This window comes from Ursus arctos, unplaced genomic scaffold (genome assembly GCF_023065955.2).
Source record: "Ursus arctos isolate Adak ecotype North America unplaced genomic scaffold, UrsArc2.0 scaffold_18, whole genome shotgun sequence".
NCBI classification, from domain to species: domain Eukaryota; kingdom Metazoa; phylum Chordata; class Mammalia; order Carnivora; family Ursidae; genus Ursus; species Ursus arctos.
Window position 1 is genome coordinate 54,495,734 of NW_026622852.1, and position 67,850 is coordinate 54,563,583.

Genomic DNA, 67,850 nt, shown 5'->3' on the forward strand with positions numbered 1-67,850 from the left:
ACAGATGCACCTACAAATGTTTGACTGATCACCGCTCTAAGCCTTGCTGGGCACTGGGATACATGAAGCAGAAGTGCCTGCCCTCAGGGAGCAGGAAACTTCCAGTAGGGGCCTCACACCCAAGAAGCAAGTGCAGGGATAAGATGATTGCAAATGGCCATGTGCGCCACAAAGACAATGAAACCAAAGAATGAAGGGCTGGGGGACATTAGTAGACCGGGTGGCGGGCCAGGGCCTCTCTGGAATGGTGACATTTAAGCTGAGGCCTGAAGGATCATAAAGAACCCACTACAGAGGCCCGCCTGGGTGGCTCAGTGGGTTCAGTGTCTGCCTTCAGCTCAGGTCATGATCCTGGGGTCCTGGGATCGAGCCCCAGATCAGGCTCCCTGCTCAGAGGGGAGTCTGCTTCTCCCTCTGCCCCTCACCCCACTCATACTCTCTCTCTCTCAAACAAATAAATAAAATGTTTTAAAAAATAAAATCTTTTTTAAAAATTAAAAAAAGAAGAAGAAGAAGAAGAAGAAGAAGAAGAAGAAGAAGAAGAAGAAGAAGAAGAAGAAGCCGCCACTACACTAAGGACAGGGAGCAGAGCATCCCAGCAGAGGGAATAGCATGGGCAAAGGCCCTGTGTCAGGAATCAAGGAACAAACAAGTGCCCCATCAAGTCCCTCCGTCTCCCCCAGAAGACAGCTACACAGACGTCCAGAGCAGCTTCATTCCTCAGAGTCTGGGACCAGAAGCGACTGGGATGGCCAGGGAAGGGAGGGACAAATAATGAAATAAACTGAGCGATCAGAAAGGAGAGCTTGCAATGAAGTGGACGATCCTCCAAATAGCCTGCTGAGTAAGGGGAGCCAGGCCCACAGGAGCACATGCTCCCAGGCCAAACTGTCTTCGGTGATAGAGGGCAGACCAGTGGTTCTGGCTGGGGTGGGGGCATGCCTGGGAGGGGGCACCAGCGAACTTTCTAGAACGCTGGGCCTGTTCAAGATCTTGTTCAGGACACAAATGCAAGACTTCGTGAAGCTGAACAGCAAAACTAGAGCATTGGATCACATGTAAAGTGCCCCTCGAGAAAGTCCTGAAAGTAAGATAAAGTCCCGGCTGCCTTAATCGGAAAGAAAGAACCCCCACCTCATCCAAATCAGAGGCGCCCAGCAAGCTTTGTCTGAGGTCAGATCCAGGGCAGAAACCAAGAGTCCGGGGCTCCCTTCCAGCAAACACAATCCGAACCCCATCTCCCCGTCACCTAAGTGAGCAGGCGGGGGTCCGTCCTGCCCCCCCAGCCCCGCCCCTTTCCAGCTCCTCCTTTTCCCTCCTGCGGCCGCAGGCTGGGAAGGGGTCCCAGCGTGGGGATGGGGTGGACCCGGAGACTCGCCATCCGGAATGTCGAACAGGGAAGGGCCGGCTCTCCCCTGCTCCCCCCCCCCCCCCCCCCCCCCCCCCGCAGCAGCTAGGCTGAAACCCGAGCCTCCGGTTAAGCGGATTTCTCCCGGGGCAGGACCCCCTCTGGTTCTGGAATGCAGCCTGGGGTGTGGGGGCGGGGCCGGGAAGGGGTAACAAAGGGTGAAGCCGCTTTGAAATTCTGCTTCCTGCCCCCCCGCCCCGCCCCAGCCCCTGCGCTGAACAAACATGCCCTCTCCTCCCGGCCAGCGTTTGTTGGGAGTGGAGGGGGGTCGGCCCTAAGCCGCCACCGCAGCATCGGGCGCCCCCGGGGCAGTCCCAGACCCGGCTGCGGTGGCACCGGCCCATGCCCTAAGCCCCCACCCATCCTCCGGACCCTCCTGCCCCCACTGGCCACCACTCGAAGCTCCCCTTGGGCTCCCATGGGGCCAGAGCAGGAGACCCAGCGCCTCTTCCCCACCCTGATGGGGACCCTAACGTGGGGCGCGCCCGTCAGGCCCACGGGCGGAGAAGGCACCAGGGGCCTCCTGCAGTGCGTGAGGCCAGGACTGGGGTCATGGGGTGCCATGACCTGCCACCCTGTGGGGCCCGCGCCTGTTCCCTCCCCCCCTGGTCCCTCGCACTGAGGCCGGCTTGCATGGCTGCGGTGCCGGGATTCCATTCTAGAGCCCGGACAGGCTGAGACAGGGGCTGTGAACTGGCCCCTGTGTGGGTTGTGTTTCATTTCAGGAAGAACAGCCACCATCATCCAGGCCTTTCCCGAAGCTCCCAGAGAGCAGTGGGGCTGGGTCCAGGCTGGGGCCTCTGCTGCTCCATCTACCTCCCAGCAAGAAAGCCGGGGAGCTGAGCACCGTTAGTGATCTCCAGCCCCTCTCCCTCTTCAGACTTCTCCCAGAGTGAGGGGGAGGCCAGACCCCACTGGGAGAGGACAGGGGCCTTTGGGAGAAGCCAGCCACGCGGGAGGCATGAGAGTGGGGACCGATAGTACACACACAGTGACCTACACACATGACACACACAGGCACCCACGTGCACAAGCACTGGGCCCCAGGGAGCTCCCAGGTCGGTGCTGCCAACAATTGGACCCCCTGAATGTCCCTTCCTTCACTTTCCCAGGAGACATCCTGCCCCACCCACCACCGCCCTGCAGCAGTCCTAGCCTTCATGTCCCATCTTCCTGTTCCCAGTCTGTTTCTCCCCTTTCTTCCTGTCTCTCCTCCCTGCCCTCCCCTCCTCACCCTGAGAACCCACCTCCTTCCAACCCTCTCCTCAGCCTCCCACCACCCTTCCTGCCCTCCCACAGGGGAACCCCACCCTCACGCCCCCAATTCCCATCTGCACCCAGTCCTAGCACGTGACTCCCTCAAGCCCAGGAACAAGACCAGCAGATGGCTCCTGGAACTCTCCATCCATGGAGCCTCCTTCCCTTGGATGGGACCTCCGCCACAGCTGTGCACCCACTGGTCCCCAAGAGGGGACCCCTCTCTCCTTTCTCAGCTTGCACTTCCGGCCTCCCGCGGGCCCTCCTCAGCCAATAGTCCACCAGGATCGCCCGAGGGCCAGGCGCTGGTGATGGGGGCAGCAGGGTGGCCAGCCCATCGGAGGACATCCCCAACCTAGTCTCTCCATGGAAAGACAGCAGGGGAGGGGTAGGGGTGGGCTCGGAGGGCACCGTCCCTGACAGCAGGGAATGTGACAGAGGTTGAGCTGGGATGTGGTGGGGCCAAGAGGCTGAGAGGCCCCCCCAGCACACCACACCTGCCACATGTGGCCCAGCCACAGGAAATCTGTGGGTCCATCTGAGGGGTCCTCTGTGGTCTCACCCTCTCCAGGCAGCTTGGCCCACTTCACCGGGCTGAGTTGTGGTGTCCCCTCTGTGCTCCCCCAGACCCCTGTGCGGCTCCTGCCACAATACTGACCTCTTTGGGCTGTCCTGGTCTCCACGGCTCTGTCCTTGCACCAGCTGGAACTCCAGCATTCTGCTCGACAGGCACAGAGAGAGAAGCGAATGAATGGAAAGATGGATGGATAGATGGATGGATGGATGGATGGATGGATGGACGAAGAGCCCCTCCACCAACTGTTCATTACATGTTTACTTATTCTTGCAGGTCATGCCCACCCTCTGGGAGGAATTTCCTCCTCCCCAGCCTTGTGCTGGTCATTAACTCAGTGCCTGGACTTTCCAGGTTAATGAATAATTAAGCCGGACAGGGTCTGAACTCAGGCTGACCTTGAGCCTCCCCCCAGGTCTTCCCCCAGTCTGGTTATGTGACCACTTCAGAGTGGCCCTTTTCCTCTTCCCTATTGGTGTGTTCTGAATCCTGGGGAAGCACCAGGCACAGAGAAGTCCTGGCCCTAAGCGTGGAGGGCCCCACCCTGCCCACGAGCCACCCTCTACCAGGACTCCTTTTCCTCCACACTCTTTGCCAAAGCCCAGAAGAGCAGAACTGAGAACAGCCACATGGGTCTTGAGCTGGGCTTTGTCACTGATGCACTGAGTCCTCTGGGGTCCTGCTGTCCCCCACCCCCCACCACTGGGCCTCAGTTTCCCCCCCAGTCAAACAAGGAGGATGGGTTCAGCATGACTACAACTCATTCCATGATGCTGTGGACACATGTGGGTGTCATGACAGATCCAGATGAAACCTTGGAGATCACTTCATTGTGCCCAGTGATGGCCTGAAATCACACAGCAAGTTGAGACAGGACTGGGAAGAGGATACAGGTCTCTTGAGTCACAGTCCTGGCCTCCTTCCCTATTTGGCCTTGACCATTATTCTATTCTATTCATCCATTCATTCATTCACTTATTCCTTCGTTCAGCAGATATGTTGGGCAGGGCTCAGCAGGAGGGGCCAGGGTCTCACCCTCAGGGAGGCCCAACCTTGGGGACACAGCCATCCCAGGCACCAATGATGCAGAGTAATTCATGCTAAGGGGCAGGTCTGCAGAGGGGAGAAGCACCTTCCCCTAGCCGAGAGGTGAAAGGGCATGCTGGAGCCAGTGTCCCCTATGCTGAGGCCTACAGGAAAAGTAGAAGAGAAGAGGGAGGGCAGGAGCCCCTGGCAGGAGGAACAGCATGAGCAAAGACCCCACAGAGAGAGAACGGCCCCTTGGGAAAATATAAGCAGTTCAGTTTGGTTGGCTGTTGAAAGACCCGATGAGCCATAGGCAGGAGTTTGAAATTAACCCAAAGACAATGAGAAGCAAACTGGTTTGAGGCTGGGGCAGGCACGGTCAGAGGGCAATCTAGAAAGATCAAAGATCAGCTCTGCATGGAAAAGGATTTTCCTGGGGCAGAGACGTAGCCCTGGGCGACTATGGGTGTCACCCCAGGCAGGAGGTAATGGGGTCTGGAGCCATGACAGGGGCTGGGAGAGAAGGTGATGGATTCAAGAATGATTAGGAAGTAGACTCACCACACTTGCTGACTGACTGTCACTTTGGAGTAACAGAGGCCAGATTTACTATTCCATTTGAAACAACCAAAAATTTCAGAAGAAAAATACATGAAGTAGTGGCTTTTGAGAAGGAACCATCTAAAAGGATGGGAGAACAGTGCCTGTTTCCACCAGCCAGACTGGAAAACTCATAATTCACAGGGCAGGGGGTAGAGCACTCAGGAAGGTCTTGCCTCAGAGGTGGAGAATAAGACCCAGACTGAGCATTGCTAAAACCCATCTAACAAATCATAAAGCAAGACCCAAAAGGATCCATTAGTTCCCAAGTAATCTAACTGCTTCCTAGAACAAAGTTCAAGAAGATTTATAAGAATAGAAAAGATTCAAAATCAAGATGTCTGGTATCCAATAGAAAATTACCAGACATCTTCTTCGAGAAAACACCAAATGGCAAATGATGTTGGTGCTCCAGGAGGGCCTAGAGGACCCAGGTGCCCCGGAACGGGAGGCCGGTGGCTTCCCTGGAGGCTTCAGCAGTGGCATCTGGGGCCAGAATCAGAGAGGCCACAGAGCTCTCCGCGGCAGGGCTGAGGACAAGGAGTGGATCGCTGACACCAAGCTGAGCCACCTGGTCAAGATCACAAAGACCAAGTCTCTGGAGGAGATCTATCTCTTCTCCCTGCCCATCAAGGAAGGAATCTGAGACCATTGACTTTTTCCTGGGGACATCCTCTAAGGATGAGGTTTGGAAGACTGTGTTGGTGCAGAAGCAGACCCGTGCTGGCCAGCAGACTAAGTTCAAAGTAAACACATTGGTCTGGGTATTAAGTGCTTCAAGGAGGTACCCACTGCCGTCCATGGGGCCATTATCCTGGCCAAGCTTTCCACCATCCTGTGCAGCAAGAATACTGGGGGAGCAAGATCAGCAGACCCCACACTGTCCCATGCAGGGTGACCAGCCGCTGTGGCCCTGTGCTGGTGTGCCTTATCTCCAACACCAGGGGCACTGGCATTGTCTCAGCCCCTGTGCCCAAGAAGCTACTGATGACGACTGGTATTGAGGATGGCTACATCTCAGCCAGGGACTACACTGCCACCCAGGGCAATGACACCAAGGCCACTTTTGATGCCATTCCCAAGACCTATAGTTCTCTCACGCCAGTCTTTGGAAAGAGACTGTATTCACCAAGTCTCCCTATCAGGGATTCACTGAACATCTTGTAAAGATGCATGTCGAGTCTCTGTCCAGAGGACCCAGCCTCCAGCTGTGGCCACCACATGTTTTTTACAAGAAAAATAAAAGGAATTAAAGACCTGTTAGGAAGGAAGGAAGGAAGGAAGGAAGGAAGGAAGGAAGGAAGAAGGGAAGAAGGAAAGAAAGAAAGAAAGAGAGAGAGAGAGAGAGAGAGAGAAAGAAAGAAAGAAAGAAAGAAAGAAAGAAAGAAAGAAAGAAAGAGAGAGAGAAAGAGAGAATTACCAGACATACAAAGATGCTGGAAAACGTGACCCATAAAGAAAAGAAATCAATCACCTGAAACTGACCCAGAACTGGCACGATGTTAGAGTTAGCAGAGGATTCTAAAACAGTGTTTATACATGTATTCTATATTTTCAAAATGTTAAGTAGAGACACAAAGACATAAAAAAAGATCCAAATTGAACCTTGAAGAGTTGAAACTTACAATGTCTGAGATGAAAGATACACGAAATGGGATTCGTGGCAGATTAGACAAGACAGAAGAAAAGATTAGTGAGCTTGAAGACAGAGCAGTAAAATAACTATCCAAAATGAAACAGGGGGAAAAAAAAAAAAGATTATTTTTAATGGAAAGAGCACCAGCGAGCTGTAGGACATTTCCAAACAACCTGATATATGGGTAACTGGGGTCCAAAAGGGAGGGAGAAAGAGAACAGAAAACATACAGGAAGAAATAACAGCTGAAATTTTCCCAAACTTAAAAAAACATGTATCCAAGAAGCTCAATGAACCCCAAGCACAGACACTTGGTGTTTGACTGGATGTAGAGGGTGAGAAGGAAGATTCGGGCAAGGGTGATGCCCCAGTTTCCTGCCCAGGTAGGAAGGCCCTGTGTGGGCTGTAGGGCACAGTGGCAGCAGACACAATGTGTCTGACATTGAGAAGGCGAAGAAGTGGAGTTGGAAGTCCAGGAGGCCATGGCCGAGGGGGGCACTGCCAGGGAGGGCTGAGGGTCAGAGGCAGAGCCCAGGACACACCCTCAGTTCATCAAGAAGCAAGGCCAGGAGAGCCAGCAGGGCAGACGGGACACGCAGACAGGGCACAGGGAAACCAAAGGGGTGCAGTGTCCAGGTGAAGCGATCACCATGAGGGATTAAGGGTCTAAGGTGGCAATGCCATCACTCCCAGGTGAAGTCTGGAGAGACTGGCCCTAGGGCAAGACAGTCCCACGATACTGCACAGGAAATGATAGACATGAGGAGTCCCAGGGAGGGGTGGGACTTGTAGGACAGAGGGGTCTGGAAGAGGGTGTCAAGCAGAAGGTATGTCTCAGGAGAGAGGGCTAGCTGGGCAGGAGGAGGGGTGGAGGGGGGATGACTGAGCTTCCAACTTCAGAGGTGCAGCCACGCAGGCGGTGACCGGGTCGGGGCGGACCACAGTGCCGGGCAAGTGACGGTCCCTGGGAAAGACAGGAGAGAGGAGAGGAAAGGCCAGCATGTTGGCCAGGGTGTCCTCATGGTGCCCTGGAGGGATGCTCTGGGCGGGGAGAGGAGGCCCCTGGGAGGCCTCAACGTCCTTTAAGGATGAGGATTTGTACCCAGGGTGAGTAGTGACCCCAGGGGACGGAGGTGTAGGAACGACAAAGTGGGTGAGCGAGCTGGGGCGTGCCTGCACTGGGAGGCGAGCTGTGGTGGGTGGAGGGGCATCACAGACCTAGGGTAGGGATCAGGGTGAGAGGGGGAGGGAGCGAGGGAGAGAGAGAGAGGGCCCGTGGTGGTTTTCTGCCCACCGGCTCCATTATTGGTCCCCAACTTGAGGAAGGTGATTTGTGTATCTCGCCTTTGTGGGCAGCTCTGGCTGCAGGATGGAGAGAGAGTTGAGCCAGGCCCCGCAATCTGGCCGTTGGAGCCCCACGCCTCGAGCAGAGGCTGGAGTGCAGGTGTAAGAGGCCCTAGCAGGCGGCAACCTCTTTCTGTAAGTTCCCAGGCTCACCAGAGCCTCCCCTGGCAAAGGGCCTTGGAAGTAGGGTAGCCTTCTTGGAAGGGGGGTAGCCTTCAGCCTGCTCATCAAGGCCACCTGCTGTCTCCTGCCCCCCACCAGCCCTAGAGGCCATTTCCCTGGACTGCAGCTGGGTGCAGAGGGCAGCTGGGTGGTCCTGGCTGGCTTCTGCTTCCCTCTCCAGCATCCTCTAGCAGGCAAGGCGCAGCCAAGCCCTGCCCTGCTCTCTCTGTCCCCTAGCGCTCTGCTGAAACTTCAGAGAGCACCCACCTCCCCACGGCAGTGTGCTGTGCTCCCGCGTGAGTGCGGGATGATGCGCGTGTACGCTCGGAAGGGGCGCGGAGGTGAACACAGACCAGGCGCCAAGGTAAGCAGCCTCAGAAATGTGCGTGTCCCAGGGAGCAGCTACCTGGGCACGTGTGCGGAGGCATTACACACGTTCGCATGCAAGCACGGAGGGGATGAACCCCCAAGGTGGGTACGTACAGCACGTGAGCCTGCAGACCGTGTATGCCAGTGTGCGCACACGGTGCCCCCGGCACACAGATGCCTATCAGAGGCACGGGCACACGCCATGATCTCATGCGCATCCATGCAACTCCGGGCATCCACAGAGGTCTCTGTTCCATGTCCTTGTAAGCAGCCGCAGAGCTCACCCCCACACACAGGAGCGCACGGAAAACCAAGTTCAAACTGACACGCACAGGCGCGTGCAAGGTGCACACACGCATGAGCGCATACGTGCATAGGGGCCGGAAGACAGTTATTCGTGCATATTCGGAGCTACTCACACTTACACATATGTACACGCAGGCTCAGCAATCTATGCACACTGGCGTGGTCTGTGTACATGTACACAGACATACATGTGTCTTCCCATATTCCTGCACGCTTATGAAAGCCACGCCGAAGGCACTCCCACACATTCCTAGGGATCTACAGAGACAGACACACATTTGCACACTACACTGGCCAAGGCTTCCAGTAGGCTGCCGGGGAGGGGGCATTTAGAGCCAGGTCACTCCTTGACTTCACCTTCCTCCCCGCTCCCTTGCTCCCCTCCTTCCCCACTCACACTCACCCACTCACCCTCACATGGACTGATGGCAGGTGTAGTCAGATCCTGGCAGAGGGGCCGGACGTGGGGCAGGAGGGAGAGGGGTCATAGAAAACACATGGCCTTGAGGCCGGGTAGACAGGTTTTGTTTCAAATCTTGGCTCGATCTTAGTACTGGGGGACCTGGTCAGGTTGCTGGCTTTTTCTGTGCCTCGGTTTTCTTTTCTTTTCTTTTTTCTTTCCTTCTTTCTTTCTTTCTATTTTTTTTAGGATTGTATTTATTCATTTGAGAGAGAGAAAGAAAGTGGGGGAGTGTGCACGAGCAGGAGAGAGGAGCAGAGGGAGAGGGAGAAGCAGGCACCCAGCTGAGCAGGGAGCCCGATGTGGGACTCTCGATCCCAGGACCCCGGGATCATGACCTGAGCCGAAGGCAGACGCTTAACGGACTGAGCCACCCAGGTGCCCCTGTGCCTCGGTTTTCTTACCTGGCTAGGGGCAAGATATTTTTGATGCTTAGGTATCGTTGTCCTCTCTTGGTGGTCCCTCTAGCATGAGCAAATCTGTGGTCCTGGTACTCGGAGAACCTGCAGGGGGTGCTCTTCAGGCCCCGGGGAAGCTGGGGCTAGGGCCCTCACCAGTATGCACAACGGGCTCCCTCTGGACCCATAGGCAGGTCACAGGGTGAGGACTTGATTCTCCTGGGAGCTCACGGAAGCACACCCTAGGTGATCAGCTGTAGGAATCTACAAAGTGAACCCACTTGTATAACCAGCATCCAAATCGAGAAATAGAACATATTCCACTCTCTAGAAGCCAGGGAGGGTCAGCTTTTACAGAACGTACCGCAGTCCCAGTCCCCGCAGGCCAGCATGTCTACCTGTAGCTTTGTCTTCCCTTGTAACCAGCAAGGGGACACTCAGCTCAGGACCCCTTTCTCCAGGGCCACCCCTCCCTCATCTCCTCCCATCAGCCAGGGGCCCAGCAACCCATGTGGATAAGAGGCAGGAACAGCTAGCCAGCCCCCACCCTCCCACCCTGCCCCTCCTCTGCGTCGGGTCAGGGCTCCTGTGGCCGGCCAGCCAAGGGGCCACCATCTTCCCTGTCAGAGGGGAGACCTTGTTCCAGATCTTGAGAACACCTCTGCAGCCCCATTTTGGGGGCCAGGAAAGCTGGAAGGAAGGAGCACAGAACTCTTGAATTTCTATACTGCCCCCATCCTTCCACAGAGCCCCTTGTGGATACCGCCCAAGGTCCCAGGCTTTCAGGCAAGACTCCAACACAGGGCTGACCCACTCCAAACCCCATAGCTCCTCAGCAGTGCAGATCATTACCATTTTACAGATGGGGAAACTGAGGCTCAGAGAGACCAAGAACAGAACCAGGACTCCCATGCAGGATTTTTGAACCTCAGGCTTCTAGTTGTGGGGCCGAACTTGACGCTGGCATTCTCCTGCTCAAAACCCTTCACTGGAGACAAACCCCCTTCAGAGGTCCCCAGCCCTCCGTGGCCTGACCCTGCCAACCTCACCCTTTTCCCCGCCCACTAGCACACTGGTCTTTCCCAGATTGACCACCAAGCGCCTTTTGGACTCCAGGTATCCATACGCGTCTGTGTCACGACTTCCCCAATACCCATCTTGCAAGAGAGCAGGGACGGGGGCCATCTTGCTTTCAGCCATGCCCGCTGTGCCAAGCACAGTTCCTGGCACACAGTAGGTGCTCAATGGGGATGCGCTAGAGGAGTGAAGGGGGGTGCAGCAGGTAGGCAGGGGAGGGGCGGCAGGTGCAAGAGGGGTGAGCATAAAGGAGCCTTGGGGGCACAAGGTTTAACTCCTCTTTGCAGGAGGCCTGGGGAGGGACAGGGACTTGCCCAAGGTCACACACTGGTGAGTGAAGGGCCAGGATTAAAACTCAGAACCTCAGCAGCCCCCCCAGCCTAGTTCTGAGCTGGGAGGCCCTTCCCTCCTCACTCCCTTTCTCCTCTCTCTCTTCTCTTTCCCTCCTCCCTAGAGGCTGCAGGGCCAAGGTGCCCTAAGACAAGGGGCTGGGGGTCCCAGAACTGACCTTCCTTCCTCCCTGACCACACCCCCAGCCAGGCTCTGGGATATGTCAGCAGCCTACTGAGAAGACCCCCGCCCGGGGTCTCCTGCCCAGGGTCTCCTCTCTGAGACCCTACTTCGTAGAGTCCTGGGGCCACCAGCTCACTGAGTGGCCATAGATAAAGCGTCTCCCCTCTCTGAGCTTAGTTTTCTCATCTATAAAATGGGGATATGACACTGCTCCTAGAGGCGTTGGGGAGAGTGGGTGGTATAAATTCCCAACATACTCCGGGGGAGCGACAAGCGCAGGCACTTCTCTTGAACCCTCTCAGTGTATCCTCTCGATAAGCAAGGTGTGGGAACTACCCTGGTTTATAGATGAGGCTCAGAGAGGTCACGCACCTCCCCAGGCAGCAGGACGCCAGAGCCCGTCTTCTAGGGGCAGGACTGGCTCCCACCCTCTGCACCTGCAGCCCTCTACCCGCGGGAGACACCCTGCCCCGCCCCCGGCGTCCGTCCTTTCTCGGGGCCAGCTCGCGGGTTCCCCCGAAGCAGAGCCCGCGGGCGGGGTGGTCGAGAGACGGGGGCGGCGCGGGAGGGGGCGCCTGTCCGCGCCTGCCGGCGTGGGTCAATACTGCGGCGGGATGAACGGGAGCAGAGAGCAGGGCGGCGGGGAGAAGGAAGGGAGAGGGGGAGGAGGCAGGAGAGGAGGGAGAGGGCCGCCCCCCGCCCCCGCCCAGCGGGCCCGGCCCGGGTGTGCAGCCGGCAGCGCCGAGCGCGGCCCCGCGGCCCCGCCGAGGGATCGATAACTAATTTCACCGCAGCAGCCGCCCCAGTTTTTTCCCGATAATTGTGCGCCGGCAGCTGCGAGCGAGGCCCCCAGCCCGGCGCGCGGCCCCCGCCCGCGCCCGATCAATTGACACAGCCACCGGGCGGCAGGAAAATTCATTTTTCTCTCCCTCCCCGACTCCCGGTGGGCGCGGGCTAAGCTCCGCCTCGGGCCGGGGGCTGGGAGGGGCGGGGCGAGGGGGGTAGGGGAGGGCCCGGGGAGGGGGGCGCGGGCCGGTTCCCCGGCCGACCTGGGTTTGGGTAAAAGGCTTCCGGGGAATCCGAGGAAGCCGGGAGTGGGCGTGGGGTGCCTCAGTTTCCCCACTCTACGCGTAGGGGTGTGGCCGAAGGCCGCCGCGCAGGCCTGGCCCCGCCCCCTCGGGTTTTCCCGGGCGGGAGCGCGATGCCACCCCGGGCGCTCGGAGGAAGGACCGAGTGCGCAGGCGCCGGGGTCTGGACGCGTGGGTTCGAATCCCGTCTCCGGCGTTTACGACGGTGACCTTGGACTCGTGTTGCCCGTTGGGCCCTTCCTCTCCGAGCCTCAGTTTCCCGTCTTCCCAGAGGGGCCCAAGAGAGTCCTCGGGCACACAGAGCTGTCGATCAGAGGCAGTGAGATGGCGCACACGAAGGCGCTCCATCAATGGTGGCTCTCCTTAGCGAGCGAGCGGGGAGGAAATCATCAGTCACCCACTGAGCACCTACTGTGCGCCGGGCCTGTTCTAAGCGTTGGGGACAGACAAAAATCCCTGCCTCTGGGGAACCGACGTTCTCACGAGGGGATGGCCGAGAGATATAATGTATAAGGGGAGTCAACAGTGACAAGATGGGAAACGCTGTGGAGGAAAATAGAGCAGGGCAAGTGGGATGGGGGTGGGAGAGGAGTGCACGCGCAGCGCTCCGTCGGGAGAGGCCCCTTTGCAAAGCTCTGAGCTGCCAGCTCTGCTCTCAACCTGCTGGCTGCTCAAGGTCGCGGGAAACCTGCAGACTTGGCATTCTCTGAGGAGGGTGGTCAGGAGGAGGGAAAGAGGAGGGAGAAGCCAAGATATGGAGGGGGGGAGCCAGAGGGGGGCGAGAGAGAGGCCAGGAGGGCCAGAGAGAAAGGGGGTGCAGACAGAGGGAGAAGGAGAGATAGAGTACTGATGGCCAAGGAGTCCTGGAGGGTCGGCGTCAGAAGGGACTCAGGTGGCTGACCTGCCCCAGCTGCACCACTGAGGCTCAGAGAGGGGCGGGGGTCTGCGCCATGCCATATACATGTGGGGGACAGAAGTGGGCCCCTGAGTCCTGTCTCCAGACCCTGGAGAAGGGTGTGAGGCGCCCAAGGGGAGAGAAGAGAGACTCATGGAGGGGAGAGAGTGGTGTGGGGGGCAGCCCATGGGTTGGGTCAGGAGAGGCTGGGGAGCCCTGCCGAGGCCAGCTAGGGCATCCTTGGAGCTTCACGGGTTGTGTTAGTGTAACTTCGGGAGGATTCCGAATGACGGGTTGGGGCTCAGGGAACCCCATCTGCAGACCGGATCCTTCCCCCTCCCCCACGGCCCGGCCCCGCCCCCGCCCCAGCAAGGGCAAACTAGTTACCAAAATCTGACACAGAAGTCTAAGGCTTCTTCCCCACAGCGGTAGGTGAGCCAGGCAGGGGTGGGGGCCCCCAGGCTGCTGGGGGGTGGGGTGGGGTGGGGGTGGGGCATTCAAGGGCTGAGCAAACCTCAGGACTCTGCCCCTGCCTCGGTTTTCTCATCTTGAACAAGGTCAGGTGGTGTTGAGGCTCTGAGGTTCCGTCAGCCTTTCTTCCCTCCAAATTCCTGGCACTCCCCGCCGACAAGGGGTTGAGAGCAGTGACTCCGCAGAATTGAAAGGGAGATTGCTAGCAAGCAGATGAGGCTAGCCGAGGATGGGGGCGCCGGGCTGGCTGCCTGGGACTTGGAACAATCTGGGGCTAGGCCGCGCCCACCTGTTTGTTGGGCTGTCCATCCGTCCACCCACCCAGATATTCAGTTCAGTCTTGCAGTGCATATTTAGTAAGCACCAACTGTATGCGAGGCCCCCTGGAGGGGAGTGGGTATAAGGTCCCTGCCTGTCCCAGCCTCTCCCTCTCCCCATGACCCCCACAGTTTCTCTTGGAGTGTGGTCATAGGAGCACTGGATTGGGAGTCAAGGCTGGACCCAGGGCCCCTGGGGGCCGAGGCAGGCTCCTTGGCCTCTCTGCACCTTGGTGTTCTCGCACGCTGTGCCCAGAACCCACAGCCCATCAATGGTGCTGGGTCCCCGTTAGCTGGTACACACAGTCCAGGAACAAGCTGTGGACACAAGATTGCCGCCCTCCCCCCCCTCCCTTCCAGTGCTCCCCTCCCCCACTGAATTTGTGCTTCTCCTCCCTGCAGCTTTAGGTTTGTTAGGTCAGAGGTCCTGGTTACCTGGGCAGGAGGAGGGACGAGGCAGCAGGGAAACCAGGAAGCCCTGAACAGTGAACAGCGTGGGTCTCACGGAACTCAGAGCGGTGACTGCCATCTGACCATGTTGGGGTCCTTGTGCCAGAGATCAGCAGGCAAAGAAGGGGGTAACTGTTCAGGCGGGGGCAACGGATCCCCGATGCAGCAAACTGTCTGCAGAAAGTCTCGCAGGGTCAGCAGATAGCCAGCAATTTGAAGGGGAGTCTAACAGCCTGGACCTCGTGGAGGACAGGGACAGAGCTGAGTGCCGCAAGGGGCCGAGAACATCTCTTGCCCACAATTTCAAACCTCTTAATCCAGGCCAGCTGCAGTGGACAGCCCTTGCTGGCTTCGGCCAGCTCCAGGCAGCCACAGCCCGATGATGAGGATAATGTTGAGGATGATGCTTCCGCCTGCGAGTTTCGTCTCGATTCCCACCCTGGGGCTTTTCGGATGCCCTTGTGTGGGCACCCCTCCCCGCCCCAGGAACCCACGCGGTGGCCACACATGGCCAGCTGCAACACCCTACAGGCCAACCCTTGATCCAGGGGAAACACAGCCACGGGATAAAAGCCTCCCCCTTTCCTCTTCAGGCAGATGGTCCTGAGACATACTTCATAAAGAATCTCAGACAATCCCGGGGGACTGGCCACCCGGACTTCCATAATGGTGAGCTCAATAATGTATGTTTGTATCTGCTCTTTCCTGTTTCGCTCCCCGCCTCCCCATCCCTCACTCTTGCTCCTGGGAATATAATTGCAAACAAACTCCCAGGCCCTTCCTTTAGCCTGCTTTCAGGGAACCCAGACCAAAACAGGCATTATGGACGGCAGTGTGTCCCCCCAAATCCATACGGTGAAGTCTTAACCCCCAGTAACTCAGAATGTGACTGTATTTGGACATAGTCTTTAAAGAGGAAATTAAGGTTCAATGAGGTCACGAGGCTGGGCCCCACTCCAATATGCCTGGTGTCCTTTAAGAAGAGGAAATTAGGACATAGACACGCACAGAGGAAGGACCGTGGGAAGACACTGGGAGAACGTGGCTGTCTACCAGCCAAGCAGAGAGGCTTCAGAACAAACCGAAGCGGCCCACACCTTGCTCTTGGCACTTCCAGCCTCCAGAACCATGAGAAAATATGTTTCTGTTGTTTAAGCCCCCTGGTGTGGAGTACCTCGTCACTGCCACCTGGCAAACTAATACACAAGTATGTTCTGTCATCATCCCAATTTTACAGCCAAAGAAACCGAAGCTTCAAAAGGCAAAGGACTCATCCAGGGTCACTTGGCTAGTCAGTGGCAGAGCCCAAATTCAAACAGGGGTCCTTGGGCAGCAGAGTGTAAGCCCTTGACGCTGGGGATGCCAGGGAACCAGGTGAGACCCTCTGGCCCAGAAATCCTCCCCCCCTTTCCAGAGTTTGAGAAGCCCCTCCCTCCGTCCAGCCCCGCACCCCTACCCCCACACCCAGACACACAAGCTTTCATTGCACGGTCCTTGTGGAGGCCTCTCTCGAGCTCCCTGCCTCTGGGCCTTTGGTTTCACTGCTGCTGCAGTGCTGAGCTTTTCCAGCTCATTCCCTGTCTCCCCTCCTCTGAAGGCTCTTTCTCACCAGCTAGCTCACTCACAGCGCGCGCGCGCACACACACACACACTCAGTGCTCACCTCCTTCTGGCAGCCACTCTGAGGCTCTCTCTACCACCTTCCCTAATGCCTGCTGCAAACTAGCTACAAAATGGCTTTGGGGATGCCCCCACCCCCCGGAAGACCACACCCTGTCCCTCCCTGTACCCCCCTGCCTGTGAGTCCCCTCCCACCTGAGCAACATGCTGTGCTGACACCTGGTCTCATCGACTCCCACCCCCTGTAGCAGGGACTAGTGCTGTCGTCATTCTGTACAGGACGACCTGAGGCCCAGAGAAGGGCAGGGCCGTGCCTCAGGGTACACAGCAGTGAGTGGTAGGGCTGGGACCCACCCTGGCCAAGCTCAGAGGACGGGATGTATTCCAACATGTCCTGGCTACCGCAGGCCCTCCCCTGAGAACAGGCTGCAATTTGGGGCAGAGGGCAGGGCTGAGCAGTGCGGCCAGAGGTCACCCCCTCCCCCGCCACCTGCCCCTCAGAGCTCCACTCCCCGAAGCACAAGTATGAACCTCCACCCAGTCCGCACTCATTCCTCTGTGGCCACCTGCCCCTCAGGCAAAAGGGGGCTCCGCAGAGACCCTCAAAGACTCCCACTGCAGGGGGAGGGATACGGGCCATGACGGGCTTTTGTGAGCACCTCCTTGGTGCTAAGCTCTATTGTGTTGTGGCAATGGAAAGGGGAACTGGGCCAGGCCTGACACCCCCCCCCCCCCCCGCCCTGCCCAGAGCCTTTGGTCTAGTGGAGAAAACACACCCAGCTATCCCAGTAGCAGCTAGAGCTTTCTGATTCAGAGCACCTGAGTGGCTCAGTCCATTAAGCCTCTGCCTTGGGCTCAGGTCAGGATCTCAGGGTTCTGGGATGGAGCCCCACATCAGGCTCTGTGCTTGGTGAGGAGTCTGCTTTTCCCTCCCCCTCTGCCCTCCCCCCCTCAAATAAATAAATACATTATATACATATAAATACATTATATATATAAATATATAATATAAAAATAAAATATAAATATAAAATAAATACATATATATATATATGAATCGACAGATGCTGGGAGGGAGGAAGGCAGTCAGTAATGGGAGTGGCAGATCTGGAGAAGGCGTAGCAGTTAACCAGGTGAAGAGGGAGGGGACAGCATGTGCAAAGGGCCTGTATAGGGAGGGTCAGAGAAGAGGAGAAGGCCTGTGTCCTGGAGCTGGTGGAGGTTTCTGGAAAAGGCTGAACGGGCTCTCCAGGGCCGGGCTGTGCAGGGCCCCATGAGCTACATTAAAGGCTCTCGCCTTTACTCAGCAGAGATTTGTGTTTTGAAGACCCCTGCCCCAGCTCTGTGTGATGGCACAGAAGCAGGTAGAAAAGCGAGAGGTTGGCTTGCATCCAGGTGAGAGAGGGTTTGGGGAAGTGACAGCTGGCATGAATATTCAAAAAAAAAAAAAAAAGACCCAAGACTCAGCACAGTGGTGACACAAAACACCCAGTCTGGATCTCAAAGCAGGAGGAACCTCGGAGATTCCCAGTTTGTGGACTCACGGTGAGGCCCAGAGAGGAACGGGGACAAGACCGGTCCTGTCCCCGAGGGCTCTGCTGGTTCATTCATTGGACACTGACTGAGCCCCTGCTGGGTGCCAGGCACCGTGCTAGAGGCTGGGGATCGTACAGAGGTGAATAGGCGGGTCAGTCCTACTGTGAGGACGAGAACGGGGTGCACCTGCCGAACTGCGTGGACCTGAGGGCTGGGAGGGACGGAGAGGGGGAGGGAGAGACGGGGAAATGATCATGCTGATGACGAAACTATACTTACTGAGCATTTTCCATTGCCAGACTCCGTGTCAAGCCTCCTGTAAACATGATCGCATTAATGGCCACATGGCTGCAAACAAGTGCCTTTGGACCATTGTACAGATGACACGATTAAGGCTCAGACAGGTGGCGTGACCTACCTCACGTCACCAGGGAGGGCCAGGCCAGGCCCTCACCCCACCTTCCCACCGAGCCTGCTCTGCTTGCCTCCAGGCCTGACCAGCTCCTCCCCAGGCCCCAGACCTGAGGTTGGAGGGGGAGGGGGTGGGGGGACACAGAGGGGAATCCAGAAGTGCCTTCCCCTGGGGACACTGGAGGTTCCTGCCCCTTCCCCCATTCAGTGGAGGGGCCCAGGCTGGCTGGAGGTCAGAGGGAGGTCAGGGAGGAAGGAAGGAGAATGTGTCAGCACGAAGCTGCAGGCTGCAGGCCTCCCCCTCCTGCTCACTCTGCTCTCCCCTCCCCTCCAACAACAAAGCAACCTCGGTAAGTCCACTCAGCGCAGGGGAGAGGGGACTGTGGTGGGAGCCGCACACTCTGGCCCCACCCCTGCTCCCGCCCCTCCAAGGCACAGTCGGGGCCAAATCACTGCCCCCCCATCACTAATGGCAGGAACACGGATGTGATCGCAGCCTCCCCGCTCACGCATCCAGACACTCGCACCCATTCATTCATTCAGTGAAGTGTTCTGAGCGCCTCCTCTGCGCTGGACCCTGTGCTGGGTGCTGGCGACCGGGGAGGACGCAGCATTCTGGCTTCCTGCCATGGGGTGCACACGGCCTCAGAAAGAAGAGGGACACTCATGAGCCATTATTGTACAAGGTAGTGGGAGCACCCAGGAGGGAGGGGTCATGCAGTGAAATGGGAGAGACAATCAGCCCAGCCACAGTGGCAGTCAGGGAAGGCTCCCTGGAGGACGTGATAGCTTTCCAAGACCAAAAGACTGAACAGGAGCTAGTCAACAAGGAGGAGAAGGTAAATGGGAACCAGACAGAATGAACAGCATGACAGGAGGCCTGGACTCCCTTAAGAAAGTCGAAGGCAGGCAGGGCTGGATCTTGGGGAGCATGCCGGGGAGTTGGGGGCAAGACTGAGGGGCTACCAGAGTGACACTGGGCCGGGTCTTGCAGGCCGTGGGGAAGATTTGAACTCCCTTGGGCATTGAAGGCAGTGAGCAGGGGAGTGACAGGTCAAAGGTGAATTTCACGCTCACCCAGGCTGTGTATACACCTGCACGCATGTTCCTGTACAAGCGTGCCTGCGCGTGTGTCCCTGTTCACAAGTACCTGCACGGCCAGACACACACAGGCATACACCTGTGTGCCCGCGCAGAGCTCTTCACAGACCGGCACCCAGTCAGGCCCCACGGGGATTCTGCCCAGTCTCTGCATTTAATGGAGGAGGCTCGGAGAGGTGGGGAGATTTGCCCAGAGACACACATGTTGGCTCAACAAAGCAGAGACACCATGTTTAGGCAACCTGTTTCTAGCCTGTGCTCGTGAACCCCGCACCCCCCCCCGGGGGGGGGGGCTCTGAGGCCTCCTGGTGAAGAGAGAGAGCAGGCTTACAGCAGCAACCCAGAGAAGCCTCAGTTCCGCTCTGGAAGGACGCGCTGGAGTTCCTTACGCTCACCTTGCAGCCTCCGCCCTGAGGCCCAGCCCCCCAGACAGGCTGGGTTTGTTTTCTGGGGAAACTGGAAATGGAAAGTCCCAGACAAAAACCCTAGGATGACCAGGTGGGTCTTGAAGCTCCCACTCCTGCCCCTTGGCCCTGTAATCCTTCACAGAGCAGGGTCCTTCGTATTCTTTCTTTTCTTTCTGGAACATCAGAGCTGGCTAAGCCCTGGCTAAGCTGGAGAAGATCTGGTCCAGCCCCTCTCTATCAGTTTCCCGTCGCGGCTGTAACTAAGACCACAAATACAGTGGCTTCAACAACACAAATTTATTCTCTCCCGGTCTGGAGGTCAGAAATCCCAAGGTTAGGGGCGCCTGGGTAGCACAGAGGTTAAGCGTCTGCCTTCGGCTCAGGGCGTGATCCTGGCGTTCTGGGATCGAGCCCCACATCAGGCTCCTCCGCTGGGAGCCTGCTTCTTCCTCTCCCACTCCCCCTGCTTGTGTTCCCTCTCTCACTGGCTGTCTCTCTCTCTGTCAAATAAATAAATAAAATCTTAAAAAAAAAAAAAAAGAAAAAAAAAGAAATCCCAAAGTCAAGGTGTCGAAGGGCTGTGTTCCTTTTGTGGGCTCTAGAAGAGAATGTTTCCTTGCTTTTCCTAGCTTCTCGACGCTGCCCACCATCCTCGGTTCCTTCTTCAAAGACAGCCGCAAAGCATCTTCCAATTTCTCTGACTCCGACCTTCAGGTCTCTCTTGGAACCTTGGATAGGAGGGCAGGAAAGGGCAGGAAAGGGCAGGAAGCTGGGCTGGGAGCCTGCGGGGAATCTGGCTGGAGCCTGGCAGATGGGTGATTTGAAAAGCTCCAGGAGGTGGCCTCCCCCAGTGCGCTCGGATCGGGCCAGGCTCAGCCCAGGTCCTGAGGCAGGGCCAGGGGGAGGAACCCATAGGGAGGGCCACCCAGTCCATTTAGGGGGCACATGGAGATAGGAGTAAAATTTAACCGGTTCAGTTGTTCATTCAACAGCTCAAGTGAGCACTGGAGAGGTAGGGAAATACCAGCTTTGGAGCCAGATGGCCTTAGGTTCAAATCCCAGGTCCACTACTTATCAGCCGGGTGGCCAGGGGCAGCTGATTTGACCAATACTGCCCCTTAGTTTCCCTACCTTGAGTTACTAACAGGATTGAGTAAAGGACTTCAAAGGACAATACTACCTACATGTCTGCTGTGATGACAAATGGTGATGACCTTTTTTTACCTCTATTGTTGTAAGCCAGGAGGTGGGGACTGGGTCACCTCCAGCTGCAAGGGCCCTTTTCTCCTCTTCTAGAAGAGGTAGTTGGAAGAAACAGTGTTCTAGGCGAATGGGTCAGGCCCTTCTAGTTCCCGTCCACTTTGGGGCCAGCCCCAGTCAGCACACCTTCTGAAAGCTAGCTTCCAGTTTTCCCATTCCCACCTTGGGCCAGGTCAGCCCATTAGGGGGGAGAGGGGGCGTCTGAAGTCCAGGCTGGGATTTTCTTCTGCCCCAACTCGAACTCTCCTGTTTCTGTGGGTCTCGCCCAGTGAGTCCCCTCTCCGGAAGAGTGGGGGCATCCTGGGCTGGATTCTGTGGGTGCCCAGCTTCCTGCCCCACCTGCCTGGATCCCGGGTGGCCCCCTGGCCTGTGCCACACCAGCCTGCCCCCTTCCCCCTCCCACAGGTCCTTCCTCTCTCTCCCACTCACACAATGCAGCCCACTCACTGTGCCCTCTGCCCCTTCCACCACTCACCCTCCCCACCCTAGCCTTTGCTTTCAAGGCAGCCTTGCCACTTTCTCAGGGAAGCCTCCCTGATGTCTGTGGCTGGGTGACAGCCTTTTCTCTGAGCTGCCTGTAGTTCTATCATCATAGCCTGTATTTATGGATCTGTTTTATTTGTGTCTGTTTCTCCCACTCGATGGTGAGTCCATCCTTGCACAGGAAGGCACATAGTAGGTGCACATTTGTTGAAGGTAGGAAGGAAGAAGGAGGCTAGGACAGCCCTTCAGGCAGCAAGAGAAAACAGGTGGAGAAGCTTGATGAGGGTGGGGATTGGGGGTCAAGCTCTCAGCCTGCCGCCCCCAAGGGGAGCCCTCTGTTCCCCCTCCTTTCTCCCCTCTGCCTGCTGAGCCTAGCAGACAGCAGAGTGGGGTGGGGTGGGGGCAGCGGGAGTGGTGGTAGGGAGCTGCAGACCGAATACCCAATACCCTGGGGATGGGAAGGCTGAGCTCTGAGGTTCTAGAAAGGCTGGAGCTGGCGGGGAGGGGAGGCTGAAGCTCACATCTGGTTTTGCCCACCCAGGCAGCAGCTCCTGCGGGCAGCACACCCATCCCTGCATCACTACCACCCCCTCCCCCCTCCGGAGCCCCCCTCCCCCTCCTCCTCCTGGGGAGACGCTAGAGGGCTCCTTTCAAGGCCACCCTTGGGTCTGTGTGCGTGTACAGCCAGTGACACGGGCTCTGTGTGTGCAAACCTCGGTTCCTGAGACACTGGAACCAAACTGAGGTTCCTGGCCCGTTGGCTCCTGTGTCTAACTTCCTGAAACCGCCCCCCCTCCACCCAAGGATGGTGCCTGGGCTGGCTCACCCTCCCAGGCACCTTGGCTGAACGGAGTCCTAGGATGGAATCCAGCCTGGGGTGAGGAACGCAGGGGTCTTTCCTGAGCCCTAGCGCCACGCTGGGAGAGGCCGTGGAAATCAGCAGACTGGGCAGAGGGTTGAGCATGGGGGTGCTCTGGGGCGGGGAATCAAGAGGCTGGAGGGTTCTGGGGGCTGTCAGTGGTTGATCGCAAGGGCCGAGACAGTAGCTGGGGGCCCTATGCAGTGAGGGCAAGGTGGCGCCTGGAGTGAGGGAGCAGGGTCACCCAGCTGGGTATTCCAAGGATATGGGGAACCAGGAACCTGTGATGTACTCTGGGCGCCTGGAATTCTCTCTGCCGCCACCCTCGCACCGGCTCGCCCCAAGGGCTTCTTAGTATCGTGACTTGTATTATCCCTTTCCCCCCAGCCCCCGCCCACCCAGGTCCAGGCAGGCGGCTGCCAAGGTGCTTCCTGGAGCCCCCACCCCCAGCTAGGGGTCCGCAGGTGGCGAATTACTAGTCTGTGCCGCTACGGGGGTCGCTGAGGCGGTGGACCTGGGAAGGAGGTGGGGGTGCAGTTTCTGGGAAAGCCCACACGAAGAGTTGAAGCCCAGAGAGAGGAGCTGATCCCAAGGCCGGGTAGTCAGAGGCAGGAAGGGTGTTTCTGGCAGGAGGAACGTGAAGTGCTAGGGCCCGAGATGGGGCAATACCTGGGAACCACAGCGATTCTGTACGAACCTAGGGGCCGAGTGGAAGCATGGCAACGGGTGGCAGAGGCAGGGCACCCACGGGCAGGGCCTTGCACGCCGAGGACAGCCCGCCCCCTCGCTCTTCGGACGGGGCTTGACGCCTCCCGCGCCCCCCACCCCCCGCCTCTCCGCCTCCTTCGGGCGGGCCCGGGGAAGGCTGCGGACGGCCGCGGCTGCCCTTTCAAGTCGGCCTCCCGGAGGCTCCCGAGCCGGCCGGGCGCGGGGGCCGCTGCGCCGACATCAAAGCCCGGCGCCCCCAGCCAGATCCGGTTGCGGAAGGGGCGGGCGAGCCGGGGAAGGAGGCAGGTTTCGGCGGATTCCCCTTTCATCCCGTGGCTCGGCGGGCGCGGACCTCCGGGAGGCCCCGCACGTCCCTGCTGGGCAAGTCCGCGCAGGGCCGCGAGCTGCGCCGCCGGGCCGGGCGGGGCTGTGTGGCCTCGGGCGGGTCCCTGCCCTTCTCCGTGCCTCGGGCACCTTCCTCCCTGCCCAGGAGGCCTTGGCGCGGGGCCTTCTCGGGAGGGGCCTTCTGGGAAGTTCTGGAAGTTTGGATCCCCGAGGTGGGGCGGGGAGCCGGGGCTGGCGGAGGCGCACCTGCGCCTCGCTCCGGCTCGGGTCCGCGGGAGGGCGGTCTCAGAGACCCCCTGCAGCGTTCCCACCCTGCGGGCCCCTCCCCCCCCCCAGTGCCGGCCGTGCCCTCTGGCCTCAGCTTCCTAGACGCTCCAGAGAGCAGAGACTGCTTGTCCTTCCTCACGGTGGAGGCTGAACACATCCCTTCTTGCGAAATGGCTCTGCTTGCTTGCTTGCTTGCTTGCTTGCTTGCTTTTTTTTAAAGATTTTATTTATTTATTTGAGAGAGAGCGAGAGAGCAAGCACAGGAGGGGGGGAGGGGCAGAAGGAGAGGGAGAAGCAGACTCCCTGCTGAGCAAGGAGCCTGCCACAGGGCTGGATCCCAGGACCCTGAGATCATGACCTGAGCCCAAGGCAGAGGCTTAACCCACTGAGCCACCCAGATGCCCCCTGGCTCTACTTTCTGATGTCACAACGGTCAGAATGACAGCAGCCGCACACTGTCCCGCATAAGCCTCCCATTGTGGTTGATTGAGGCCATGCTTTCTCAGGTGGACAGCCTGAGGCCCAGAGAAGGGACTCGGTTTGCCCCAGGTCACACAGCCAGGAAACGGGAATGAGGCGCAGGAGCGGTGGACTGGATACACTTGGTTTCCCTGGATTCTGCACTCAGCCGTTCATGCCCGCTGCCCCGGGATGGATCACCACGCAGGAGCAGAGCAGGGTGAGGCCAGGCTGGGAATCATGAGAGCAGACACAGATTTGGCGCTGGCAGTAGACAGCACCCCAAGAGGAAGGTGAATCTATCACCCCCATTTTACAGATGGGGAAGCTGAGACACCCGGAGGTCATGCAGCCAGCTAAGTAGCAGGGCTGGGTATTGACCTAGTTTTTCGGCTCCAGGGACTCGAGGCTCAGCCACGTCCTCGGGCTGGGTGAGAAAGGCAGAGAGAGCCCTTGACCCCCAGAGCACTGTGCGTCAGCCCCAGGCCAGGAACTAGCTGAGTCAGCACATGAACCCCAGCTGGGGGGTGCTGTTTTGCGCCTCCTCTTCGGCAGAGGGACCGGGACACAGAGAAGTGAAGGATGGGCCACAGTGGCCAGGAAATGACAGAGTCAGACTTGGCACACGGCCTGTCTGGCCCCAGTGCCCGCCTTGATAGCTTTGGTGGCAGAGAGGGGGACTACCACCGCCACCCTCCCTCCCCCCACCCCCATGTCACAGAGCCCTTGAAGGGCTTCTCTGGGCACAGCCTTATCTGCCAAGAGGGGGCACTGCTAATGGGCCTCCCCAGGATGCCAGGTGCACTCAGGCTGGTGGGATGGGACGGGTGCCCGGGTATCAGGCAGATGCCACCCCCACCCGGAGATTTAAAATTCCTCCCTGGAAAATCAGATAATCAAGGAAGTCAAATACCGTGAAATGAGCGTGATCCTTGCCAGAAACCCAGAGGGAACATCAGAGAATCATCTCATGGCAAGTGCGGGCGTGTGACCCACCCCCCTCGTTTTACAGGCAGGGAAACTGAGGCACAGACCCCAGCAGAAAGAGTCCCACAAAGAGGATCCCCTTCCCTTGCCCAGCATCTAGTAAAATCCTCCTGTGTGGCCGGCTGTGTGTTGCAGCCTGTTCAGTGCCTACGTTCCCTGAGCTCAGGGCCTGCTGAGAATGGTTCCTAGTGTGCCAGTCATGTTACCATTATTCAATTCTGATCCAGGAGGGCTTCCCTGAGGAGGAGACATCTAAGCTGACACCTGATCTTAAGTAGGAGTCAGTGAAGTTGATGAGAAGAACATTTCAGGCAGAGGGGGAAACATGTGCAAAGGCCCTGGGGCATGAAGGAGTTTGGCTCAGGGGAGTAAAGAAGCCAGAAGCCTGCTGCAAGAGTTGGGGCAGGGGGCAGCCCATGGAGGGAGAATCCAGGGAGGAGGCAGAGTGGGCAGGACCTGGGGGCTTAGAGGAGCCTGTCTAGGCCAAGTCAGTGCTGAATGAGGGGAGAGGAGGCAAGCAGTGGGAGTCAAAGTTGCCAACTAGGAATCCAGCCCACAGTGACCACCCCAGGACTTCCAACCTCAGGAGAACCCTGGCTGGGAGCAGGAGAGAGGAGGGAGCTGTCTCCAGTCCTGTTTTATTTTTTATTTTTTATTTTTTTCCAATTTATTTATTTATTTATTTTTAAAGATTTTATTTATTTATTTGACAGAGATAGAGACAGCCAGCAAGAGAGGGAACACCAGCAGGGGGAGTGGGAGAGGAAGAAGCAGGCTCATAGCAGAGGAGCCTGATGTGGGGCTCGATCCCATAACGCCGGGATCACGCCCTGAGCCGAAGGCAGACGCTTAACCGCTGTGCCACCCAGGTGCCCCTCCAGTCCTGTTTTAAACCCTGCTCTGTTGAGCTCCTGAAAGAAGAAGGGAGATCAAAAGGGAAAATTTTCAAGTTAGACTTACCCTCAATTCTATTAAAGCACCAAAAGCTGTTGAAAAATAGTATTAGGGTCTTAACTCCACAATGTTGGAAATCCCAGCCTGGAAGGCCCACGGAGGCCATTCCCTGTCCTCCCTGCAACGGGGAAGGAGGATGGGGCAGCAGGAGGCCCTGGATTGGGCAACCCAGCCTGGCCTGTGGGCTCAGCTAATGTGGGCAAAGGGGAGGCCTCCCAGGGAGAACCCGGGGCTCCCCAGACTTGGTTTGGGCTTCTTGGAAGTGTGCGGTATAGAGGGTTGGGCTATTTCGACCGCGGGATGCACAACCGCGGATGGGGGTGTGCAAGTCTTGTCCTTGGCCCTGGGTGGGGGAGGGGGAAGAAGGGAGAGGGAGGAAGAGGGGCAAAGAGGAGGGAGAGAGAAGGAAGGGGAGGAGAAGTCCATGCTGGGTAGCAGTCACTGCAATGAGATGTCTGCCCATGTGACCCGCACTATCCGTTCTTTCCCTGACAGGAACATGAACTCTGCTGATGGGGGTGCCCCTTTGCTGGCCCAAGGCCAGGGGAATCTCCAGGTGGGTCTCATGCGACCCTCACAAAGTTCTGGACCCCAGTCACTCTGCTCAGCCAGACGCCAAGCCTAGGCGCTTAACCTGGGGCTCTGCACTTTGGTCTCTCTCTGGGCCTAACCCACAGGTTTACTCAGATGCCTGGCACTCTGTGTGTGTGTGTGTGTGTGTGTGTGTGAGCACGCATTGCAGATGGTGGGTTAGGAGTGCAGACTGGGGGATGCCTGGGTGGCTCAGTCAGTTGGGCATCTGCCTTTGGCTTGGGTCATGATCTCAGGATCCTGGGATTGAGCCCTGCATCGGGCTCTCTGCTCAGCGGCGAGTCGGCTTCTCCCTCTGCCTCTGTGATCTCTCTTACTTTCCCTGTCTCTCAAATAAATAAATAAAATCTTAAAAAAAAAAAAAAAAAAAAGGCGTGCAGACTGAACCAGACTGGCTGGGCCTAGATCCTGGCTTAGCCTCTTGTGAGCTGTGTAACCTTGGGTTAGTGACACAACTTCTCTGTGCCTCAGTTAGGAGGAGGTAATGAGTTAATCTGAGAAACCCCATAGCATAGCCCCTGAAACAGAGTAAGTGCTCAATTTTAGCTACTAAAAGGCTAACAATAAGATTCCTTTAGGCAGGGCTTCTAAACTGAAGGGAGGGGGTCTCAGAAGGTTCTAGAAGCTTCTGGAATTGACTGCAAAGCTTTGTGTGTAGGTACGTTTTTCTGAACTGAGAAGGTCCTTAGCTTTCATCACAAAGTCTCATGACCCCTCCTCAAAAGTTAAGCACCCTTGAGCCAGCATTAACAGCCTCCCCTGTGCCTGGAGGGTCCCTCTTCATCCAACTTTTGAGGGGCTGCCTGTTGCCTGCTTGCAGGTGGGTGGTAAGCTGTTCTGCAGACCCCCACGGGCACCCACGCATGGGGGGGCCATGTGTGCGCAGGGACGATGAGCTCCTAAGTCAAGGGGAATTATTTTTCAGGCTGAGACAACACTGCACAGTTGTATTCAAACCAGCTCCTTTCTCCAGGATGGGGAGGCTGGAAAACCGACTTCAAAGGCAAGCTTTGAATAAACAAAACACAATAAAAATAACTCTTGGAACCCAAATGCTGAATCACAGCCCCAGGCACATTAAGCCAGCTGATGCCAGCCCTCCCTGAAGGCAGGCACAGGCCTTAGGGTTGGGGCCTCGGGGGGCCAGGCATCCCCACTTGCCTTGCCCCCCAGCAGGCCACCCCATCCAGCCCCGCCCTGCTGTCAGGCAAGAAATGTCCTTTGCCCAATTCTTACCTGCTGAAGTGAGGGGCTTCCCCATCTGGCATCAGGGAGGTCGTGAGTATACTGCAGGGGGCAGTGCCGCCCTGGGAAGCACGAGCCCGGTCCCAGGAGGCAGTGGACTTTGAGGATTCCCATCTGGGTTGGGCTGTGTGACCCCAGGATGGTGGCTGCACCTCTCGGAGCCTTGTAGAAATGGGAATCACACAGTACCCCCTTCGCAGCAGTCCTGGCAATGAGGACAGGAGAGGGGCTGTGGGGGAGGCCTGGGTGAATGGCCAAGGCCAGGCACTGTGCATGGGCAACCAGAACACCCACACTGCCTGTGCGACGCTCAGTCCCAACTTCTCCATCTATTAAATTAAGTGACCTTGAAAGAGCTTTCTATGACATCTCAGATTGTGAAGTGAGAACCCCAAGTGCAAAAGAGTGTGTAGAGTACAGAACGTAGGTAAAATTGACCTTACAAAATAAAAATAGAGGCATGTTGGGGCGCTGGGGTGGTGCAGTCAGTTGGGCGTCTGACTCTTGGTTTTGGTCAGGTTGTGATCTCGGGGTTGTGAGATTGAGCCCGGCCCTGGGCTCTGTCCTCAGTGCAAAGTCGGCTTGGGGCTCTCTTTCCCTCTGCCCCTCCCCACCCCCACTTGCGCTCTCTCTCTTTCTCTCTCAAATAAATAAATAAATAAATAAATCTTTAAAAATACAGGCATGTCTATACTTCCTTGTATGTGCACAGAATATCTCTGGAAGGTGCCCAGGAAATGGGGTTACCTAGTGGGAGGGTCCATGGCCCGGTGGGCGTGGCTGGGAGGGGTTTGGGGCTTGTGCCCGTCCATGCTGTGCCCCACGCTTGCGTTATCTAGCCAGTACAGAGATACAGGGGTATTTTTTTTTTTTAAGATTTTATTTATTTGTTTGAGAGAGAGAGAGAGAGCAGGAGCAGGGGGGTGGGTGGAGGGGCAGAGGGAGAAGGAGAAGCAGGCCCCCCCCCCCCCCCCCCCGCTGAGCAGGCAGCCACTTGGGACTCCATCGCAGGACCTGAGGACCATGACCCGAGCAGAAGGCAGACGCTTAACCGACTGAGCCACCCAGGTGCCCCCAGGGGTATTTTTTTTTTAAGTCTTTCTGGAGCTTTGCTGGTCCAGACCTCCTGCCTGATGCTGACCCAGCTCCCAGGGCACTGCCCGGAGGGATCCAGGGACCTGCGACAGAGATTCGGGGTCAGGACAAAGCCCACTCCTTGGTGTCATCTCTTGGGATCTGCTCCTCTGTCTAGCCTCACTCTGGCCTCTTAGTCTCTCTGCCCGGCCAGCTGGGACTCCCCACAAGCCCTCCAACCCACGTGGGCGGGGGGGCGGGGGGTCCTGCCTTCAGGCCGGTGCACCTGCAGGTGGCTCTACCCCCTCTTGCTGGGCAGTCTGGGTGGCCCCCGTGCAACATTTGCACAGTTTAATGTGTGTGTCCAGGGCCAGCCACACAATTCACGAGGGCCCAGGGCCAAATGAAAACGCAAGACCCCTTGTTTAAAATCGATTGACAATTTCAAGATGACACCAGAAGACCATTAAACGGGGTGCAGGATGCTTCTCCTGCAGGGGTCACACCTCTGGGAAGCCAGCCCCATCTGTAGCTCCCTCTCCAAGACGTGGGCTCCCGGAGATAGGAACACTGTCTCTCTTGTTCACAGATCCCAGGACAGAGCCTGGTATGCAGTAGATGTTCGACCAATGTGTTCCGTGAAGGGAGGGAGGGAGGGAGGGAGGGAGGGAGGGAGGAAGGAAGGAAGGAAGGAAGGAAGGAAGGAAGGAGCAGGGGAACTGAGGGGTGGCAGAGTTTGCCAGCCACAGCCACCTGTGGACAAAGGGCTACAGCCCTGCCCACTGGGCTGGAGGAAATCTGAGCCAGCTTCCAGGAGGAGGAAAGCTCAGGCTCAGAGGAGGCAGCTGCCCTGGGCTCCCAGCACACCTGCCTGTGCCTTCCCCCATCACAGCACTTACCACTGGTTTCTTCCCTGGAGCTTAGCTGTGTGACCCTGGGAAAGTGACCTACCCTCTCTGTGCCCTGGTTTCTTGATCTGGAATACTGGGCTAGGGGCAGTGCCTCCTTTGTCACAGAGTTGTGCCCTCCTTGCTGGATAAGTAAGCTTTAAAACTGGCAGTCTTTAGACCCCATCTGCACGTGGTAGCAGCTCAGTAATGTCTGTCATTATTCCTCTGTGATTCCTGGCTGCACTCTCAGCTCCTGTGGATTCCTGCTCGCCCTAGTTAATATTGCAGAATGGCTGTGGCTGTTAGAAGTCACCCGTGAGCCGGCCGGGGGAGGCATCTTCCCCTGGAGAACACAGTCTGGGTCCACAAGGTGCCTGGGAAGCGCCTGGGCCAGCAGTTTCCCGTAGAAAGATTCTGTTGGGGGTTTGCTGGGCGCTGCAGCCAAGAGAGCAGGAAGTCAGCCTAGAGCCCAGTGGGAGGCTCCCTGGGAGCTGGGGGGTGTCACCGCAGTCCCCAGAGCTGCCAGGTGCAGACAGTAAACCAGGGAAACCCTGGTGGGTGAGTCATTAGTGGTCCCCAAGGCCCCATGATGGGAGATGGCAGGCAAGCTGCTCCTGGCCGCTGCTCTTGGAGTCTCAGTGCCACCATTCAGGAAGGTTCCAGAGCCCAACCTGGTGGGTCCAATCCCTGCTTCTGGGTTGGACTCTGCCCAGCACCCAAAACCGGTTCCAGTGGCACAGTGACCACCACCAGCGTCACCCCGATTTCCTGAGGCTGTTTATAGGGAATGCTGAGGCTTACACGGGGCTGCCCGGAGGTGGCAGCATGCACTGTCTCTGTGGAGGGCTTTGATGGCCTTCGACAGGAGCCCCTGGAAGGTGCAGACCATCTGTCACTTAGGACATATTCAGAAGAGGATGACAAAGGGACCCAAAGAGGCAGAAATGTTGGGGAAGGGGAGGACACAGGCGGCGGGATTTAGATAATGGCAGACAAAGGCAGAGGCACTGGAAGGAGCAGTGGGCAGCTCTTCTTGGCTGGGGGACACCAGCCTTTCCGTCTTTCTAGTCAACAGCCCTCCTGAGCCCCTTGCCCCCCATCCCCCTGCCCAGCCCGTGTTTAGAATCGTGGCACCAGCCCGGCTACAGACTGTGGTGGTCACCTCCCCTCCCCTGGCTTCCTGCTCCTCTGTCCAAGTCTCACCATGCCCCCACCTCCGGGCCCTGGAGAGCCCAGGTGCCCACCCCATGCCCTGGGCAGCAGCCCAGGTCCCCCACTCTGTGCTTCCCGGAGCCCCGGGCCTCCCACCCGTAGCACTTGACACTCTGTCCTGGAATTGCCCCCTTGAGTCCATGTCCCCCACCAGACTGTGGCCTCCTGAGAGCAGAGTTGGTCATTCGGGTGCCAGCTGTGTGCCCAGGGCCCAGCATGTGGGTGGCATACAGTGGGCGCTCAACAAACTGCACAATGAAAGTAGATGAGTCCACGGGGCAGCTCCTGTCCCCGGAGCTCCCCGTGGGGCTGGCTTCATTCTGGTTCCCATCTTCAGTGGCTCCCCATGGCTAGCGGGACTTGGAAGCCCCTCTCTGGCCGGCCCTTGCCCGGAGCCAGCACTGCCTTTCCGCTCCATCCCCCTGGGAAACCTTGAGACTCAGCCTCCCTGGGCCCTTGGCTCTTGCAGTTAGGCTCCACATCCTCCCCAAATTCCCTCTGCTCCAAATACCTCTCTCCCTCTCGCTGACCTTGCCCTGGTTTGCCCTGGTGCCCCTTGTGCTGGAGTATGGACCCCGGAGGGAAGGGTCCTCCAGATCACCCCATTTTGCACCAGGGGAGAGGGAGCCCACACTGTGGAGCTTTCAGCAGGAGACATGGGCTCCTGTTGAGGTCTGTCTCCTGTGTGACCTTGAGAAAGCTTAATCTCTCTGGGCCTTGTTTCCCCAGACAACGAATGGTTATACTAGGAGTAGCTTATGAGAGAAGAGCTGGAGGCTGGGCGCTGGGGTAGGACACGTGCGGACCTAGTCCCAGCTCCAGCTCCCAGTCTGTGCCGGCCTGAGCAAAGCCCCCTAACCTCTCTGGGCCTTGGAGTCCTTATCAGCAAGCCTGGCTCAGGAGATGCTCTCACAGTGGGGGAGGGAGGGCCGGAGCACTCAGGGGAAAGGGGCAGTGATTTTCCTGCCTCTCAATCACTCCTTTTGCCCTGGGTAGGGGGTCATCCATCCCTCCCTCTCTGCTACCCATCAGCTAGACCCAGCCCCCACTGCCCCCACCTGGTCTGGACAGGTCTACACAGGGCCCAGGGCAGGGTCAGTGGTGCAGAGATGGCGTGGGACCCGGGGATATGATCGCTCAGGGTGAGAGGGCAGACAGGAATGGGAGGAGCCGGGATGATGGGGGGAGTACACCTGCCATGCCCCCCCCCCATGGGGGGCATTGGTGGGGGGGTGTCCGATGTTATGGGGGAACAGAAGCCACCACAGCCACTTTCCTGGCTTTCTCCACATGCTGTGCCTGGAGCCCAGGAGGGGCTGGCCACCTGCCAGGCCTGAGTGGACATGTACCAGTCAAAAGGGCCCTATTGGGACCCCTGGGGAGAGGACCCTGGGTGCTGTCAGGGAGGAGTGAGACTGAGAACCTGGGGACTGCTGGAAAGGAGTCCATCCCCCTGCAGCACTCCTTCCCTTCCTTCCTCCCTTCCTTGTTGCTCACCCCACGTTCAAGTACACTCCCGTAGGGAAGACAACCGGGAATGTGGGGGCTGGGGTCGCTGGGAGGGTCTGCGTGAGGGCGCTTCTAGCTGTGGGTCTTTGTGGGTGTGAGGCGTCCCTGTGCGGTGTCTGATGTTTGTGTGTGTGTGTTTGGTGTGTATGTGCGGGGGGGGGGGGGGGCGGGGTGGCCTGTGTGGCCTGCGTCCCGTGGGCCTGTGGGCGGGTGTCCCTGCGTGTCTGTGCTGTGAGTGGCAGGATGGGAGGCTCAGGGCCCACGCTCAAGGTCCTCTTGACACAGAATCCATGTTGTTGAGCAGGGAAAGAGCGAGAGGGGAGAGAAGGGAGGAGAGCAGGCTGGCCGGAGACGAGGAGCAGAGCCTCGCGCGGGGAAGAGGCCAGGAACAGAAGGCAGGCCGCAGGAGGCGGGCAGAGGCGGGCCCGGGGTGCAGGTCGCAGCGGGGCGCCCCCTCCCCGTCCCAGACGCCGCGGGGGATGTTCGCGGCCGCCCCCCGCCCCCGCCCCCGCGCGCTCCACGCGGGCCTGGATTTCCAGGCTCGTCGCTGGCAGAGCTGCTGCCAGCTTAGCAGTTTTCGGCTTAATGGCAACAGAAAGCAGCAAGGAGAAGTTGGGGGGTGGGGAGCGGGGCGTCCCCCCAGGCCCGCCGCGAACCCGGGGCAGGTGGAAGGCGGCGGCGCGGACCCGCGGCGGGAGGAGGGCGCGGGCGGGAGACGCGAGCGCTGCGCGAGGGGAAAAGTTTCCGACCCCGGAGCTGGAGGCTGAGAAGTTTCGGCCGCGCCGGGCGGCGCCAAAGCCAGGCCAACACTGCCCCCGCGTGGGCGCGGCGCGGCGCTGCAGCGGGCGGCGAGGCAAGGGTCCGCCGCGGCCCCTGGGGAGAAACTGAGGCCCAGAGAGGGTGAGGCGGGCGGCGCAAGGTCACCGGGGTGGGGGCGCAGTAGAATCAGGCCTCCTCTGAGACCCTCAGGCTCTGCAGGAAATGGAAATACCAGGGCGGGCTGGGGGGTGTCGTGAGAGCGCAGGAAAGGGGATGGAGGGGAGGCATCCCAGGGTTCGAAACCCTCTCCAGTCCCCAGGGAAGGGGAATTGTAGCATTGCCCCCATTCCGTCCCCCCACAGGGTTTCTCCAAACTGCCTAGATCTGTGGCCTTTCCTCAGGAGGCAGGGTACCCTTGCAAAGCAAATCCTCCCCATCCACTACCCTCCGGGCCCTAAGATCCCCACAGCCTGTCCCCCCCCCCACCCCCGCCCAGGACCCCCCATCCCATCCTTTCCTATTCTGCAGGGTGCCTGGGTGTGGATTCCGTGGCTGTTTCCTCACTGGCCAGGAGGTGGCGATAAAGACCTGGATCCTCGATTTGGCGAGGGGTTGAGGCCATGGCGCTGCTTGGACAGAGGGGAAGGGGCTTAAACTCTGCCCAGGAGATTGAAACCCAGGTGTGGCAGGGCCAACGGGGCTGGCAATGCTGGGTCAGTGCAGCGGTCAGATCAACGCCACCTGGTCGTTTGTCAGCTCCTGATGTGATTTTGAACACTGCCCTCTCCTACCCCCACCACTAGGAGAGAAACATCTGGTCCCCACCCACCCCGGATGCTTGCCCTCCAGGGACCCCGGGGAATGCAGAAGACAAACGTTTGTCCACCCCGTTGGAGTCTGGACACCTTCATCCCATGGCGGAGGTCAGCAAGTAGCCTTTGGTTCCAGTCAAAGATGGAAGCTGGGGCCCGGGCTCAGGGCAGGGGCCTGTTTCAGGTGTGGGTTGATCTAGGTTGACAGAGGTTTGGTCCAGGTTTGAAGTGTGTGGCAGGACCTCCCCCCTTCCAGAAGAGGGGTTTGCCTGGAACAAGCCCTGGCCCCTGAGGAACTTGCCCCCTCCCTATCTCATCCCAGCCATGACTTTGTCCTCTCCCTCTCCTTGGTCCAGGACCCCTGGAGACCAGCAACCTGGCACCTAGAGAGGCTTGTGGGGTGAGACGTGGTAGCAGGTCCCAGCCATCTAGAATGCATGTTTATTTGTGGGGCGAGAAAGGCCTCTCCTCACCCCCTTGCCCATGTCCTCCCATGGGCTTGGGCTCCAGGAGCCATTCACCTGGGAGCCCCCTGTGGTGTCATGGAAGGCAGGAGGGGCTGGTGGCCCTTAGGGCAGCCTCGCTTCAGGACTGCGTGCAGCACCAAGCCGGGCAGGAAGGGTTCCTAGAGAGACAAGCAGGACCATCTGGACACTGCGGGGGCCTCTGGGCAGGAGATGAGGCTCCCTGGGCCCAGGGGGATTCTATACCCCAGCCCAAGGGGCCGGGCACAGGGATCAGCCCCATTGTACAGAGGAGGGAGTGCCAATGCAAAAAGACCCCAGCGCTTGCAAGTGTGGGGCTGGGAATCTGAACCCAGCTCAGAGCGAGAGCCCAGGCTTAGTGCAAGGAGGCTTCGCCCGGCACCCCAGCCGCCCCACTGGGCAGAGGTTCTCCGGGTGGCCGGCTGCCAGCAGGTGCTCACCAGCTTCTGGCCCCAGGAGCAGGGCGATTTGCCCACCTGCCCCGGGATGTTGTCGGTGTCCAGCAAGGTTTGGAGGTCACCTCCCGGCCTCTGTGTGGCGGCCCTGGGGATGCAGGGCAAGCTGCTTTTCATGGAGGCATCCTCAGAGAGGTGACCCGGTGGCTCCTGGGTGGGCCTGAGGGGGACAGGAGCCTGTGAGCTGCACGCACCCTGAATCCCGCGTCCACCCAGGGCTGGCAGGGCCCTCAAGGCCCCGACCCTCAGCCTGCCCGCTGCTGACAGGGTCGTCCACAGCATGAGGAGGGGTGCCTGGCAATGCCTATGAGTCCTGTCCCCTTCCCTGAAGCCTCACAGGCCGGGGCAGTCCCAGCCGAATGAGCTGTTGGCCATGGCCTCCTCCTCGGCCCTGGGGCACAGGCCTTTGGGCAAACTCTGCAGCCATCTCCCGACACTCCCGAACACCCGTTCTGATGTCGTTGACGGGGGAGCTATCCCATTCTCGATGGTACCCTGCCGGACTGGAGGAGAGAGGGCTCCAGTGAGATCTCTACCTGGGGGGGGCACCGGCACCCCCACTCTTCCCTCCTCCCTCTCTGGCAGGCAAGGCCGGGCAGAACCCTGTCTCCATGGCAACCCAAGGCTCCCCAGTGCCTTACAGCTGCCTCCAGAGAAGGCTCAGGTTTTAAAACTATCTTGCGTGACTGTTTCTGCCTTTATTACCCAAACTATGCCCCCCCATATACCCACTCCTGCTGCAGCCCCCAACGGGCCTTCTTTCCCATAGTGGGAAGGCCAGTCACACCACCGTGGAAATCCAGAGACAATGCTGAGACTTCTGCAGGGATGGACGGGCGGGGAATCTTTCCTGCCCGATAGCTGCCATTCTGGCTGGACAGGGACCCCAAATTCCCCAGTAGCTGCCTCAGATGGAAAGGACTGGGAAGCCGTCAGCCGAGCGCCCCACTCTGGTGCCCTGGGACGTGACCACAGCTCCCGCGGCCATGGCCGACTAGGAAGCTTCTCCTGAGCCAGCCAGCCAGCTGCCATTCCCATGAAACTGTTTCTCCCGGGGGGCACCTTGGCCTCTCTCCTCGGCTGCTGTGTCACCTGCTCCTAGGGCTTTGGCTTCCCCCTCCAACAACAAGAAGCTGGAAAAAACTGCAGCTTCTATTCCCAACTTCCTGTGACCCTAAGGGGTCTGGGTAGGGTCCCTCCTGAATCAGCCAAGATCCTGGATTTTAGGGCTTTACCCACAGCTAGGCTTTGGAGCAGCCACGTTGCCTGAAACTGCATACAGTAGTTGGTCAATAAAGAGATGCAAGCTCTTGGAGGCCCTAGGGCTGCTAGTTCCCGGGAAGTGAAGAGGCCGGGCTGATGGAGAAAGGGGCGGGGGGATTGGTAAAGGTTATACCAGAGCAAGGACACGCATTCGTCCCACCTGCTTCTTGACACCCACTTCAGAAAACACTGGAAACTGTGCCCAACCGGACACCACCACATCCATGCCCAAGGAGCCGAGAGCACACTTCCATCCCAGAACCCGGGCCTGTGGTTCCTAGCTTCTTTGCTGGACCAGGCAGTGCCAGCCTTCCCCAGAGAGAAGGTTTGATCTTCTGGACTTTTCTGGGCATCTCCTCAGCCAGGCAGGCCTTCATGGGTATGGGAAGAAGATGCTTTAGGCGCCTTGCCACCTTCTTCAGCCACTGCAGGCCATGGAGGGGGCCAGAGGTGGGGTTGGGAGGCTGTGGGTGCCTGTTCCAAGGAGGGCAGATACGGGGCGTGGGAACCCGTGGCAGCAAGAAGGCCTTCGGTGGTGGCCAGGCCTGGGCAGCCATTGTTTCCTCCACTGTGACTGCTCCCTGGTGCCACCCACGTTGGCATGCCTCTGCAGGACCTCCGACCCTCTACTTGGTCTTTGAGGCCCCCCCGACACTCTCTGGAGAGGCCAGTTCGGGCCCCTTCTCGGCAGGGCCAGTGGATTCCTGGCCTCTGCAGGCCGGCCCTTACTCCCAGGACCCAGGGCCACAGTCTCTGCTCTCTGGGCTCCAGGCCGGAACTTTCTGGAGTCCTGGGGCTCTCCCTGCCCTGGCTGCTTACCCGCACAGCTGCGCTCCCAGTAGCGGAGCGCTGTGTCCCGCAGGGTCTCATCGGCGAATCGCACTCGGAAGGGGCAGCCCCGCCTACGCTGCCCTGAGCTTTCCCCGGAGGAGCTGTGGGTGAGCACAGCCTTGAGCTTGGGGGCCTGTGCACCGTGGGGCCTGCTGAGAGAGACGAGAGGGGCAGGGCAGGGTCAGGGCCTGAGCCCCAGCCGCACATTCTGCCCCGACAGCACACATCCACTCCACCAGGGCTCGCTGTGTATCCTGACACCCGCAGTAGCTGGCCTTCTCTGGGAGGGCTTCAGGCATCAGGCCGTCACACCCACACAACCCGGGAAACGGGATCATGACTCCCATTTTACAGATGAGCAAACTGCGGCACAGAGAGGTTTTGCAACTGGCCGAAGGTCACACAGCTGGTCAAGGGTAGAGCCAAGGTTTTTTTTTGTTTTGTTTTGTTTTGTTTTGTTTTTTTTGAGCTAAGATTTGGATCTTCAACCCTAACTCTTTTAAGCCTCAGTTTCTTTATCTGTAAAATGGGGATCAGCCTTGTGCCCACCACACGGGGTGGCGAGATGAAACGGATGCCAAAGCACTCCCCCCAGGGTGTGGGGTGCCCAGAGCAGACACCTGCAACTTCCAGCTGTTCTTACAATCACCAGTCTCAGCTATGCCTCTTCCCAGGCAGACCACACTCAAGTCCTCCATTTAGCCGTTTTCCCCTTTCAATTATGTATTATACAGCGTAGGCATGAGAATAGCACCCTGAGAAGAGTTTGGTAAGTATCAGATAACGTCTGGGAGGCCTGGCATGGGGCCCGCGCTCAGGAAAGGGCATTCTGTTGTTGTTACATTTATTAATTTCAGCCTCAAGGGCAAGGCTGCGGGAGGGCCTGCTTGATCCATCCATGGCTCTGTTATTCAGAAACGCCCCGTTCAACCTTAAGGACGCACCTATTGATGCATCTGCATCCATTCATCTGACTGCATCTTTATGTCTGTGTGGACACGGAAGGGATGCTTTCAGCAGCCCACTGAAGAGCCAGGCAGCCAGGAGATGCCCAGACGGCTACAGCCATCGGGACCTAGTGATCCTACAGTCCTCAGCTTATCAACGCCTGGTGTGTGCTGGCCTCGGGGTCAGACACAGGTGCACCCAGGCTCTGCCCAGGGGACTGAGATCTCCGCTTCTCCTGTCGGAGGCTGCTGGAGCCTATTCCAATGCAACCTGGTGTTCCCTGCGGGGCCTCCCAGGGACTCTCGCACACCATGAGGCGCTCACATATTAGCTCTTAAATGCGAAACGCCGAGACTGTGGCCACCCTGCTGTTTGTCATATTTGAGATAATGAAATCCATACTTTTCTTTATTATATCTCGTAAGACGTAGTGTGTTTATTTGATTGATTAAAAGTTCCCAGCTTGGCAAATGTGGCTCATTTCTGGCACCTGCTCTGAGCCATTGGTGGTGTCTGCCCGGAGCACTGTGTCAGGAAGGGGTTGAGGCCCCGTGGGGGGAAAATGCCAGGATCAAATAGTACTGTCAGCCGTGGGTCCAGAAGGGGAAGGAATGGTGTGCCTGTCGTGTATTTACTCTCCTTGGTCTTTAAACTCATGGGCAATGCTCTTCGCTTTTCACCTCGGTTTAAGCCTGTTTATGCTGGAGGAGTTTTTTTCTGCATTCTTTTTCCCTTTCACTCTAACGGCATCGAGGTCCAGGTAAGCTCTAATGGCCAGGCTCTTCTCCTACCGCCACCCCTTATCTTATTTCTCCCAATATCTGACATATAGCAAAACCTAATAATCAAAGTTAGAGGAAGAAATGGATGAATGAATGGTGGGATGGGTAAAAGGATGGAAGGTTGGGTGGGTGGATGGATGAATGGATGGATGGATGGACTCATGAACGAGTTAATGAAACGGTCTGAATGGAAGGACTGGATGTTAGGAGGATGGTAGATGTGTGGACGGCGGGTGAATGCCTCTGGCTATGGGTACGTGGACTTGTAGATGGCTTCGTGACAAGATTATAGATGGACGGTAGCCTGGATTTACAAGTGAAAGGATTTGTAGATGACTGATCATTGGTTTCATGGATGGACGGATACCATCGTCAGAGTTTGTGGTTAGAAGGATGACTGGCTGGCTGGCTGGCTGGGTGGAGAGCTTCACGGATGGGTTATAGAAGACCTGGTTCAGAGAGAAGATGTATGCAAGGATGGATAGGTGAATGGGAGCAGGAATATCTGAATGGATTCATGGATGGGTTATGAATATGTTGGTAGAAGACCTGATGAATGGGTGGATGGATTCATAGATGCTGATGGATAATCCTTGGCTAGGTTGGGAGGAGACCTGCTCTGGGATAGATCTATGTATTGACAGATAAGTGGATGGATGGATGGATGGATGGATGGATGGATAGATGGATGGATGGATGGATGGATGGATGGATGGATGGTTGGATGGATGGATGGATGGATGGATAGATGGATGGATGGATGGATGGATGGATGGATGGTTGGATGGATGGATGGATGGATGGATGGATGGATTCATGGATGGACTATGAATGGTTTGTCAGAAGACCTGATTCACAGATAGACACATAGATGAATGTATAGGTGGAGAGATGGATAAATTCATGGGTGAAACACAAGAGGAAAGAAAAGAAGAAACGCCTTTTCTCCCCATCCCCCTACGGCCAACCTCCTGTAACTCACTGGTTGGCCTTCTTGAGGGTGAATTGTGAGTGATCTCTCCTCAGGGTCCCCAGGGTAGGTATCTGATGGAGCAAAATCTTCTTAAGACTATTCTGGAAGTACGATGACTGGCCCCTGAAGACAAACAAGCCACACCTGGCATGAGTGGTCAGGGTCCCCCATCCCCAGAGCACTGTTGGCAACCTTGTCCCCATCAGCGGGTCACTGACACTTACCTCAGGTCTGGAAGGAAGGAACAGTGGGGACACCGGGGAGAATGGTGGCAGTGCTCTGACACACTCCTTTTTGGTCGTGATGCTGAGGGTGCTGGGAGCCAGGAAGAGGTGGAAACAGCTATGAGCCTTCGCTTGGGGACAGTGCGTACTAGGCTCTTCCTAGTTATAGGGCCTTGGGCCTCAGTTTCCTCAACTGAATAATAGGGGCAGTGGTAGACCCGCCCTCAAGGGGTAGTTACCAGGACCCTGCCACTACCAGCAGCTCGGTCCGCCCCGGGAATGACTCCGCCCGCTCTTGCCGCGCCCCCTGGGGTCCCGGGCGGGGCCTCACTCGCCGGCCGCGGCTCTGCGCCCTCTGCCCCCAGCTGGTGCAGGAACTCCCGGCACCTGCTGGGGAGGAGCTCTCCGAGGAGCGCGAGCAGGGAGTCCGGCCCCTCCCTGGCCGCGCCCCTGCAGGAATCCTCGCGCTCTCCAGGCCCCCGGCGCCGGGGCGCGAGCTCGGAGGGCGCACCGGCCAGGAGCAGGGGCGGCAGCAGGAACGACCTCAGCCTTGTCCGGTTCTGCGCCGCCCGCTGGGCCAGGGCGGGCAGGGAGGGCAGACGCGGCGAGGGGCTCCTGACGCCCAGCCCCAGCTCTGGGTACGAGGACCCGTCCGGCCACCACGAACCGCCGGGGGACCTCGCGCCGGGGACTGCGCCGAGCTGGGGCAGGGGCAGCCTGGGCAGCAGCGGGTCCCTTCTTGGGCGAGCGCCGTCGCCGGGAAGCCCCTTGGGCGCCACCTGCTGGGCCCCGGGGTTGGGGGGACGCCGGGGCATGTCTGGCCCTGCGCTCAGCTCAGGGCATCCCCAGGCCAGTGGGGGCGAGGGGTGCCGTGCGACGTGAAGAGGAGGGCATCGGCCAGCCCCCAGGACATAGTGCCCGGAGGGGGGTCCTTGTGGTTTGGGGGTAACACTGCTGCCTCGTCAGGCAGCGAGTGGCTTCAGGCCAGAGCTCGCCCAGCCTCTGTTTCCTCACCTGCCAAATGGTCACGTAAGAGTACACACCTTTCTGAGTTGCTGTGACGTTTAGGTGAGCGAGCACAGGTAAATGGCATAGAACAGTGCCAGGCACGCTGTACGTGCTCAACAAAGGGGAGCTGCTATTACTATTGTTATTATTTTAAAATTATCATTATTATTTAGGATTTAGTCTGAGTCCCACTACGTATTAGCTTTGCAACCTGCGACAAGCCAATTGATGACCTTCTCTCAATGCCCTTATCTGTAGAATGGGGATAACTGAGCACCTGCTCCTTGGTGACTTAGCCCATTGGGGTGTTCAAGTCCTGTTATGCTATTAGCACTCCACTGGGAATTAGGAAGCCAGGAACCAGCTGAAAAGGAGAGACCAGCCCGGCAGTCGCCCAGTCCGACTGGGGCCTCAGGGCCCCTTGGGTGGAGAGCTTGTTGAAAATACAAATGCCCCAGATTCTGACTCAGTAGGTTTGGGGTGGGGCCAAGACACGTATTTTCTTTTTAAGATTTTATTTTTAAGTAATCTCTACACCCAATGTGGGGCTCAAACTCACAACCCCGAGAACAGGAGTGGCAAGCTCTGCCAGAGCTACTCAGCCAGGAGCCCCAGGACACATATTTTTAACAAACTTGCCCTTTGGGAGACAGAGCCCCCACTTGCCCCCAGTTTCTGACACTGGGGGGTCTTGGAGCCTGCTTCCTCCCTATCACACCCCACTCCCAGATTGCTTTCAGCTCTGGGCTGGCTCCTGGTGTCGCACTCACCGGAGTGGGACTTCTGGGTGGGTGAGTTTAGAGCCCCTTAATCGGTGGGCCGGTCGTTGGGAGAGCCCATCTTCCCAGCCTGGTCCCTCTGCTGGACCCTCCCTGCTGCCTCCTGGGCCTCTCCAGGGTCATTGTGATCCGCCCCTCACCCAAGGCCATGTGAGGAACAGTGGGCTCCCAGGCCTGGAGACAGAAGGTGGGGCTTTGTGCTCAGGAGGTCGAGGCTGCACTCACAAGGGGATGGTGGAACTTCTGACGAGGGCAGCCAGGCGCAAGCTAGGAGTGGAGGGCCCAGGGTTCCACTGCCCTCTCTGGATCTGGGAGGCCCAGGTGGGTCAAGTTTGGGCTGGGCAGCTCTGGAAGTATAATTTCCACCAGAAGCCAGGGCAGTAAGAATGCAGTGGGCCTGGAAACTAAGCGAACGGATGTCAAATCTAGGCTCTACTTCTGTTTGCTATGCAATGCTGGACAAGTTTGTCTGTTCTCAGGGCTCCATCTGTGACTCTCAGCTGGGACAAGGCAGGGGAGAAGCTTGTCCCGTGACACTTGAGTGGGGGAGAAGGATTGTTCCGACCAGCAATTTCACTGGCATGGTATCATGTTACAGTTTCATGAGTCTGCCTGGAGGAGGCATCATTGCCGGCGTATATCCGTCCATTCTCTGCAAAATCCCTCCTCAACGAGGGATGGAAGGGCATATACCTCCTTGGGAAGTTTAGAATATTGAGTGGGAAAAGTAAACCTTTTTTAAAATATTTATCCTAAGAGCATATGAGATGTGAGTTTTTAAGAAATGAATGAGGAACACCGGACTAACTAGATGATTTCTAAGGAGGCCTCTAGCTCTTGCATGCTGCAAACATTTCTTGACCAACTACCATGTGCAAGGCTTGGGAATTCAGAGAATTAAGAGGCTTTGATCAAGGTCAGGGCTGTCCAGATCTGGAAAGGCCTCAGAGTCCAGGTGTAGGAAAGGGACTTTCTCTTCTACTGACAGGAAAAAAAAGGTAGGGGTGGATTTTTGGGCACCCCTAAAAGAGCTGGGCTCAGAGCTGTCCCCAAAGGAAGTTTATAGACACACCCAGCAATTAAGATAGTTCAGGATTTCTCCCCTTCCCTTAGAGACATGGACGATGAAGCTTGGGAGGAGGGCCCAGGCCAGGAGAACCAATTCTGACTTGGATACTCTGGAGAGGATGCCACATAATATATACTTAAACAGATCTGGAGGACTCAACAGCACTCAGCAACCCCTCCCCCCGCCACTAGCTTTCACTTTGTTAGAGCAAACACACTTTTTTTTTTAAAGATTTTATTTATTTGTTTACCTGACAGAGAGAGAGTGCACAAGCGGGGGAGCTGCAGGCAGAGGGAGAGGGAGAAGCAGGCTCCCCGCAGAGCAGGGAGCCCAATGCGGGGCTTGATCCCAGGATCCTGGGACCACAACCTGAGCCAAAGGCAGAGGCTTAACTGACTGAGGTACCCATGCACCCCAGTAAACACACTTTTAAGAACCTCCTGTGTGTAAAACCCAGAGGAAGGCACTGTCAATCTAAGACCAGGGCATCGGTTGAGGAAAAATGAACTTATGATAAATATTATTTCCTGAGAGCCCCCTGCAGGCACAGGGCTGAAGGCTCCACCTGCTATACCCTGCACATGTAATACTGGCAGAAGAGCAGACCCAGGCTTGGAGAGGTTCATGAGGCCTACCCACCTGCAAACTCACAGTCCCTCCAGCTTGTTTCAGGGACCCCTCCAAAATTTCTATATATGGAAGGAGCCTATGGGAGGGCAGGCTTTTTGGAATGGAAACCTCAAGGACTTGTTCTGTTTATTTGGGGTAACAACCCCCTGGCACTGTCAAGGGTATTACTTTCTTTCTTTCTTGGATCTGTATATTATTTTAAGATGCGAATTGTTATGGGTACGATTTGAAGCATAAGGCTTCCCCCCACCCCGCCCCTTTTTACCGAGTGGAAAATCCACAGAACGCTCGTTTTTAAAAGCTCAGCCTTCAGCCTCTAACCGAACTGGTGTATGTGCTGGAGGCAGGAGAGGCTCAGTGCTGAAGCTCTTTTAAGTCCGAGAGGGCCTTCCAGGGACCCCAAAGTCAACTGAGGTCAGCCGCCCATGGGCGGGGCGAACCGGTCGCGGGGCGGAGTTAGCCGCGGCCCCGTCCCCGGGCGCCCGGAAGTGACGTGTGCGGACAAAGGCAGCGCGCGCCGCGAGGTTTCGCGTTTGTCTGTGGTCTGACGGAGCTGGCGGTGGGCTTGTGTGTTCTTCGCCGTCGCCGCCGCCTTCCGTTCCTCTTTCCCGTCCTCTTCTCCCGGGTCCCGGGAGCCCCCGCCCGGGGTGAGTAGTGCGAGGCGGAGCGGGGAGCGGTGGCCGCCGGGGGAAGGGAGGCCCCGGCCCCCAACTGCCTCGGAGCCCTGAGGCCCCGGCTCGTCACGTGACGCAGCGCGATCTGCCCGAGCCCCACGTGCGCGCTCCGGGGTGGTCGGACCTGGGCCACCGGTGGCGGCGGGTGGAGGAGGAAGGCCGAGGAGCCCGGACTCCGGACGGGACACTCTACCGCGCCGTCCTGGGGCAGCAGCTAGACCCCTTTGCCTTCTCTGAGCCTCAGTTTCCCCTGTGAGAAACGGGGATTAAGGAGAGCACGCACTCAGAGGGTAGGTGTCAGGATGCAGTACAATGCTCAGGTCAGAGCCGGGCGCAGAATGGTGCCCGTTGCATGGGAGTTGCTATCATATTTCACCTTGGACCCAACCCCAGTTATGGCTCGACACTGGTGCCGCTCAGAAGACAGCTCGCCGCCGAGAGCCCTTGGAGCCAAGGTCAGCCAGTTCGTGGAGGGGCTGCCATATCGAACATAAGGCCCAGGCTCTATTGCCCATCAACGGCGGGATCTTCTCCGGGATAGACACAGCTGGTGTCAGAGGCCCTGACGGTGGGGTGGGGCAGTCTTGCAGGTGGTCTGGATGTATAGAATCATTGCCCAGAGAGAGGGGATGAGCCCCTAAGGGACTAGGGCCTTGACCGTGTTAGGAAGTCTGGATTCCCTCCTTCCGCTGTTCCTGGTTTCCTGTGTGTGTGTTAAGGCACATCACTCCTTTAGTAGAATAGTTTTCTATCCCTCAACTGGGTTCTGGGGGAGGGTTGGAGTTACATGTGGAATGCTTTGGTGGGGACCAGAAGCCATAGAGTCACAAAGATAGCGTCTCCAGAATCACTGCAGTGTTTCTGTGTTTGCACGGACGGGAAGCTCACTCCCCTCTCCTGCACGTTTGCAGCGCTGTTTGTCTCTGCTGGATTGACCCCCAGCATCACAGTAATAATCCCTTAGGTGTGTCCGACCCTCTACAGTTTATAGGGCGTTTCACTGCATTTTTCCCGTTTCACCTCTACAAGTGGCAGAGAACTGATGAACATCTCATCTGGCAGATTTCTAAACGAGATAATATGTGCCTGCCATTGTACAGATCCCTTGGTGCTTTCACGCCCACCGTTGCTCATCACAGCGTTCTTGTAAAGTCAACATTGCTGTTCCCATGTTGTAGATAAAGAAACTTACTTAATTGAGGGTAAGTATCTTATCTGAGCTTACACAGCCGGAGAGAAAGCAAAGCCAGGATTCAGCCGTAGTTCATTGGTTTGTTTTTAAACACTCCATCTCCCCTCCGCCTCCAGCCTTTTTTAGTCTTCTTCACTTCCTCCTTCCCTTCCTTTTTCATAGAGCACCTTGCCATTCCCATATGTCCAGCCGCTGTCACAGATCCAGGGAGAACAGGCCCTGTCCAGCAGGCTGCAAGAGGGAGGAGGTCACTTCAGGCAGGCTCTGGCCTCCTGTTGCTTCCATGCTTTTTCTTAGAGACTGCTAAATGAGGAGGATGTGGTGCCTCCCCAGAGCAGTGACAGTGACAGTTTAAACACCATTCTTTTCCGCGGATCCTGGGAGAAGTAGTAGCTGTGGCGGCTGCCCACCTGTCCCCCCTAAACACCTCGGAGGGGAAGAGGAGGCGGCCAGGTGACCGTGGGTAATACACGACACATTCTGCCTGCTGAAGAGCAGGGTCCGCTGTGAGCAAAGGGCTTCTCCTCCCGGCCAAGCCAGCTGAGAGTGCACCCAAAGCCAGATTGTGCCCAGCCCCCCCCCCCCCCCCCCCGCCCCGCGCCCCGCAGCCATGCAGCTCCTCAGCACAGCCTGGCCGAGTATAGGAGGACTTACTGCCATTTGACTGACAACCCCACTGATCCCTCTGACACCTAGGGACCTCCTGCCCACTCCAATCTGGACACCGGGAAACAAAGTATAGACAGGGCTCCAAAGAGTCACGTTTACTAATGCATCAGCTGTTGGAACAAATGTCAAAATTATATTTGCCATTTCCCGGCCTGGATGTTCTGCCCCTGGCTTGTTCCTAGAATCTGCCTGTAAGTGGAGTTCTTGTAAATTAGATTATTCAGAGGACCTCGACATTTAAAGAAATCACGTCGCACGGCTTTTGGTAAAGCAAAAAAATTACATTGTCGGTAACGGCCTTCAGTGTTACCAGTTTTGAATGGTTGGATTTTTGTTGTATTTTCTCAAAAGTGGAAAATGTAGCCACACAAAGCTCATTTCTTTGGTCCATTCAACAATCAACAGGCAAACCCCCACCCTGTGTCAGGTGCTGGGCGAATCGGGAATGAGGTCATGTCCTGTCCCCAGGAAGTTGACCTCCTGGGGAGGGAAGGCAGACAGGCAGAGAGAGCACAGCCAGGGAGGTGTCCCCACATTTATTCTGTTCATTTCGTGGAGAGTGAACTTTTCGTTGAATGCTACGTGGGATGCAAGTACAATGATACATCTCAGAGCGTTGCCATTGTTCTCCAAGGAGCTCCCAGGTCCGTGGGAAGATAGATAAGAAGACAGAACCAATAGTTTGCCAAGACTGGTGGGCAGTGATGGGGACAGGGTCGGTGTGGCCGAGCTCCCGTCTGAGTGCCGAGTGGAAGAGCCGGCTTCGAGGCCGTTCCTCCAGGGTAATGTGGAGAGGCTGTGACATGGTGGCCGTGGGGCCTGTTGGCGGGGGGCTGGGCAGCCCCCAGACTTAGCTCCGTGGTGACATTCAGGCCGGTGGCCTCTTTCCTGTCAGCTCTCAGGGAGCTACAGTGACGTCCACTCCCCCACAGCTGGCATTCCTGGGTATCGGCAGGTCTCCGAGTTCTTTCGCTTTACCGTGTGACTCGGGGTTGGAGTGAACGTTCATTCTGGTCGAGCAGTGTGCCACTTCTCTGTCTGGGGTCGGGGTGGGGATAGCCTCAGATGCTAGGACACTGGTGTGGGACATGGTGGCGAGCCAGGGTGAGGGCATGCTGTATGTAGAACCAGGCCCCCCCGGCCTGGTTCCCAAAGGGCCCATGGAGTGACATAGCAGTTGGCACTTGGCTTCACTGTGGTCCCAGACCCTTGTACCTGATCAGGGAAGTGGGAGCATCAGCCCGAGAGCCAATTCAAGAATCCGAAGGGGACTGGAGGACTCTCTCCACACAGCAGAAGGGCTCTAGAGGGCGGAAGCAGTGACAGTCACAGATCTAAGAACTGGACCTGCTAGGGCACGTGGATGCTGTCGCTTCTCTTCTGGTTCCTCAGAGGGCCAGTGTGGCCTTGTCGCGAGGAATGTCCGAATCCAGGAAGGAGCCAGGGGTTTGGGGAGGAGGGCCCTCCCCCGGTGCCTCGGCTGGCTAGCTGGGTTCCCTGGAAAGGGCTGACTGTGGCGGAAGCAGGATTGCATCAGTGGGGAGCATTCTGAGTTGGCGGGCTGAGGTGGGTCTGCTGTTTCTGGAAGGTTCCTTGTCTTCTAGCACAAGTTCAGAGTGCAGTTGTGCATTGGGGGCTAGTAACAAACATGGCCAGTGAAAATTCTTCACCTCTTCACGTGTTCTGTTCCCTTTCCTTCTCTCTTTATAGTCAGTCTCTAAATTATGTATCGAGGGCTGTATGCTTCTCCTCAAGGCACTTTTCTCCTTCCCATCCGGTTACTTACCTTGAAGCCCTTAAGGCATTCCTCCATCCTAGGGGTTTTTCACTTGTTTTTAGCGCTATCCCGGGGTCCCAGCTGAAGCGTTCGGTGTCGCCCTGTGTTCCAGGAATCAGTGACTTAACTACCGCCCAGGGGAATGGTGTAAAGGTGGAACGAGTGACACCCCAGGAGCGCAGTCATGCACAGTGTTCCTGGCAGGTTAGGGGGCTTTCACCCCTGCACTGAGGGACTCCTGTGGGCTTGGTGCTGGGGACACAGTGGTGAAAAGGCAAGGTCACGCCTCTGGATTGTCCATCCCAGTGGAGGCTGGACAGTAAGTAAACAGTGTCATTTCAGATAGAAATACACATTCTGAAGGCAGGAAAACGTGGGGATCGGATCGGGGTGTTGGAGGAAGCCACCTTAGCTGGGCCGGTCAGGGAGGGCCTCTGAGGATGTGACCGCTGAGCTGAGAGCTGTCTGCCCACGACACTGCTGCTCCTTGTCCTGACTGCCAGCCTGACTCCTGCCGTTCCCACTCTGTGCCCATCTGCCTGTTGGTCCCACTGCAGCTTCCATCCCGGCACACCTTGGGCCCTTCGGAAACTCTCAGCTGATTGCTTTTTCACTACCAACAGGGTAGACCCATGGCCCGAAGCCTGTTGGGGCGTCCCGTAATCCAGGCCCAGTCTGCCTGTCTAAGCTTGTCTCCTATAACACCCTCTTCCTCTGTCTGCATTCCAGCCAGTCCAGGCCATCACCAGAACAGCCTTCTGGGTGGCGCACATGCCCTACCCCCCCAATCTCTGTTCGTGCCAGCACCCCCCTCCCCCAGCATTCCTTGTCTTTCAGGGGCCTAGCTCAGGTTGCCTTCTCTCGGCTGCCGCCCTGTCTGCCATTCGGAATGGAGTCCGCCATTCTTTGAGTTTCCGCAGTACTTCGGGCTCAGTGAGTGTCCTCACTGTTTCTGCCTTGTGCGTTAGTTGGTTCTGGTTGTTTCTGTCTGCCGCTGGACTGGAAGCTCCCAGAGGGTCAGACGGTATCTCAGCAAGCCTCAGAGCGGCTAGAACAGTACCCGCCCATGGCAAATGTGTTATGGGGGCCAGTGCCTCAGGGTAGAGCTGTGACCCTTCTGTCCCTCTGCGGCATGACTGGCCGGGCCGGCTGGGTGTGCAGCTGCCAAGCCCTCCCCACCCCGGGCCCTGGCTCCTGCTTTGTCATTACCCCTCCACCTGTTCTCGTAACACCCTCTTGTTGTGTCTGCTTTCACTGTCACCCTGGAGCCCACGCAGCTGCCAGCACAGTCTTCCAGAAACACACATCCTTTGTCACTCCCTGCTTACCCTAGAGTAGTTCCAGCTCACTGCTCTTTAGCGAGAAGTCTAATCAACGAATGTGTCCCCTTCCCCCACCCTGTGTTTCTAGTTGCAGGGGCTCTCTGTGTGCCTTTCACGCCTGTCTTCCTGGAGCGGGCTCGCCCCGATGGCTTAGTGAGCTCTTCCTCGTCCTCCGTTTCAGCTGTTGTCGTCCTCCGCAGGGATGGAGACTCCCCAGAGGAGCGCTTCCTCTGGGCTGTGCCGTGTCCGCATCTCGTACTTGTCTGTGGCCCCGCACAGCTGCCGGCGTGTGCATGGAGCTGTCTGCTCGCCTCCCAGCACAGTGCCCGGCACACGGTACAGGCACGATGTTAACCAAGGTCCGGACCCCACAGCGAGCTTCATTCTGGCTCGCGAGTGAGAGGGAGGCTTGCGGACTCCCCAGGCCTCTCCTAGGACAAGCTGGAACATCCCCGGTAGAAGGCTGGGGCTCCTTGCTTCACTTTCCTCCCGTGTAGGTTGGGAGTTTCTATACCCTAGGGTTAGAAGCCCTCGGGTCAGGTGCCATGGCCAATAAGGAGAGGACTAGAAGCCCAGGACTCTGGGTCTCCTCCTCTAGTACAAAGGTCACTTTGCACTTGGATACGAGAGACAGAAGGCATTGTCATCCAAGGGATCGAAGCGGTTTTGGGGACACTGGACATCCTCTGCATCAGGCAGGGTTGCGTGACCTTGTGGAGCGTGGTGAGACCGGGGCCCTTGACCTGCCTGATTGGCCCCTTTCTGTTGTTCAGGAGGCACTGCTGCTGAGTTTGGTGCCTGAGCTGACTCGGTTGGTGACAGCATGACAAGCGAGGTGATAGAAGACGAGAAGCAGTTCTATTCGAAGGCCAAGACGTACTGGAAGGAAGTCCCGCCCACAGTGGACGGCATGCTCGGGGGGTATGGCCACATCTCCAGCATCGACATCAGCAGCTCCCGGAAGTTCCTGCAGAGGTTTTTGAGGGTAGGCAGGTCTGGCGTGCCGTCCAGGAGCAGAGGATGCGGCCCTGGTGGCCCGGCCTGGTCTGCACGGGGCGCCACCTTTTACACGAAGCACCGCGGGGCCTTTGGTTGTCAGTTGGCATCAACCACCCCAGCGTCAAAGGGTGGGGCATGGGTGGCGTGTGGACCGGGGCCTCTGTCTCGAGGTTGCCACGTGGGAGCTGGCCGCTGTACCAGGGCTCCCAGCCACCAGAACGGAGTCTTCCTCTAACTGTTCGGTTTTGTCAGGGGCGAATCCTTCACTCTCGCCATGTTTGCGGGCGGTGGGGCCGTGGGTGCTCGCTGTTCTGCGGAAGGCAGGCTCCTAGTTCCTCACCTGCTCTGCCCTCCTCTGGGTCGGGCTGGCGTGGCCCTGGCTGCGGCCTCCCCGGCCCGCATCCGAGGCTGGTGCTCGCTCCCCACGCTACGTGGCGTCTGCCCGCCCACGTTCCGCCTTCCCCGGTCTGAGAGAGTCACCGCCTGCCTTCCGTTCTTTCACTGCTTGAATTGTTTTCATCCTGTTGTACTGGGGCGTCGGGAGTGAGAGGAGAGAGTGCACCTAGTCTAGGTAATCACCTCTCCGTGGAAGTCTGCTTGCACTCCAGGAACGTGTGGCCCGGGACAAGAATGTGCCGCGGTCCTACCCACTGGCGACCCCACATGCCAGCCCCCGGCCGGGGCCCAGTCCTGATTTGAGTAACTCTGGGAGCTTGGGAGGGACAGCCCCTTCTCGGGGACAGGGTCCCTTGGGCTTTCTGAGCCTTCCGTACTGAGTCTGCTTCCCTGCTTCTCAGGAAGGCCCAAACAAGACGGGGACCTCCTGCGCCCTGGACTGCGGAGCCGGCATAGGCAGAATCACCAAGCGGCTGCTGCTGCCGCTCTTCGGAGTGGTGGACATGGTGGACGTGACCGAAGACTTTCTGATCAAAGCCAGGACGTACCTGGGGGAGGAGGGCAAGAGGGTGAGGAACTACTTCTGCTGCGGCCTCCAGGACTTCAGCCCCGAGCCTAACTCCTACGATGTCATCTGGATCCAGTGGGTGATAGGTGAGCTTTCCGTGGCCCTCTCCACCTTCCACACCCTTTCCACACACCTCCCGCTGCAGAGGCGGGTCCCCCCTGGGGCCTTAGGAGCCACCGCCCCAGTGCTCCTGGCAGCGGGCAGGACCATGGGGGTTTCTCCGGTCCTCCCTGGGCTCGCCTTCCATGCTTTGTCAGTACCTGTTGTGACCCACTTGGGTGCAGTTTTTTGTTGAAAAAATGTAAATGACCAATAACTGCATTCAAATAACTTGGAAATGAGTTGTTGTAAGTAAGTGTTTTTTAATAAGAGGAAAAAGTGAAGCCTTGGCTGCCCCTGCTGTTCACAGCGAGTGAGCCATGCTTTGCCGTCCCATCTTGCACCCACTGAGCTCAGCAGCACGCCCAGGGTGCTCTTCCTGGGCTGCTGACCTGGCAGGCGGGCCACTGTACCTGCAGTTGGCCACCCACTCAACAACAGACACCATAGCCCTGCTGGGGATACACTGGGTCTGGCCCTGTATTTTGTGGTCCCTAAGAGCCTGCCTGGAGTTCTAATTAGGGAAGGAACGGTTTGGTATGCACCCCCTAATCCCGGCATCAGAGAGGGGGATGGCCTGGAGCGTAGGTGTCGAGCAGGGCCCAGAAGTTGCCTGGTCAGAGCGCAATCCCAGCTGCGTACTTTGTGACAGCCCTTGGGTGAGTGGTTTCTGAGCCGGCTTCCTCGTACACGGACTGGGATTTGGTAAGCCTCTCCGGACTGCCGAGCGCGAGGGAGGCCCCGTGTGTTTACAGAGCTCAGCAAGTCTGAGCGGAGGCTGAGACACGGCCAGTGGCACGTACGTGCTTGGCGCCGCTCCCTCCCTCATGACCCCAGTCTCTGCTGTCCCCAGGCCACCTCACTGATCAGCACCTGGCCGGGTTCCTGCGGCGCTGCAAGCAGGGCCTGCGCCCCAATGGCATCATTGTCATCAAAGACAACATGGCCCAGGAGGGCGTGATCCTGGACGACGTGGACAGCAGCGTGTGCCGGGACCTCGACGTGGTCCACAGGATCGTCCGCAGCGCAGGCCTCAACCTCCTAGCCCAGGAGCGCCAGGAGAACCTCCCCGATGAGATCTACCACGTCTATAGCTTAGCCCTGAGATGAGCAGGGGCTGGCAGGAGAAAGGGACCAGTGTGGGGTGGGGGGCTGGCAGCCGGACAACACCCCGAGGCTCCATGATGGCGGTTCGGGAGTGTGGAGCGAGGCTGCTAAATATACTTGTCTGCCGTCCGTCACAAGACTCTTTTTCAAAAGGCATAACGGGACCCAGCGGGGAGGGCGCCACTGAATGGAGCAGTGAGGCTGGAGCCTGGCTCTGCGGCCTGGAGAGGCAGGGACCGGGCGGTGCAGACTGTGGGACTCCAGGGCCCCTGGTGCTCCCCACGTGGGAATACAGTGACCCCATGAGAAGCAGAGATTCTCTGATCTCCCTTCCCACCACCCGGCCTTGCAGCCATTGGCCTGGGTGCCTTAAGAGGAAGAGAACTCTTGGTTGTTGAGGACTTTTTCCCTTGTGGGGAGGAGAGGAGCCGGGCTGTGGGGCCTGCAGCTGCCGAGGATGCTCACGTTCTGAGGCCTATTTGGTGACGGCACCCTGGTGTCCCTAACGGGACCATCACAATGGTCTACGGCAAGGGACCCTGCAGCCTCACTCTCGGCTGTACCTTGCGGCTCCTCCTTGGTGAGCATTTAAGATAAAAGGGAATATCCTATAAAATAAAATAAATAAAAGAAGAGGGAAAATCCTATACTGGGAAGGCCTTAGCTGGTCTGGAGTGGTGCTCTTCTTTACTGGGACAGCAGTACGGTGCTCCTTGGAAACTGTCCCCACTAGATGCTGCCGTCCTCTCGTGCCTCTCACCTCTTAATGGCTGCGCTGGGAGCCTTTGTCCTAGGCTGGGGAAGGGTGCGGGAGGGGGCCAAAATGCCATACGAGGACCTTGAAGCCCAAGAGAAATACTTTACTTTATAATGTATCCTGTAGTTGCCTCAGCTTGCTTTCCCGGCACTCACACAATTCACAAGGACCCACGTGACAGAGCTGGCTTCGTGAGGGCTCCGCGTAGGCAGTACGGTCAGCGTGCAGTATTGGTAGCTTTCGTCATCAGATGAACCCCTCACGAAACAGACATTTTGGAAAGGACTGTCCCTGGTCACGCAGGATTGCTTTTTAGCAGAAGGCACGGTCCCCCAAGATCCCAGGTTTGGCACAGAGCTGCCACCGGAATCCAGTCCCGTGCCTGGGTGGGCTGGGCTCTAGGTGACCTGGCCCGAGAGTGGCCAGAGGCACCAGGGGTCAGCTCAGCTTTCTCCCTAGCCCACCGAGAGCATTTCTGTAAGTGACCTCATCTAGCGTGGAGAGAAGTGGCGTGAAGGGCCTCCGCAGGGTTGTGCCCCCACAGGCCCACCCCACTTCCTCCTGGCTTCAGCTGGGCCCCGTGCCAGACAGACCAGCCTCCTGCAGCTCTCAGAGGACCGAGACTCCGAGCTACCCTGCCCGATGCTCCCCGCAGACAAACAGGGTGCACACCCGTCCCAAATCTAAACCCGGTCCCTTTTCCCAATGTGGCTGAGACTTGGGGGTTCTGCCAAACAGAAGGGGGGCAGTTCCCCTGGAAGACCGAGCCTTTTCCCACTGGAATGACTGCAGCTGCTTGGGCTCCACCTGGTTTTCTTGGGACGCAGTAAGGATCAAGTCTCGTCTCCCAACCTCTGCCTTCTGACCGAAAGCCGGAAGGTTCTCCCCTAAGGCTGCCGCAGGTACCAAAATCCACCAGCAGGCCGGGCTGCCCAGACCCCGCTCCCTTCGGTGCGGGAGCGGTCAGATGTCCTCTTCGACGGTGCCGCTGTGCTCACTAAGGAGGTACCACTTCAGCCTGTCGGGCAGAGGTAGGGCTCTGACCTTCACATCCACAGGCCAGGGCTGAAGATAGAGCCGGATGCGGACGCGACACAGGTGCTTGAGGGACGGAGGGTAGCTCTCCAGCTGCCTCAAGGAGAAATGAAGGGCCTGGATCTTTTCCGCAAGGCTGCCCACAGGATGGATATCGAAGTTTTCCGGCAGCTGAAGTTTCTGGGAATTAGTCACCATGAGATCCAGGACGGTCTCGGCTTTACGCAGGAGGTCCACGTGGCTCTCGTCCTCAGCGCAGCCCGGGTGGGAGCAGAGCCTCTCAAAGATGATGTGGAAGCCAGACCAACAGGCCGCGCCGTGCAGGGAACAGTTGTAGGCCGCGCCGGACTCCAGCAAGAAGCGCAGGAGAGGGAAGTGCAGTCTGAAGCTCTTGAGGCAGATGTGCGTGAGGGACTCGTGCGCCGGGCATTCGCTGGGGTCGGCCCCGTGGGCCAGCAGCAGCTGCGTGACTTGGAAGCAGAAGCGGCTGATCATCCGGGCCTCCTCTTTGTCCCCTCCCACGGTCTCACCAAGCAGGAAGATGATGCAGGTGAACACGGTGTCCCCGTCTTTGGTGGTGGCCTTGACATCTGCCCCTGCGAGAGCCGGTCAGGAAAAGAGAAGACGAGAGGAGGTCTTAAACCCCTGCAAAGTACTGCTCCCTGCGTCCTGGTGGGAGGGCAGGGCAAGGCCTGCGAACAGCCTGGGGATGAGCCTCACCTCCTTCCAGGAGCAGCCGGATGTTCTCCGTGTTATAGATCTGCACCCCGTCGCTGCTGGCCAAGGCGTGGAGCAGGGCCGTCTTTCCTGCAGAAGGAAGAGAATGATGAGGAGGCGTGGGGACCAGGAAGCTGAGGTCGGGGCAACCCCTGAGGTGCAGGGGAAACCGCTCAGGATGAGACAGTGAACTTTATTTTTTTGTTGTTTTCAAGGATTTTATTTTTAAGTAATCTCTACACCCAGCGTGGGGCTTGAACTCGTAACTCTGAGATCAAGAGTCGCTGGCTCTACCAACCAAAGCCAGCCAGGTGCCCCCACAAAGGGAACTTTGCACCCACACAAAACCAGGAGCAGAATGGACAGAAGAGGTGGGGTTTTTCAGGACACTCAGATGCTACCTGAGACTCGGGCTGAGGCTTTGCCAAGAAGTCATGCCCCCCACCTCCCCAAATCTGACTGTACGCAGCCCCTACTTCCTCCTACAGGCAGACCTCCAAGGGCTGGCATGGGGCTGATGGCTGCACCACTTCCCGAAAGCCTCTGCGGGTCAGCAAAATGCACCTGCGAGCCTGGCTGCGCTGTGTCATCAGACAGGCTGCGTCCAGCCGGTACACCTAGCCGCTGTCCTGGGTGCTCTGGTTTCCCTCACACGGCACCCTGCTTTCCCGCGGGAGGCACCCACCGTGCTTGTCAGCCGCGTTAACGTCTGCTCCGAGGTCCAGGAGGCGCTGCAGGCAGGGCAGGCGCTCGGGCTCCTCACTGGCCAGGTCCAGGGGGCTGCTCTCGTGGATCTGAGCCAAGAAGCACAGCCGAGTGGGCCCAGGGGGTCTGGGAGCCTGCTCGTGCCCCCCGCCCCGACTACACCCCTGCTTCCGAGCAGGCTGGACCCGGCTCCTACCCGGTCCCTCCGGTTGATGTCGGCCCCGTGGCGCACCAGCAGCTCCACCATGTCCGGCTGGTTCCGCAGGACGGCGATGTGCAGGGCCGTGTAGTAAGTGACAGGGTCTGAAGGCACAGACACGGCCCGTGTCAGTCCTGCCCGGCCGCACCCGGCCTGCAGCTCAGCCCCGGCCCTCCCACCCGAGGGGACCCAGGCTTCTGGCAGCATGAGGGGTCAGGACAGCCATCCCCATCAGAGGCCAGAGCACAGGCGCTGGAGTGGGGCCTCGGGCAGGTCCAGGGGAGCGGGGGGCAGGCTAGAGGGCAGCGCTTTAGTTTCTCCTGTAAAATGGAGCTGGAAAAACAGGGCGCCTCTTCCCAGGCTGCTGGGAGAGGCGCCTGGAGTGACGGCTCCTGAAGCCTGGCGGTAATGGCCATGTTGTCCAAGTCCCCAGGTGACTGACTTCCTAACAGCCCCGCCGGGAGCTGAGCGCCCTCTGAGCCTGGCCACATCCTGTGTCGGCTCAAAGACCCGCACCGGTCACAAGCCAGCCCTGCCTGTCTCCTGGCTGACCCTGCCGTCCCCGGTGAGAAAGCCAGAGAGGAAAGGAAACTGGGTCCATCTCCGTCCCCGGGCACCTCCAGGCTAGAAGCTAACTGGGCCCTGCCGTGACTTACACCCAGTGTCACTTCTGTGTTTTCCCCCCCTCCCTGTGGCGTGAGCAAAAATGCGAGACGGCTCGGAGTAAGTGGCAGAAGAGTGCCCCCCCTGGGCTCTGGGCACAGCGCCAGCACCCGCATTTTCCCGTTAATGGAAGCGGGGATTTGGCTGGGTAAGTTTGCTGATCAGTCACATGGCAGAAGCAGCAACAGACTCGCTCTTGGACCAGAGGGGCTCAGAGCCACCTGGAAGCCCACGGGGGGTGGGGTTCCTCCAGTCGCCACCCACGGCAGAACTAAGGGAAGTGGCTCCCAAGAGAACAGGAAAGGCAGAGCCACACTTAAGCTGCCCGTCCACCCCCAGCTGCTCTGGGCTCCAGCTGACCTTCGAAGTTGAGGTTGGCCCCGCTGCGCAGGAGAACGTCGGCCGCGCGGGTCAGGCCCAGCTCGGCCATCTTCAGCAGGGCATTGCTCACGCCTTCCTGGTAGAATGGAGAGTGGGCCTTCCTCTCCAGCAGCTCAGTGAGAACAAGGATTCGGCTCTCCTCGCTGGCGACATAACTGGGCCTGGGGCGGGAGAGGGGTGGACCAGTTGAGGTGGGGGGGACAGCTGTGGGACCAGCGAGCTTGGGCACCCTGTGGGTGGGTGGTCTCCTGCTGTCATCACCCCCCTTCCGTCCAAAATAGGGCCCTCGTTCTGTGGGGCTGAGAGTCTCTGGAAAAGGCCTGTGGTACCGAGAGAGCAGGCTGGATCTTTTAGCTCCTGCTGACTCCTCGGGTTTGCTGAGAAAGAACTGGGGCTGTCTCCAGCCTCCTCCCCTGTTGCCCAGACAATCTGGTCCCTGACTCGGGTACAAAGCCTCACACAGCTGGGCTCTGGGCCTGAAGGGAGCCCTTGAAGCCAGGAGCAAGAAGCAGACAGTGACACCCCCTCCCGCGACACTGACCACCCCTGAGCTGCCCAGGAGGCCACACCAGACCAGGCAACCCCCACAGCCGGGGCAGCCCAGGCCCTGCTTCCCCGCTCACACTCAGAGACAGTTAAGCTCCACGTCCGCAGAAGGCTGAGTGCACACATGGCCCTTCACACCCCAGCCCCCACCCTACCTGCCCCCCAGCAGTGACGTCCAAAACCGCTGTGCCTTTCCCCAAAAGGTCAGGCCCACGGACAGCTCCGTGAACCTGTACGCAGCTCCTTCACAGGCCGCCACCCCCCTCGTCTGGGCGAGTCTTCCCTTCCTCACCAGTGCTCCCCACGCCCCTTAGCCTCGTCCGTCTGCAACCCTTCCATTATCGGGATCCAGGTGCCATCCTTACTGCTGGGGCAGGGCTCTCTTTCCCAGCCCGGGAGGGTGCCCACTGCACCACGGATACAAAGCAAAAATTCTGGGACTACCAGATGCCATGCGGCACCCCCTCTGCTGTCCCGCCCTCACCCCCAGAACAGCCTCAGCGTTAAGGAAACGCCTTACACTGTGTTTTCAGAACAAGCCTCAAAGTGGACAGAGCAGAGATGAAGCAAGCCTGTTGCCACCGAAGTCCCTAGAAAGACGCATATACCCGCTGTGTTTTGAAATTCCAACACACACCTGCTTCCTTCTGCTTTCCTCTGCTCTTGTCTCCATTACACCGAAAGTCCATGCACCTGACTCATGCTCGTGCCTCTCTGCTCTGAAGCATAAGCATCACCGACGCTGGGGGTTTGTTTAGCTCACCGCGGTATCCCTGAACACCTTTCCCGCAGGCTCGCGGGCACACCTGCTCTTGCCTACGTAAAATGCAAACTCAGCTACAGAGTTCGTCTTCGCCCTGCTCTGGGGTAAAAACTGAGGCCCTTACAGACTCCACCCTGCTCCCTTGCAACTGGCACCAGGCAGGCTGGGCACTGGGTGGGGCACCGAGGCGGAGGCCCTGTCAGCACTCCACCCCCCCGGGCCTCCCTGCGCGGGCCTGGAGCGCCCCCCGCCCTGCAAAGGGCAAGATTTGGGCCGGGTGCAGGGGCTCACGCTCGAAGCAACCCAGCTCGGGCCTCCGCCGGCCACTTCATCTGTACAGTGGGGACACAGCCACCCCCACCGCGCTGGTGGTGACAATTAAAGGGAAGCAGCGCCGGGTCGGCCCACCGGCGCCAAGGAAGCTAGTTACCCGTCCAGGGGCTCCTGCCGCTCGGGGTCCTGGATCCCCAGGGAGCCCAGAATCGCATCCACCAGCGGCTGGTACTCGAAGATGATCCTCCGGAAGCCGTGCAGGAACGGCATCGCGGCGGCCTGGGGCGCGGCAGGACAGCCGCACCTTCGGGCGAGGCCGAGAAGCCGACAGAGCGCGACCGTGCGGCCGCGGGCTTGACCTGGCTTCTGCTGGTCCAGCCCCCGCGCCCCACCGCCCACCCCGCTCTCCGCGCCGGAAGTGACCCTCACACTTCCGGCCCGCGCCGGCCAGGAAAGGAACCTCTGGCGACAGCGCCCCCTGTGGGCTGGGAGGACCGCAGCGCGACCCGGAATGTGAGCCGGGGGTTATCCTCCCGGCCGGCCATGGGGGAGTGGAGGGTGTGGACCCCGGGGGTAAACCTGATCTCGGCTCAAGTCAGGCCCGCCTCTGCCAGCCCTGGCCCTGCTCGGCCCTGCTCCGCCCTGCGATCCCGCCCGCGGCCGCTGGGCGCCGTCCGAGCTCCGCCCTTTGCGCGCCCCGACGGGCCGCTGCGCAAGTTCCCTGGGCGGTGGAGGTGACTCGAATCCCGGGGACCTCCGAGCCGCCCCGGACTCGGATCGGACCGGGGCTCCTTCCGGCGTGGCCTGGCTCTCGCCTCCCCGCACGCTGAGTGGACGCCCACCCACCCCGCTGGGCGGCGGGGACAATTCCCTACTCTCTTTCCCCCGGAGCTCCTGGCCCTGCAGGCTGCCAGCTCCTTCCACTTCTCTGCCTTGATGGACTCATGAACTTTAATATACTCATCCGTAAAACGGAGTAATCGCACCCACCCAAGATCTTGGATCAAGAGCTCTGTTGAGTGTCAGGGACGTGGAGTCTAGCCGGAAGGAACCCAAGGCCTGGGCCACTTTCTGGGGTTTAGGCATCTATCTTCCCTTAGGCCACCCACTTCGAACCTCGACCACCTCGAGTCCCACATGGGAGCCCTGATGTCCTCATGATTCTGAGAAGTCCTTTCTGAACAGGCGTGCAGATCCCAACGTTCACCTCGCTCCTTGGCCCACCCCGCCAATGCGCCCTTTGGAAGTCTCTCCCGTCTGACACCTGCCAGAGGTGAGAGTTGTTGAGTAAGGAGAAAAGGTCTAGAAAGGCATTTGAAGACAATCCGATGTGTCCCTTCTGCCCCCCCCCCCCCCCCCCCCCCCCCCCCCCCCCGCCAAGAGCAGACCAGATTTACCAAGGAAACCCAAGCCAAAGCACTTCCCTCAGGTCTGGCTATGGGGACCCAGCAGGGGCCAGTATGCAGCAGGGACTGCATAATTAAGCTGGCTATTATTGTTGTTACCTTTACAAGGTTGTTGTGCAGATCAAATGACGAACTATCAAAGTCCCCACTGGGCACTCAAAACACCTTGTTGCCTCTGCTTCTATTGCGTAGAAGGGCCAGAAGGAGGGGTGGGGGTGGGCAGCTTGGGCTTGGCACAAGGGGCCTGCAGACCACCCGGTCCATGGCTCCCGGTAGTGCCTGCCCTGGGTTCTCCCTCCAGGAAATAAGTATTTTCTTCCTCCTCCTCTCCCTCCCTCCCCCCCTCCTTTTTGAAAATATTTTATTATTTATTTGAGAGAGAGAGCATGAGCCAGGGGAGCAGCAGAGGGAGAGGGAGAAGCGACTCCCCACTGAGTGGAGAGCCGGATGCGGGGCTTGATCCCAGGACCCTGAGATCGTGACCTGAGCCGAAGGCAGACGCTTAACTGGCTGACCCACCCAGACACCCCAAGAAGTGTCTTCTTGAGTGACATTGGGAAATTCTGCTCCCGCTGATAATGGACCTTTCCATCTTATCTTGTATTACAATCAGATGATTGCGAACCTGGACCCAAACTCCCATCTGGCAACAATGAGCATCTAAATGGGGCAATTGTTCCGGTGTGCCTCAGTCTCCCCAGGTGTTACCCTGGGTGGGGGGGGTTGGGAAATGTCTACCCCTATTTTAAGGGTCCACACCCTGCTTCTCGATCCCAAGGTCCTGAGTGGTGTAGCAGCCGACAGGCCACCCAGAGGCTTCTCAGCCCTTCCCACTTGTTTCATGGTCACTTGCTCCGTGGCACAGGTCAGGGGGCTGGGGCGCCCCTAGGTATGTGGTGAGGAGGCCTGTTTAGAGTGGGTCCAGGACAGACCTGAGGGGATCGCCTGGGCTGAGGCCTGCTTCTGCCTGGCTCCACTCATTTCCTAAGGCTGTCAAAACAAAGCATCACAGACTGGGTGGCTGGAAACAGCAGAAACATATTCTCTCCCAGTTCTGGGAGCCGGAAGCCTGAAATCAGCGTCAGCAGGCAGGGACGGCGCTCGGATCCAAAGACTCTAGGGAAAGTTCCTTTCTTGCCTCTGCCAGCTTCCGGTGGCCCCGGGCTTTCCTTGGCTTGTGGAGGCTCCACTCCCATTTCTTTCTTTTTTTTTTTTTTTTTAGATTATTTATTTATTTATTTGACAGAGAGAGACAGCCAGCGAGAGAGGGAACACAAGCAGGGGGAGTGGGAGAGGAAGAAGCAGGCTCCCAGCAGAGGAGCCCGATGTGGGGCTCGATCCCGGAACGCTGGGATCTCGCCCTGAGCCGAAGGCAGACGCCCAGCGACTGCGCCCCCCAGGCGCCCCTGCACTCCCATTTCTGCACACTCCTGTGTTCACGTGGCCTTCCTCCCTGTGTCTGTGCTCTGTCCAAATCTCCTTGTCCTTTCTAACTGACACCAGTCGTTGGATTTAGGACCCACCCTAATCTGGTAGGAATTCATTTTAACTTGATTATATTTGCAAAAAATCCCAAACCAACCAACCAACCAACCAAAAAGCCCCTATTTCCAAATAAGATCACAGTCAGAAGTACCAGAGGCTGGGACTTGAACATGTCTCTTTGGAGGACACAGTTAAGACCGCTCTGATGGATGACCCTAGGCGTGGCCCTTCTGGTCTCTGGGTCTCAGTTTCCTCACCTGTAACCCAAAGGCCCTTCAGCTCCGACAGTCTTAGAGCCAGTGAAGAGGTCCTTGATGTTGCTGGTGGGCTCTGCCCACAAGAAAACTCTAATAGTCTTGTGACCAATAAAGGAACAGTAATGAGTTAACATTTATATACTGAACCTTTCTGATGTGTCAAGCACTGTGCTAATCTCAATCCATCCCATTAAGTAAATGATGGTATTATACTATTTTTCAAACAAGGAAACAGGCTCAGAGAGGTTGGGAGGCTTGCCTAATGTGGCACAGCTAGGTTGAGACTCCAACCCAGGTCTGGAGTGGGGGTGCTCTTCCTTACATCTGGCCAGGGGTGGCGTGTCCTGCAGCTCCTCCGGGTGTGGGCCGGAGAGGGTCTGCACAAGCAGCAGTGAGGACTTGACCCCTGCTCTGTCACAGCCCCTGGGCACCACACTGTGGAGCCAGGCCCTGCCGCCTGCCTGTCGCCCAGGCTCCTGTCTTTAGAAAACTCCTTGACCCCTGACCTCCCTCCTGGCAGCAAGGGCAACCTTGTTTCCTCCATCTGTCTCCCATTAAGGCTCTGTCACTCAGAGCCTCTGATTTAAGTTCTGAACCTTCTCTCTCTTTCCTTGCCACTGCTTCTCACTGCCCTACCGGCCTAGCCACTTCCTGCCGCCGAATTCCAGGATCCTAGACGGGCTGGGGGTCCTGGAGCCAAGCACCCAGTGCTCAGACTCTGGCTGGGTCTGCCCCTGCCCCAGGGAGTTTTGGGAGTCCCTCTGATTGTCCGCCGTACAGAGAGGGATAACCTTAATATATAAAGAACTGTTAAAAATCAACAAGAAGAAGGCAAAAACATTAATCGAAACATGGGTGAAGGACATGCACAGGTGAGTCCCAAAGGATGAAAACCTGTTCACAAGCACGGGGAGAGAAGTTCGGATTCTCTAGCTGTCCACACCGACAGTGGTAATGGCATACCACTGACTCACGTGAGACTCTGCTCGGTAGCAGTTCAAGAAAGCGAGTCGGAGAATAGTATGTACCGAATGGTTCCCACGTAGGAAGAAAAGTGGTGTGTGGGTGTGTACCCATGTGTGCACGGGTCCTGAGCAGGGCTCACCGTTGATGGCCCCATACTAACGTAGTAGTGGCGGCTGTTTTCTGGGTGCTGGGATCCGGGCCACTTTGATCTTTGTGTTTCTATGTATTTTCTACCTTTTTACCGGTGAGGGTCTTTCCTGAGACTGAAGACACTAAATCAGCCACAGGCGGGGAATCAGGCCCTGCACACGCCTCCTGTACCTAGGGTTGGAGGGAAGGCTGTGAGCACTGGGGCCAGGCCCCTCTCTGTCCACAGAATCTTTCTCCTCCCATCGCCGTCAGGTGACGTCCTTCCCAGCACACAGGTCATCTGCCCTGGAGGGCCCCTCCATCCCCTTCTTCTGGGCCCTCCCAGCCTGGATTAGCACTTCATTCATTTTCTTCCCCGGTCCTCTGGGGCACCGCAGGGCCCAGCCTGATGGGGAGTGATACACTGAGAACAATGGCGGCCTTTGGTTGAGGGCGTCCTGTATCCCAGGAATTAGATTAGAAGCTCAACGGGCGTGATCTCATTGACTCGTCATAACACCCAGGAAGGAAGCAGTTGCAGGATTACGTCACAGTCTGAGGCTCCAAGAGACAACTGGCCAACGGGCGGCCAGTGCGCTCCCAAGGGGCCCAGTCGGGATTCACACCCAGAGCCTGGCTCTTAACCTCTCCTCAGAGCCCCTGCTCAGGACGCCTGCCACCGGCCCAGCCCCGGCCCTCGCACACGCACACACTCTTGCTCACACACTCACACATGCTCACACATGTACTTTGGTCACACTCACAAGACATTCTCACACCCTGTCACACTCTCGCCAACAGAGTCTCACACACACACCTTCTCTCACACGAACACATACTTTCTCAGACACACCATCGTACACACTCACACCCTCTCTGTCTCTCTCACGCACACGCTCACATGCGGGGGGGGGCAGCCCTGGGCGGGGGGTTGGTCCCACTCCATTCCCAGGACCTTCACCCACCCCAGACCCTTGTCAGCAGCCAGGTCTGTCCCTTATAAGGCCCTTGAGGGGGAAGTAGGGTGAAAGGCCCCCCTTTTATTTCTCCTCTTCTGATTTGGCTGAGTTTCCATCAAGTGAGATATTTGGACAACGTGGCAATCCGCCACAACGAATATTGCTTTCTCTGCTTGGTGGACAGCCTCCAGCTTCAGCCCCTGGCACGTCCCAGGGGCACCGAGGCACGGAGATGGAGGGCTGGGCCCATTTGTGAAGGGAATGGGACCGCAGTCCCGGGACCGGCGCCCCCAGGCTTCCTCCTGTCTGCACTTCTCCCCTGGCCCCCCCCTTCCTCTCCTTCTCCCTCCCCCACACCCTGACCCCACCCTGATCCCTGACCCTCATGACCTGAGCCTGCTCGGACAAGGCCCCGATTCTCTGCTTCCAGAGGCCCAACTCTCTGTGGGCTCAGGGGGGAAACTGAGCGACCAGGAAGCCGGGGGGAGGAGTGGGTGGTAGGATTTTGGCTGGGCCGGGGAAGACTCTCTTGTTCCCTCCTTCCTTCCATCAGCTCTCTTCCATCAAGGAGCATTTTGGGGACCCTGGCACCCAGGAACCCTGCCCCTGCTGGCCAGAGCCCCTGCTCCAAGGGCAGCCTCCTCCCTGACATGGTCCCTGCTCCACACAGACCCTGCCAGGCGGTCCTGGTGCCTGGCTCTTCCAGATGGGGTGAGTCCTCAGGGCCTCAGAAACCCAGGTGGAGAGGCCGAGAAGGTGCTCGGAGCCTGTCTTAGCTGCTCGAGCTGCCATCACGAAACAGCATAGCCTGAGGGGCTCACACAACCGCCATTTATTCCTCAGAGTTCTGGAGGCTGGGGAGTCCCAGATCAAGTCCAGCAAGGCAGGTTTCCTCCCGAGGCCTCTCCTGTTGGTTGGTAGGTGGCCACTGTCTTGCTACGTGCTCCCCTCTTCCTTGTGGGCGCGTGCAAAGAATGTTCTTCCTCTTCTTGCCAGGGCACAGATCCCCTTCTGGGGGCTCTGCCCTCGTGACCTCATCTGACCTAATAACCTTCCAATGGCCCCACTTCCTAACACCATCATCTTGGAGGTTAGGGCTTCAACATATGAGCTTGGGCGACCCGGACATTCAGTCCATACGGAGCCCCTCAGGCCCCTCGCCCCAAGACAGGAGGGCTTCTGGGGCCCAGGCTCTGGCCTGGCCCTTTCTCAGCCTCACTGTCTCCATCACCACAAAAGGATGGTGGTTTCAGGGCTTGCCTCCATGTCTTCCTGCTCCAGAAATCAGGGGGCCTCCTGAGAGTGACCTTTAGCTCCACCTGGGGGAACCGTCCCAAGAAATAGCACCCATGCCTCACCCTGACATATCCTCACCTCATAAACGCTGGTCAGCCCGCCTCTGCCTCTCCTTCCCTCACAAGCAGGTCTGTGTGGTCTTGGCCCAGGCCTTGCCCTCTCTGAGCCAAATGGGTGTGGGGAGGGTCCCCAGGAGGTCTGAGCCTGCCCCATCTCTGGCTGGTCCTTGAGCCCAGAGCCCCGATCCGGGAGACTCTCCCATCTGAGGCCTGCTGGTGCCTGGTTGGCATCAGTTCCTGGCAGGCCAGCCCAGAGGCAGAGAGCTCAAAGGCAGGGACCCCTGGGCCCCCTCCAGCTGCTGTAGCCAGGCGCGGTCAGGCTCTGCCAAGGGAGGGCTCGGATCCCTTGGGGAAGGGGGGAGGGCCGAGGCGGGCACAGGGTCCTTTGTGCTCCCCAGAAAGCCCTCCACTCCACCCCCACTGGCCCCGCTTGGCAGAACGGACGCAGGAAGAATCCGGTCGGCCATCCGTCAGGGAGACAGAGTGGGCCCGTTCGAGGAGGGGAGCCGGGAAATTTGATCATTAAGAAACCCTCCTGGCTGTCTGGGGGAATTTAATTAAATTGCTGGAGAAAGCTATGAGAGAAGACCACATCTGGAACCAATATGTGAGCTTTGATTTTTTTCCTCTCTCTCTCTGCCTCTCTCTCTGCCTCTCTCTCCCTCTCCTTCCCTCCTTCCCTCTTCCCATCTCACTGCCTAAAAGGAACACAGTTGAGCCCTGGAGTACTGGTTCCTCTGGGATAGGATTCCTGGCAGAGGCGGAGAGAAACCACAGGCGGGGACACAGACAGAGGGGAGAGAACAGAGATGATGTCTGAGATGGAGATGGGGTGGGAGAGCCGGGAAGAAGGGGTGTGGGGCCAGGCTGTGCCTCGAGATTTGGCTGTGGAAGTGTCAGCAGTGATAAGAGGTAAAGGCCCGCTTTACGGACCAAGAGTGTAATTCCAGAGGATTCCGGAAATCAACCCACCGGGCCAAGAGTCGCTCCGGTGGCCAGCATTGACGAAGCCCCTGTCCTGCTTGAAACACCCATTGTGGGGTGAATTGTCCCCACGCCCTGAGGCGTAGATCCCCCATTTACAGATGCGAGGGAAGTGACTGGCCTAAGGTCACAGAGCACGTGGATGGCAGTGTGGGGGCGGGGGAGGGGGGTGGGGGGGTTGATCTCAGGCCTATCTGGATGCTGTCTAGACATGCTGTGTGGGTCACTCTGTTATTAGTTCATTTGGTGGCTATTTATTTCATGCTGGTACCAGGCACTGGGCTGGGCCCTGGGGAGCAGCCGTATGGAAGGCAGGGGGGAAGCTCAGTGGGTCTGGGAGGTGCCGGGTGCTGGCAGGGGCCGGGACAAGTGGACCTCGCCTGGGCAGTCAGCAGCGGTTACCATGGGTCCCATGCCTGGGCAATGAGTCAGCCGAGAGAGGGGAGGTGGGAACACAGGCATTGGGGTCTCTCTGTTGCCCCTGTGGAGCAGAACCCTCCAGGCCCCAGGCCCCTGCCCTGAGCTGGGCCAGAGTGGGTACTCCTAGGTGTGGGGATGAGTGGACAGCTTCCCAGCCTCGACCCCATGGTTGAGCCATCCGCAAAGTCCTAGTCCCCTCTTTCAGCCACCTTAGCTCATTAACAATCCTGCCCCTGGTCTCCAAGCCTCCCCCCACCCCCCAGGTCCCAGAGCCCTCAGGCCCACGCAAGGCTCCCAGAGGCTCCTGCCAGCCAGGGCTGTAGGGGGAGCACATGGTCCTCCACTCTGGGCAGGCAGACTCTGGGGTAATTCCCTTCCTTCCCCCAAATCCAGTTCCTTCCTTGTAACCCACATAGCCCGGAGGTGGAGGGGTGGGGGTGGGGGACTCCCTTGACCCCACCCCACCCCAGGGTGCTGAAGTCCTACTCAGATCCAACAACCACTTCCCTCTCCCTCTCAGGCTGCGAGCCCTGAGGGTGGGAACCGGCGTGTCCCCAGTGTAGCCCCAAGACCCATTGGGCATAGGAACGAAGGAGGCACACGTTTGTGGAACGGGGGTTTCATGACCTTGGTGCCCTCCGAGCAGGGGGCATGTAATCATGTGAATCCAGCTCAAGAGCTTGGCAGGGAGGGGAAAGTGAGTCACAGCGAGACCAAGAAGGATGCTGTTGCAGGGCCCAGGTCCCTTGGAAGAGGTCAGGTGGGAGGCTCTGTGGGTCCCCTGCCTGGCCATCCTAGATCCCAGCCCTCTTTCTCGTGCTGAATCCTGCTCGCGCCTCAGGAGTCCACTCAATGCCCTTCCTCAGGGAAGCCCTCCCCACACCCTCCCCCCATGACCCCACGACCCCCAGATCTTCTTGCCGCTTCTCTATCTTCTCTTTCTGGGCTGTCTGGGTCACCCCTGTAGCCCCAGCCCGTGCCCCAGCCCGGCCCCAGCACTGGAAGGCACTAGATGAAAACGTGTCCTAGAGATACTGAGCCCTCCCTTCAGGCGCAGCTGGCTTGGGCGGGGGGGGGGGGGGGGGGACACAGGTCCTGCTTCTAGGTCTAGGGAAGCAGTAACAGTGGTGGTGACCATGACATGTAAGTGACTTGTACTGTGAGCTGGGGACCAGGCGGATGCTGGGGACGCCTGGCAGAAACTTCTTACAGCCTCCCGGTCACCCCGGGGAGGGAGAGTGGGTCGCTCTTGTTAGCCCCATTTGGCAGATAAAGAAGTGAAGGTTTGGGGAAACTGGGTTGCTAGCCCCCAGTCTCGGGGTTGAAGGGCTCAGCTGGGACTGGCACTCAGCTCTGTCTGGGGCGGACCCACATTTCCACCTGGTGCCGGGAGGAAGGCCTCCAGGAGTTGCGGGGAGCAGCTCTGAGCCTGGAGAGGCAGGTGGGCGTTGGGGAAGGGAAAGGACCTGAGGCCGAAGGGCTGTACTAAGATCGGGGTGATTCGATGGGGGTGGGGTGGCAGGGCAGGGGCACAAAATGCAATGGTCAAGGCTCCACGAAGGGAAGGAGCAGGAGACCAGTGGCCTCGGGCCCTCCGTGGCCCCACGAATCTGGAACAAACACAGAGGGAGACGCGAGGTCCCTCTTGCAGGCCTGACAGGGTGATGATATACAGAGTTTTAAATAAATGTATCTCATTAGGGACATATTGTCTGGCAGGAGAAAAATGATGCCCTTCCCCCCCCCGCCTCCCCTCCCCC

The 67,850-nt window shown here is 58.2% G+C and overlaps 3 protein-coding genes and 1 pseudogene across 7 annotated transcripts; 2 read left to right on the top strand and 2 right to left on the bottom strand.

The window, feature by feature from the left end:
- Positions 1 to 5,255: 5,255 nt before the first annotated feature.
- On the top strand, positions 5,256 to 6,108 carry LOC113266279 (40S ribosomal protein S2-like; annotated as a pseudogene).
- Positions 6,109 to 12,254: 6,146 nt separating this feature from the next.
- On the bottom strand, positions 12,255 to 40,616 carry CUNH9orf50 (chromosome unknown C9orf50 homolog). The gene is made up of 9 exons (XM_057313378.1): positions 40,133 to 40,616; positions 39,802 to 40,024; positions 39,587 to 39,700; positions 36,863 to 37,026; positions 35,118 to 35,283; positions 34,722 to 34,940; positions 32,616 to 33,142; positions 29,862 to 29,983; positions 12,255 to 12,521 (listed from the first exon to the last, which is right to left on the bottom strand). The coding sequence occupies exons 1-9, from the start codon at positions 40,614 to 40,616 to the stop codon at positions 12,255 to 12,257; spliced, it is 2,286 nt and encodes a 761-aa protein (XP_057169361.1).
- Positions 40,617 to 43,763: 3,147 nt separating this feature from the next.
- Positions 43,764 to 52,737, top strand: NTMT1 (N-terminal Xaa-Pro-Lys N-methyltransferase 1). Of its 5 annotated transcripts, none has more exons than XM_026514169.4 (4): positions 43,764 to 43,934; positions 49,695 to 49,906; positions 50,718 to 50,970; positions 51,837 to 52,737. In XM_026514169.4, exons 2-4 carry the CDS (start codon positions 49,745 to 49,747, stop codon positions 52,091 to 52,093), a joined length of 672 nt encoding a protein of 223 aa, XP_026369954.2. In that variant the 5' UTR covers positions 43,764 to 43,934; positions 49,695 to 49,744; the 3' UTR covers positions 52,094 to 52,737. The 5 variants fall into 5 exon arrangements, with proteins under 5 accessions (XP_026369954.2, XP_044245605.2, XP_044245603.2 ...); XM_044389668.3 differs by lacking the exon at positions 43,764 to 43,934 and adding an exon at positions 43,971 to 44,251; XM_044389669.3 differs by lacking the exon at positions 43,764 to 43,934 and adding an exon at positions 48,466 to 48,532.
- Positions 51,227 to 58,550, bottom strand: ASB6 (ankyrin repeat and SOCS box containing 6). The gene is made up of 6 exons (XM_026514166.4): positions 58,287 to 58,550; positions 56,527 to 56,708; positions 55,501 to 55,607; positions 55,285 to 55,393; positions 54,603 to 54,689; positions 51,227 to 54,478 (listed from the first exon to the last, which is right to left on the bottom strand). The coding sequence occupies exons 1-6, from the start codon at positions 58,397 to 58,399 to the stop codon at positions 53,811 to 53,813; spliced, it is 1,266 nt and encodes a 421-aa protein (XP_026369951.2). The 5' UTR covers positions 58,400 to 58,550; the 3' UTR covers positions 51,227 to 53,810.
- Between the last annotated feature and the right edge of the window lie 9,300 nt (positions 58,551 to 67,850).

Bases quoted from the DNA above. Each gene is read 5' to 3' on its own strand.
- NTMT1 (XM_026514169.4), top strand. From the start codon at position 49,745: ATGACAAGCGAGGTGATAGAAGACGAGAAGCAGTTCTATTCGAAGGCC. The intron at 49,907-50,717 runs GTAGGCAGGTCT...CCTGCTTCTCAG, and splicing joins TCCTGCAGAGGTTTTTGAGG to GAAGGCCCAAACAAGACGGG. The intron at 50,971-51,836 runs GTGAGCTTTCCG...TGCTGTCCCCAG, and splicing joins CTGGATCCAGTGGGTGATAG to GCCACCTCACTGATCAGCAC.
- ASB6 (XM_026514166.4), bottom strand. From the start codon at position 58,399: ATGCCGTTCCTGCACGGCTTCCGGAGGATCATCTTCGAGTACCAGCCG. The intron at 56,709-58,286 runs GTAACTAGCTTC...CTCCCGCCCCAG, and splicing joins CGGCAGGAGCCCCTGGACGG to GCCCAGTTATGTCGCCAGCG. The intron at 55,608-56,526 runs GTCAGCTGGAGC...CTGTGCCTTCAG, and splicing joins GGCCAACCTCAACTTCGAAG to ACCCTGTCACTTACTACACG.
- CUNH9orf50 (XM_057313378.1), bottom strand. From the start codon at position 40,616: ATGCCCCGGCGTCCCCCCAACCCCGGGGCCCAGCAGGTGGCGCCCAAG. The intron at 40,025-40,132 runs GTGAGGCCCCGC...CTACCCCTTGAG, and splicing joins CGCAGAGCCGCGGCCGGCGA to GGCGGGTCTACCACTGCCCC. The intron at 33,143-34,721 runs GTGGGGCGGCTG...GTTTCTCCCCAG, and splicing joins ACCCGGAGAACCTCTGCCCA to GGGCCGCGGCGGACCCTTGC.